This window comes from Apaloderma vittatum, unplaced genomic scaffold (genome assembly GCF_000703405.1).
Source record: "Apaloderma vittatum isolate BGI_N311 unplaced genomic scaffold, ASM70340v1 scaffold12363, whole genome shotgun sequence".
NCBI classification, from domain to species: domain Eukaryota; kingdom Metazoa; phylum Chordata; class Aves; order Trogoniformes; family Trogonidae; genus Apaloderma; species Apaloderma vittatum.
In genome coordinates, this window is record NW_009707594.1 from 4,236 (window position 1) to 68,264 (window position 64,029).

Here is a 64,029-nt window from a genome sequence, read left to right on the forward strand (position 1 = left end):
TCATACTGGCTATTCTCACAAGTGCAATATCCTCGTTGTAATGCATTTCTGGCAAGAGCCCATTTTTCTTTTTTTTTAAAAAGAGATTCCCTAGCTGTACAACTCTCTCTGTAAGTGGTTAACTTCAGTGTACTCAAATCAAGTCTTTATAACACATCCAGCCTTTTAAATGCTCCCCAGTTCTGTAATAGGCTATGTCCCAGAATAATAAAAGTATTAAAATTAGACTCCCATCAACTTCAGGAAAGATTTTACCCTGATATTTGGATTACATCTAAAATTTTACTGATGCCAGATGAAGTTGAGTAATGCCTCGTATGATTAACTGATGTGCTCACAGTGGGGGAGGATGATGCTTACTCTTAGTTAGCAAAGCTATTGTAGGTTTTGTATAAGATATTTTCTTTATTAATGTCCATTTTTGTTTTGTTTTCCTGCATATTGATAAGCAAAACTAATGTTTCCCATTGAAATCTGTGGAAAAGGAATTTACCAACATGAAGTATTTTTTCTGTGAGCCAAAATATTTGCAAGGTCAGTCATGTTCAGACCAATCATTAGGAAGCATGTAATTGTTGGATTAGTCACTAGAGACTTATTGTATCATAAGAATCAGATTAAGCTTTTCATGAATTTACAAATAGCTGCAGATAAATATTTTAACAGTTCTCTAGCAATCATAACATGCACTTTTAATCTCCTCTGGAGTCTTACTTAAGTGTTTTTAGACCACAGCATTTCTAGAAGAAATTGTTTGCTTCAAAGAACAGTCTGACAGCAATCAATACACTTTAGAACCGAAGTATCTTGGAATTTATTGTAACACTCCCTCTCCTATTCATATCTCCATAAGCTGTAGTGCAGAACTGAGCAACCCAGAGTGCAGGCACCAAAGACAGCATACAGCCAAATCCGCACATCCCCAGACATGGCCAGCACAAGGCCGGGAGCCAAGAGCTACAACACATTGAGAATGACATCTGTGAAAGTATCACCCCCTGCAGAGCAGTGAGCCTGGCCAGCGCACCACTTCACGAAAAGCAAGCTATGATGCTGACCAGCAGCTCCTTGCCTTTCTACTAAGCTCTGCTCCCTGCATCTTGCCAAGCATCTGCCACTAAAGTTAATCACTATTTAGAGAAAGAATATAAGCCAGCACTTTACATTTCAAAGGTGGATGACCTTTGCCTTTTAATATCAGGGTTTACATTCAAAATAGCATTGATGATAATAATAAATCAACTTTGAAGTAATCTCACTGCAAAGCCTACGCCAAGAGTTTGACTCATCAATCACTCAAAGCTTAGATGCAAATCTAGTCATTTTGGTTTCCTAATAAGGGGGTTTCAATTCCCATTAGCACATAAAGCAGTGACCTCAGATAGGTTAAACCCTTAGGCTGATCTCCCCACTGCGGCTTTGGGCTCCTGAGCATTGTATGACATTGAGGACAACGCTCAGTTGTGTGGTGTGACAGTACCTCCTTCCCCTCAGCTGGATTCAGTGGCCAGCTCACAGTCACTCTCTTCCCTTTCTGACACGACTTCATCACTTGTCTTTCCTTGATCAGCCACTAACCTTCAGGTGCATACAGAGCACAGATTCACCTGGGCTCACCAGCACTGTAGCTCACACATGCCAATTGCCAGCTGCTTCTCTGAAATTCCTTGTTCTAATCCACATCTTGTGGCTCTACAAAATCAGTCTTCAATATTGTACTGTCTGCAGGTTTATAAGCTACCATGTCACACACCTACTACATATGAAGCATTAAGAATAGTTGGTAAGGAAGAACTGAATCTTTCACACTCAAATCTTCCATCAATTCTAAAATTTCAGTTTCTGACTCTAGAGTACGATATCATGAAGTGGTGTATAAGTGGCACACTGTATGGACTCTCAGCTAAATCCCTCGCTGACCAGAGAAGGTATTTGTCCCTGCACAATTATAGCAACACTTAAGACTGAAATTTTTACAAAGGTTCTAGAGATATACAAGCATAGAAAGGTTCTAGACAGGATGGATAGTATTTAAGCTTGATGTTATACTTGGAGAGGATCATCCTGTGGCTAATGCTAGGCAAGCATTCAGAACTGATCTAGGGGGGTTTCCAGTCAATCACCCAGGCTGGTTTTCCATCTTTGCTCCTCCACGATGCCAAGACGATAAAAAAAGCTGGTGTGAACCAAATAAGATGTTCTGACAAAAACAAAGATACCTCTTTCTAAGCACACTGAATGAACACTCAGAAGCATTTTATTCTAAAGTCAGAGGCAGAAAAGACATCGGATAGTACACTTAGTTCCACTGTTTGGAAATCTAGAATCTCTGCTTAAGGTTCCCTCCCGTTGCCTTGTCTTCATCCCTGTATATCTTTCTCAATTCCAACAAGAAACTGAAGTACTGAAATATCCCTAGAAAGCCATTTCAATAGTATAGCCCTCCCAGAGATGTAAACTCTGAAAGTTACATTAGGAAGCCTTCTACGTTCATATTAACACCTACTAAAAGAGATACAGGAGTTTCTTATAGTTTGGCTAGGGATCTCAGGTTTTGGATAGTCATCCAAGCTGAAACAGCAAGCACTTAAGCTTCATCTGTTTCTAGTCTGTTTTCTCATTAACAGCTTTTTTAGCTGAGAGCAATGGAAAATAGAAAGGCCATAGTAAGAGTGTAGCAGCCAACAGCCTTTCTTTACTAAAGAAACCAAAATACCTCTGAAGAGACTGAGAAATGGTCTACATGGTTTTGGGGCAGAACTGCCCTTTCATCTTTCGGCAAAATACCACAAACCCATCTGTCAGTTCAGTGAATACGTGAATACGGTTTCAATGGTCTAAAGAGATTATTTCAAGACAGATACTTTCCTCCCTATACTTACACTGATACAAAACGGAATGCTACTACAACTTACGCATAAGATCAGTGGGAATATACAGCTTTAGTGAGTGTTTAGATACGCTGTGAGGGAAATGATGGTAAAAATCAGTCCACAAAATACTGAATTTCTTGCTGTGAATTAAAATGAAACAAATAGTTTACAGAATTTTGAGCAATTCTGAGGAGTAGCATCAAATAGCTTCATTTTTGTTATGTCTAATGGGAAGCACATCAGCAACTCCCAGTTCTAAAGCCTCTATCACAGGTTAACCAATAGATGAAATCGTTAAGAACTGTAGTACGAAGTTTGCACTGGAAACTCCATAGCATTTATATACATTGTAAATATTAGATAATAATAATCTCAGCACTAATGCAAAATAATAAGCCATAAGCAGATAAATTCTATACTTAGACATATAAAATATTGTAGTTCAGGAGGCAGGAGACAAATTTCAGTGGAGTGTCTTTGTAACATAGCTCCAGATCTTTCAAGACTACCTTGCTCTTAGTGCTTCCCATTCTTTCTGAAGATGTCCTTCACACACATTATACAAAACTGACTCTGAACTTGAAGTGTGACAACAAGAAATTATTATTATTGTTATTATAATAATCACAGCTGAAATAACTTTCATTCAGGATAATTCCACTGCCTCAATCCAGTTCCAGTGAAGATTATAAACCTTCAGTTTCCTTTTCTCAGAGTATTTGGAGACAAAGGATTCATGTTAGTAGCCTATTACCCATGTCTTGACAACCTGTAATTCCCATCTTCAACTCCTTTATCCTGCATCTTAATTGCCTAGATCTTACACACTGGTGCCAAGTCAGAATAGTTTCAAATCAAAGGCTTTACTGACACTCAAAACTTGACTTCCTAAAGATGGATATCTGAGTCCTTCTGGAAATCAGCACCAAAAGTGCCTAGATTCCCAGTAATGCTGAATAATCCCTCTTCTCATGGAAATTCAGGAGAGGAAACTTAGTATAATTCAGGATCTTAACTTCTACTTAATTTTAGCCTTACAGATTTTGAAGCCCTTAATCCATAGAGAAGGGGGAAAGACATTAGGGGAATGGAAGGGAAACAGTTAAGCTCCTTGCCTTGTGACCTATTATTTTTCATGAAGACCATAGGAAAGAACCTCTAAACTATTTATCAAAACTATCCTTTGTTTTATTTTCACTCTTCCTTCTCCTTTCCCCTATCCTCTGTTTAAACAAGTTTTGCAATCTCTCTCCTGAAGCATGGCAGAGGTGACAACACAGTACACCACTTTGAGAGCTAGGATCTACCATTCAGAAACAGGAACTGTCAGCAGTGAGGTCTGGCCACCCACTTCTTTACAGTCATATTTATCCAAAGCACACTACCAACTTTCCAGCACATAGAACTCCTCATAAATCAGACAGGATTGGGTAGGCAGTTGTCTTTTGCCAGTCCATAAATGTTTTTTATGACTAGCATTCTGATTGCTGGTATGCAGTAAGACAAGCTGCCCTTATTATACAATAAGCCTTTTTATAGATGATGATAATTTTTCCACTGCTCCTACTCTTTCAGGTTTTATGAGCACAACCACTCACTCCCAAAAGCACAAGAGACTGCAGAAGTTCTGCTCCTAATGCAGGTATTAACTGGTTGATATTGTTTGGCCATTACTATTGTTTAAAAATACACGCTAATTCAAATGTCAAAAATAGGATCCAACACTCCCAGACTGGGGGTGGTAGACTGCATAAATATAAAGTCTTTCTTGCACTACTGCGTTATAAACTGTTTCCCTAGATCAAACTCAGCCTCAGAAGAGCAGTACGCGTTTGCTGCCACCCCACTGAAGTACTTGGGGGTTGTGATTTCAACAGCAGAAGAATATCACTCCCTTAGAGTCTTTACTTCAGAGCTGGAGAAAAATATTGCATGATTTCCAAACACCGCAATTGGTGACCGAGCGAGTCAAAAGCCATGTCTTGCTACAGCACTCTTGTTAGTTTGAGGAACAGCTTTTGTGGCATTGATATACAGGAAGGACTGTGGCCGAGTAACTGCACAGCATTCATCTTTACTGCAGAACTGTGGGAAGGCACTGATGTTCTGGCCCACCGGCAGCATGGAAGAATACACCTGTCTGATTGCCTCACTGACCATGCAAACAAGCTGTTACCATGAGCATAGCGTACGCACTAAAAAAAAACAGCCGAGTATTGTGTATCTTATTTTTTTCTAGCTATTTTTAATTTATTCTGCACCTTCTGAACATGTACCACATGAACTACGTGCACTCCTCAGTGATTCAATTTTTGTTTCTCCCTCTCTCTTTTTCTCTTCTGTAATTAAACACCTCTTGCCATGTCTATCCTGAAACACTGCCAAAGGTGACAACACATAACTTGCCCTTAAGATTCATATTGCGAGGAAAAGTATGATACTGATTCCAGTAAAATTGTAACTTAATAAAAAAAGGGGGAGAAGCTGGACTTTTTTCTGACACACCACTCTACAGAGCAGAACGACGGAAAACTTTTTTTAGACCACAAGGTGGAGCAGTAGATCCTCATAGATCTTGGCAGATCCTGTCCCGTAATTAATCTAACGGCAACCTACAGCATTTATAGAACAAAAATTACTGGAGGACCTAACAGAGTGGATCATGACATTCACATACAGGTGTTGGTGAGTCTGGAGATCCTCTAGGATTTTGTTTTGAAGAGCTTGATCATTTGCTCCTTTTTTACGGTTTGTTTCTCATCTATGTATGCCTCTACAGCCTTGGTTAAAATCAATAGATTTGTAAACCACAAGGGAAAAATCCTGACCCAGCTGAAGTCAATAGGTGGCTTTTTTCCACTGACATCACCAGAGCCAGGATTTCAACCCAAATAACAGACGTCTCTCTCTTAAGGACTCCTAAAGTAGACAGAACTTCCAGACTAAGAATTATGTGAGGAAAAAAACAGAGTAAAGTAATAAAAAAATTATTCAGACTAAACTGGTATAGAAGATTTCCACTGACCAACTGATCTTCACTCAGTGCAATAGCTCAGTACTTTATCTAATAAGTGAAATGTCAAGACTTACAGAGATGATGGTCATTAATATACAAAATTAATTGACTTTGTGAAAGACTATGACCTCAGCATTCTCCTATGAAGGGCTCAAGCAGGAAAAAAATTACTATTTTAAGAAGTGCCTTTTACTCTCTCAGTTTCATAGAGACAAATGATTTGGCAAGAATCTCTAACTCTCAAGGCTGAAGAGAAAGTCAGGAAAATACAAAGCAAGTAGAAGACTAAAAATCCAGCAGGCAAATACAAACATTGGACTAGAGGATCCTATATTTTAAGACATTTTAAATTATTCTGAGGCCTGATCCATGTTTTTTTAACTTTTGAAATTGGTGGTTGTAGAAATATACCTGGCATCGGTTCCTCTCTCCCCCTTTACTCTTCCCTAGAAGCAAGTCACAGAAAACAGTTACCAGGCTACTCCTAAACTGCAGGTTAACCCATCATCGATGCATATAGAGGCTGATAACAAAAATTACTGTCTCTAAATTAAGAGCTTTTGAGATCTTCAAGCTCATCTGCGTTTTACCTTCTAAATACTGTTATACAGTCACAAGGTATTTGATGTGTGAAAGCTGTTTGGAAATACACAAAATAATATATAGCTCTGCGGTAAGCTGACAATACCACGCTCAGCCATGCTGATTTATCTGAGAGAGCAGAGAACAAAACTGCCCCACAATCTGCCCCAGCAAAAGCTGCACTGTGATGAAACAGGAAGGATTTTTCTTCCAACTGTTAATAGGCCTCTGCTTCATGTTGGCAGCAAGCTGTGATGGGCCCTGAGGTCATGTTCACATTCTTGTACAGTATTTCAAGCTAGGAGGCCCTGTGCAGAATGGCAGTGATAAAGTATGTACTGGACAGCTTGGACTGAGGGGAAAATTTACTTCACTGCTTGAAGCCTATTAGGAAAACAGTCAAGTAAATAAGAACAAACATACAAGCTCAGGTTTCAAACTTAAATAAAAAACTTTTGTCTAATTAATTCCCACAGAAGAGGGAGAGCAGCCAGACACAAAATGAAGGGAGGGTGTTGCCAGCCAGCACAGCTACGCTGGTGTGGCACTGTCGGGGTTTCATACTGGTCTAAGCAAGACTCAGTTTACCCTTTGCAGCAATGGAACACCAAGAGAAGTAATTCCTATAGCTCTCCTGTTGCAGGAACACTGCTGAAAAGTTGTGCTCTGTGCTCCCAGTGCCCAAATTTTCAGTGACTGCACCTGATGGCCCTGCATTGCATACAGAACATCGCCAGCACTAACTTAGACCAAATACAGATTTTTTTTCCAAATGGAAAGATTTTCTGTGAAGAACGCTGTGATAGCTTTTGTGACATTCTTGTGCTCAGTGCTAATAGAAAGGTACAAAGAAAAGAAGCCACAGCCATTTGGAAGCTGACCTCACCCAGACCTTCCAAAATTCTAGCACAATCCCACAGCAGTTATAAACTTTTATCAAAGTATTGAGTATTGAGTTTTGCATTGTTCTAGGCAATTATACAGTAGCAGCCATCACTGTAATGGTAAATTTGCCACAGTCGTTTCTAATAGCATCACACACGGCCAATAAATTCAATTGATGTAACATTCGTCTTAGACAAGAAAATACTATTTATGGCTAGATAGCATTCTATCCATTTCAAAATATGTAGAAATCAGTACTTTGTAGTTCATGCAGCATGGCTAATCTAGGTGTACCAGAAAACTGTACAAAAAGATACTTCCCAGTAGCATTGACAGAAAATGGGTGGGTTTTAATAAAACATGGAGAATAGCTTTATTATGCATGTAAGTGTTTGCCTTCTATTTTAAAGCCATGTATAAACATGCATTAAATAGTTTGCAGTATAGTTATTCTGCTTCCTCTAAAGGCATTGGAAAGAACATTTATCCTGAAGGCTTCATTTGTAATAACTGAGAGTGAAGGTTAGATTTACTAGAATTCATATAAATAGGATCATGTAACTATCATACTTCTGTGATAGAACATAACTCTATATTGATAGGAAGAATCTAGAGGATTCTGTTCTGCAAGAATTTGTAAAGATTACAATAGTACAGAAAGTATTACACTATTACAAATAAATCTCTAATAAAGCCTAAAAGGGACAGGAATGTTTTGCTTTGGTCAGTGACTGCAAAAACTGGAGTTACTACTTAGAATTGGGTTAATCACTAATGTTAAGGCAAGCTTTGAATGTATCTCAAAGTGTTTATACTTGATTCTGCTCTAGCAGAATTTCAGGGTATTTACCTCCTATTGTTTTGTAGATTAATGCTCTTGAAAGCTGCCTGGCACTTTGTCTAGAGCCGTTTTAAAATGTCTTAAGCACTTTGTTTTACCCTGGTAGAGTTACAAATCTCATGCTGCCTCAAATGGGTACTGTGTCCACTCCAAAGGGTGCTTAACTTTGGGGATGTTTTTTATTTTGACAACCTTCAAAAGAAGAGCAGTCTTTAAGAGCAAAATCCTCCATCTGAGGTTGTGTTGCAAACCAGACATTAAGCTGCTACATGCACAGAACAAGGCACATTTAACATGCCCTGTCTCACTGTGTACATTACCTAATACTATGACTCTATGTAACTCTGCCAGAGCAGCCGTATCACCTCGTATCAAACACTCAACACGGGTGACCTAAGTCGGAGGAAAAGTCTCCTTCTGCACGGTGTGCACAGGGCAGCGAGCAACTCCCACAAAGGCAAGTCTGAGAATGTTAGGAAGAGCAGAAGGACCAAAGCAAGGACTAACATGCTCTAACCGAGGGGCTGAAATCCAGAAGATTCACCCCAGGCTCTCTTCAAGTAAGGTGAAGGAACATCTTAGGGATATAAACTTGGCATTCCTGAAGCATCAAATGTGCAGCTCAGTTATGGGTGCCATAACTTAGTGTGGGTACAAAAAGTGCCCACAACTCTTTGACCTGCCAATATATGAACATGATGCACCAAAATATACCTGTAAGGTGAGAATTTTAGACAGAAAAGCCAAGATCACTGTTAAACCATAATTCCTTAGCTTAGTTCACCCAGTCTCTTCAGGTTATAAAAAGAAGGTTGAAGCACTTCAGCATCTTCACAGGAGGGAGACAGAAAGTATTTTAATTTGTCAGAAAAAGCACTGCCACAATCAAATGTCAGATATATTCAAATTAGAAATAATGATTTTAAAAACATTTTTATTTTTTATAACTCCAAAGTTATTAACCTATGAAAAAACTACCAAAATAACAAAAAAACCCAAACCCAAAGTATGTACCTGGTATGTTCAAATCAGTATAATTTTTCTGTCTGAAACTATGGCTTATGTTAGGCAGGAAGTCAGATCAAAAGATCTAAAAATCCATTCTGGTATCAGAATCAGATGGATCCATGAATTTAGAAAACATTAATCATAGTTTACAGCTGGCTGAGACAAAACAAACTCAAATGAACACACAAGTTCTCTGAGAAGTGAGAGAAAACCATGACTAACAGTCTGTATCAGAGCCGACGTAGAACCATGGTTGCCAAAATCTCCCTGGCACCAAGCAAGGACGTTCCCACATTTAAGAAACAGCTAAAGCTGATGAAGCAGTATTTCACTTTGTGTACATGACTGTATTCTGTGCATCACAGAAAACAGTTTTTTAGTACACAAATTGGAAGGAAAACTTATCACATGAGGTGGTGTTATTATGGACTTTCTAGTGCTGGAATTCAGGAAAACCTGCTTATCTTGATCAACAAGCTCACAGCAAATAGCTTCTGATGTCTTCATTTTAAAATATTTTTAGCCATGGATGTTCTGCCACCAATAAATCAGGGTACATTTTGATAGACACTTGAGTTTTTACATCTCAAGTACAGCCTTATGTGGGTGGTTTTGTTGATACGCAATTGCAGGTGAATATATCCTTGTGTCACCTCAAATAATTGCAAGGTTGTAGAAAAAACATGGATTGAACACTCCTATCAATAAAATGACAGAATAGTATTTTCTCATCTTAACTTAGCATTTCTTAAAGCTTCCAGTCATGTCTATTGTGAAGCAGCAGCGTTCTCCAACTAGGCATCTGCATGCTGACCCAGCAGTCCAATTCTACACACTTCCCCTGACCAGCACCTTCCAAAGAACTTATGACCTATCATAGACTGATAGAATGGCCTAAGTTGGAAGGGACGTTAGAGATCATCTAATCCAACCTCCCTGTCATGGGCAGGGACGCCTCTCAACTAGACCAGCCTACTCAAGGCTCCGTCCAACCTGGCCTTGAACACCTCCAGGGAGGGGGCAGGCACCACTTAGGGGGCAGCCACAACTTCTCTGGGCAGTTTATTCCAAAGTCTTGCCGCCCTCGTACTGAAGAATTTCTTTCTAAAATCTAAATCTATTCTCCTTCAACCTAAACCCACTTCCCCTTGTCCTATCAGTGGACACTCTTGTAAAAAGTCTCTCTCCAGCCTTCCTGTAGGTTCCCTTCAGGTATTGGAAGGCAGCTATTAGGTCCCCCTAAAGTCTTCTCTTTTCAAGACTGAACAAGCCCAGCTCCCTTAGCGAAGTTTGCTTGTTTGTTCCCAACAGCACTAGCTGTTCCAGCAAAGGATACTACTGCTCCTACAAACCCTGTCCCATTGAACATTAGTAATAGGGATTTCGTAAATCACATAACAAAACTGTCTACAAAGATCCAGAGCTCCTACTGCCCCACTTGCCATCTTGGGCCAACCTGATTTACATTCTCAGACTCACCATGCCTATTTATTCTTCAATTTCCTACCAAACAGCACAGGCTATGCTCTTGTGTGTTAATGTGATTATCTTTAAAGTACATACTGGTGTAAATGTGATCATTTCATTAATTTATGTAATCGGAACCTTAGCCAATGACTTGGGTGTAACTTATGAATGAATCATGCTGCTCTGAGTGGCTGGGTATATTTAACTCATTAATTTTTTCAAAATAGCTACTAATGGGTTTCTTTAGCTCATTACTCTTGTAACAAAAACCCAGAGATGACTGGGTTTGCATGGAAGAGCTTCGGTAACCCTTTCTATTACAACTCAGTGACCAACTTATAAATACACTGTACTTCAAGTCACTTCAAGTGATTTCAAGGCAGTAGCAGGTTAACAGCTCAAGACACAAAATGCAGGCTTCATGTGGCTTCTGCCCATGAACCATTTCTGGAAACTACTTGTTTTCACTTTCTTTTGAGTGAAAGGAACGCTATTAAAGTTGGAATTTTGGAAAAAACGAAGTCTCTGAGCCCAAATTGAGAGTAGAAATATAAATAGGTTCAAATCCAGCAACAGTTTGTTAAAGGGAGTAGCTAAACGTAAGGGCTTCAAAAGAAACATGTCACTTACCATAGCATAGCTTCACTGTTTTTATGATTCAGAAATACTTTCCACTAAAAAGGTTGCATACTTGGAAGATTTTATTGCATACTTGGAGGATTTTATATGTGTAAAGTGCTGCTGAAGTTTTTATAGTATGTCATGCAATCTGTTTTGCAAAAAAAAAAAAACCAAAACGTTATTTTTGACTACTATAACATACTGCTGCCTGGGTTCGACATGATCATACAGCTGCTGTTAAAATCAGCGTCTTGGCTTTGACACTGAAGTTACATCATGCTCCTTTGTACCTCTGACTTCGCTGTACCACACAAACCCTTGCTGCTTCTAATCTCAGGACAGCAAAGGTCCACCGCTTCTTCCCAGGAGGCAGCAGCAAGCTCAAACTCTTCTCCTTCAGAGGTGCCCTCTGTGGCTGAGCAAGTCAGCTGGTAGCTAGTCTGCTGAGCAGCCAGAACTAACGTTCCCGCACTAAGACAGGCCAGCCTTTCCGATTTCCTGGTTTTTCTAGCTATGGCGATACTGTACAACCCGGGTTTAGGAACAGTCTGCACAGATTACAGCTTCAATCCATTCTCCTCATTGTTTGAGCAAATGCACTGCATTCTATCGACTGTTTGCTGCTACTGTTTTAAGTACTATTTATTCTGTATGAAAAAAAAATAAGCAGTGTTGATCCAATACAGAGATTAGCTTGTAATTCAATTCACCCGCTGGGAGATTTTTGATTTTAGTCTCCTCCTGCACAAAATACTAGAAACACTCCTATCTGAAAATATACTACAATATTTGCTTAAAGTTTGTTGTTTTAGCAGACATCCCCTCCGCTTAACATTTTGACTAGAATAACCATGGTAACAAACACAGAAGGCTAAGAGCACAAATAGTTGAAAGTTGTTTCAACTACTCTGTCCTGGCCTACTTCTTGTATATGCGTCAACAAATCCTTTTAGGATTACAGCAGCTGTTTAAAAGTCTTCTTTCAGTCATTAGTAAATTAATGCTTCTTTCTTTCTGGTATTTAAAAGTAAGAGAAGACCTCCTTGTAGGATTGTGAGAAGTACTTAGGAGCCCGATTCCTCTTCGCTTCCCACTCCCTAGGATGCTGTGAACGCTGAAGAACAGAGGGAGGAGACACTCTGTGTGGATTTTGCTACACCAGAACTAAGAAATTGTCTTGGCAGTGAACAGAGGAATGCAAAGCCTGTCTTGTATTTTCTCCTTCATTAATGAAATATAGTAGTTTTTAAAATAACTTCCATGTAAGTTTCCACTCAAAGTTTCACACAGATGGTTCTTGTAGAAGCTGAGGGTTGGGCCTAATCTAGTTTTGCATAAGACACAAGGCTGTCTTAACTCTATGTATATATGGATACCTTAAGGGATATACATGGATCTCATGAAACCTCTTACCAGAGGGGTGCAGCAATTTGCAACAGTCCAAGGCCAACCTGAGGCTATTGAGCTGCATGCAACTCTGTAGCGAGTTTGTATTACAGATGTTAATTAATTCAGATTTTTAGCAGTAAAGGGAAATTAAGAACCATTAGGGATTGCTGAGACCAGCGCTACCTTGTGGGATGCAGCTGTGTGCTCAGCCCCATCCCATCACGCAGTGGGGGAGCGGAATCCCCTCGAGTGCTATCAGTATGTTACTGGCAGTGCAGCAATCCCACGGATTGCATTCCCTCAGCTCTCTGAGGTAGGTAGATCTTGGCAAGCTAGTCTGAAGCGTTAGCCAGACTGTGTGCTCCCACAGAGTTCAGCTGTCTGCTCTGTCCAGATGTGACCGGGCCCCTGCACTCACACAGTAAAGCACTGCAGTTCCTGTGGCCAGTGGCATAGGCAGGAGGACACAGCTGGCATCACGTCCCTCTCCTAAGGCGGTTTGTACTTCATAGATCATGCAGGCAGTAACAGCCAGGCTGCTCCTTCAGAGAAGCCTGGTGTGGTGCTCAAATTCTCAGCAGTGGGCCTGGAGCAAGAGGCCCACCAGGATGCCAGTTTGCCTCCTCCCTGGCCCACAGGATGTTCACGCATAGAGGCGGCATGAAGTCTCCTTCCAAACACCTCTTGTCTATAAGATACCGTACAAAGCCCAGTCCTACGATGGAAGGTCGATCACACATATGCTGTTGCTAAGCATTTGCATACCATTCGGGCTTGAGGCAATTTGAACGATACTTTGAGCATCATTTATTTTCCTTTGAAGTGCCCATGATTTCAGAAAGGGTTTACTGAACACCATGAAGTTTGATTTTGGACGTTGGCTAGGAAGATAAAAACAAGCATAAAAATATTTACAAAATAGCTGAATTTTGGCTTTTTTTACCTAATCAGAAGCTGCTAACCAAGAAGTTTCCAGAAGTCTCCAGAACATTAAGTCAACTTAATGTGACTAAGCACCCTTACTTTGATATTTATCTCAATTTCAAAATACTTCAATCATTTTGTTACCTGAAAAGTAACCCAGCTATGAAACCCTGCCATACTGTGTAACTGCTCTTTGCTGAAAATTACACCATATCTTATTAATCCCTTGCGGGGGAAGGAAAAAAAAAAGACAGAAACCTCCTTTAACTAAAGCCCGGAATGACTCGCAGCCAAATAGATGACGCTTAAGCAAGTATGCCTAAGTACAGTACACTTCACAGTTCATCACGGTATTAGTCATACTTTAAAATCCCTTATTTTAAACTAGTATTTAATATACATGTCCACTGCACATCTCCAGCATTAATCTTCTCAAACATAAATGTCTCTGTGGCATCGTGTTTTCCATAGTCTCGTAACATGAAAGTTAATCACACAGCACTCCACGCAAACTCCGTACCTCCCAAATACAAGCTTGGTTTGTGAGTCAGCCCCACGCGCTGTGATACTATTGAAGCAATACAAGTATGGCACTTCAAAGACTGTCGCCAAGAAATCTGACAGTAAAACCACCCAAAATAATTTTTCTACGTACTAGATATAGTGAAAGCAATATGTAGTGTCCCAGATTGTTTTAGCCGAGTTTGTTTCAATACTGGACAGAGCTCAGAACTGCAGGGTAGCAAGTATTTGTTGAATACAACTATTTTTTTCTCTACAATATTCAAACATATGGCAGCTCAACATGACAATCATACCAAGCAGCTTATGAACAACACTGAAATATTGTTAAAAAACGTCTCACTTGTACTGTAGTAGCTTATGTGAATGCCACTACATTCACCCTACGCTCCATATAAACATAACGAATAAGAAGGTTCTTGCCCCAAAGTGATACAACCAATGTATTTTCAGCCTTTAGGATATATTCTCAAAGATTTAAGCTATTCTTTATTTCTGTTGACACATCTTGTCCCTGTTTCATTGCAAGATTTCAACTTTCAAATGCCTAAATTTATGAGTGAATGCTGAATACATTGTCCTTACCATTATGTTACAGCACGTTACTTTCAGAAGTATGTTTGAAGTATGACTAAGGGAGCAGTTTGTTTTTCTTATTCTCCAGTATATACTCAAAATTCCCTCTCTGAACAGTCATGCTAGGCAGCTTACACTATTAATATCTGTGAAAAGCAAACATGAAAGATAAAGGAGCATCAACTATTCAGACTTTTAAAAAGCATGACACTAGTTTCAGAAGCCCTTTTTAAAACTGCAATTCATTCTACTTACTGACACCTTTCAGATAGCTGCTCATACTTTTAGCTTTTATACTTTTTATAGACTACTCATACCTTCTGTGATTCTATATATATAGAAGCGATGCAAACTTACTTCCTTTTGCAAGGGAAGTTTCCAAATTACTATATCAGTACAGCAGATTTTTAAAGCTTTGCAAAAGTTCCTACTACTTGCTCTTGGGAGAAATAGGCAGCTGCTGCCATTTTTCCTTTCGCTGAACAGTTTAACCATGATTTTCACAAGCTAGTTTCATTTTCATACCCTAACTCCTAAGGACAGAAGTCAGTTATTCAGGATATCTAGTTATTCTGTCAAGTCCTTATTTATTCAGAAGAATCTGACTATTTTTTAAGCAGACAAATTTTACATTAATCAAACTGTTTATTGTCAGGCAATAAAATAAAAGCTACACTTTACAGGTACCGCAAAGCAGAGGACTGATAAAGCATCCAGTTATTAAATCTAACACCAACTATTACTGGTTTATAGTGGCATATGTAGCCATGTGCTAGAGGAGCCTTCTTTCTGGAATCTCAATCGTATAAAATAGCTAAGAATTTTTCAGACGATCCTTTTGTATTTCAGGTGGCAATACTTTTCACGACAGTAGCACTGGCACATCAGGATTCTTCCACAGGTGACAGTTTCTGTGTTATGAACTGACAGAAGAATCCTCCATTAAGCAAAGTGATGTATTCCCAGAAGGTGCAAGCAGCCCCAGCACTGTCCTGCTGCAGTATGAAGATGCTGTACTTGGGCCTAAATGTGAAACCACCTTAATGAATCCACCTTAATGGCAATGAGTATCACTAGGTTGGAAATGGGGGTGTTGTCTAACATGTTTTATAAGAATAAGGGAATAACAAAACCTAAAATATGCCATGGAAATCCAAGTTCCATATGACTGACCAGTAGTGATTCACTTTCAAGTCAGATGTTCCTGCAGGCACCTTACACAGCATCATTTAAACAGCACTTACAGGAACTCACACAACATTTTTTTTCCTCTGTTGCTGGCCTAAAAAAAACAAAAAAAAAACCTTAACAGCATTTTTCATAGTGCCTTTCTCTTTCAGCTCTGCAAGTGTGTTTGGCATAATTTCTTCTTCAGTTAGGGATTAACTTTTCAGGCACACTTTTTTTTTTCCCCTTTGAATCCAAAAAGCAGAGGGGAAACATCAGGGGGAAAGAGAAACCATGGTCCACAGCTTTTTTCCAGATATTCTCTCTCTGAGACCTTACAAAAAATAAAGGGACATGGAAACATGGATTCTTCCTTCCTGATACTTCCTTACTACTTCCCAAAGGCTATGACATTGATTTAGCCAGTAAAAGTAAGCAATAAAGAATGCAACGTATCGCCAAAACATAGACTTGAATATTTAATTCTCTTTCTAGGTGCTTTTCTTATTCCCTATATCCTCTTCTTAATCATTGCTGGAATGCCCCTGTTCTATATGGAATTAGCACTGGGACAGTATAACCGAGAAGGGGCTGCCACTGTGTGGAAAATCTGCCCACTTTTCAAAGGTAAGTGTTCCTCTGCTTGCTTGAATGGCACCATGAGGGTGCCATACACTTGGGATCACAAAGTAAAGGTCTCTCATCTTTCCACAGAGGGCGTGGTATTTGCTGACCTTTCCCCAACCCTTGAAGTCAGAAGTCTTTTTGCTATCGTTGGTGGAGCAAAAAAGGGAAACGCCACAGAAATTACCTTCAGGGTGATTGCTGAGGAGTGCAACAGAGAGCAATGAGCAGGAGCAATTCAGCCCTGTCCTCCTTTTCCCCCACATATTGGAAAGTCAGAGGCACTGGGTATCTCTAGGTGAAGGGAGGAATTGGCAATGCAAACACTTGGAAATACCAAATCCCATCCAGGTCCGTTCGGCCCTGTCCCCCCCAGCGACAGAGATAACGAGTGACTCCATTCCACCCATTGTGTGGAGCTTGCTCTGCAGCCGCCAGTGTACCACCGTAGCTAGAGCACTAAACCAGAGTTGCGAAGACTGTAGTTCAGCCACCAGACCTGTAACATCACAGGAGTGGCTCTGTGGCTCAGTTCTCCTGTCTATGAAATGGGAGAAACTGTTCAAATAGGCTTTGTAAAGTGGTTTTCAAATCTCACAACGAAAAGCACTTATTAAAACCTGAACATTCTTATTACTATTGAGTGTTTTCCACTAGGGTTAACTCTCCAGAGTCATTGAATAAAAGGCTGTGGAGCGTTGTCTTGTGCACTGAGTTGCACTCATTCTGCAAGGAAGAAATAGCTGGGGTTCAGTGTCTGGATACTGACTGGAGATAAAGGAATCTCCCTGGGTGAAAGAAGCCATATGCTTTCTGTACATGGAACAAGTATTTGTTAAGAAGCATCAAGAATTTTCTTAAGCATTGCTTACCAGAAAAAAATGTTAAGTTCCCTTATATTACCAGTTTGCATCTAAAATCTTATGCAAAAGCCTTTTTAACACAGAACTGAAATGAAATCAGTCAAGCTCAGCTGATCTTAGCTTAAAATTCAGATCACGTTCACCCTACGGCTGACAAAAGCTGAGGAGCTTAAGAATAGCAATCCAAACTGGGCAGATCTGGTGCTTGGATATAGGTTACACTGAGTAAATGTTAGTCTTTTTTTCTCAAAATACAGTTTTCCTCTTCAAGGTGTCTAGTGCTGCAGAACAGAAAAACTGCAGGGTTTATTTTCTTAACAGTCAACCCCAAAACTCACAGCAAAATTAGAGATATAATAAAAATTTCATAAGCGAGCTAATAAAATATGTGTCCCAAGATTTTAAAATTCGTATAGACCTACATAGCCCCTCTACAATCCCTTCATGGGAGACAAAATTCATCCTGGAACCTGGAGACCCTTGCTCAATCAAACTTCCTGCTGGTATCAGTTAATCCCTTTGGACGGCAATGAGGATTTTGAAAACCTAACTGCAGAAATTAGACCTTAAGGATCTCAAAGTGCTTGAGGCAAATATCACTGTGCTCAGAGGTACTCTATCTGTTGACTTCGGGATTCAAAAGATGATGAGAAAGAAAAATAAAACTTCTTTCATGTATAGTCTTTGTTGACATTCCAGCTATGTTTTTAAGCTGACATTTTCAAGGTGGACTAAACATACATTAGTGTTCATTTTTAAGTGTTTTTATTACTAGGATATAGAATAGCATATGTTACCTGATTGTCAAAAAGTAATAAGCATTGAGTTGTATTTGCACCTCAGCACTAGTATAAATCATATCTTCTGTTAACATACAAACACATTTTACTGCTTGTGCTTTTGAGTTATTTCTGGGATAACTCAAATCTCTCCGTGAAATGAAAAGTACACAGTCTACACAAATTTGTATCAGCTTCGCTAAACAAACAGCACTATAGTACTAATTTTAGCTATGAATATTATTGCTATGAACTCTAAGGACTCTACTTCTAATGAGATGCTCTCATAATACATGTAATTAAAAATATACCCTGTAACCTTTGCAACAGAGTCTGTTTTCATCTCTGCATTTTCCAGGTTCTATTTTAGAATGTGGGTGGTACAGCTAGGCCTAGAAACAGAAGAGCAAATTCATTCCTGAACATTCCTACGATTTCAGAAGTATGACATTTAAGACATGTTTGATCCAGTATTTTTTCATCTTGATATTAAATATGTATCATGGTCCTTCTGAATTGGAGGAATTTCAGGAACACTTTTTGAACAGAAATCACTCCATTTCAGTGCTACCTATATTATTTGTACTTAGTATTTTAATATTCACATTAATAGTTAAGAATTACGCCCTTGGGTGATTCCCCAGTCCATTCTATTCTATTGCTCATAATGTATCACTCGAGTCTGAGTGTTAGTGTACTGGATTCATTTAAGAACCAAAGATTTGGAGATACCATTTCATCTTGACTTTCACAATCTTTTCCCCAGTGTTAGGGATGAACAAACTGGTCTATGTATGAAAAGCCCCCTGAAGAGCAAAGAGTACCTCTGGTATACGCAGTAGTCTTTGAACTGCCAACTCCATCAGGGTCAGCATCTGTTCCTTATGCAAATTTTAACCGAAGGATTAATACTCAGTGTGCTACTTCCTTGCTTTATCAAGCAATATGAAAGCCCAATAGTCTCCAACTGCTAGGCCTCCGATGCAGCATCTCTAAAAAACTAAACTGAAGAAAATTAGAAGTAAAGGTTTACACTTGGGTGCTGTGACAGTACAGTGATGACAGTTATGAAAACAGCTGTAGTCTCCACCTCTTCTACGTAACCCACACAGTGCTGGTGTAGGGTTCAGAGAACAAAGCTGCACACGGAATAAAGGAAGAATGATATAAGCCAAGGTAAAGCAAGCCTCCTGAACAGTTCTGGCAACAAACTTCTGTTCTGCTCTGATGTTAGCAGCAAAGCTAACTCCCAAACCATTGAAAAACATCCATTTTCATGAGCACATGCACTCTCTAGCTAAAGGGACCCTCCAAGCACATTTCACAGTGCACAAAAATACAAAATGAATGTTCAAAGCCAAAAACCAATGCTTACAGTGGGGACTTCATAATTCTGGGGAGATAATAAAATGATTTGAAGGTCTATATACAGTTTAGCCCCAAGCTTGATATTCGCCAAGATTTGCCACCATGCCCAAGAACCACTTGGATCACCTCAGTGGAACAGCACAGACTGTTTCATGCATGTTTTGGACCTAGTTACATGCTGACGGAAGCCAGTCTGGAGAGTAACAATGGAAAAGAAATAGGAGAGGGATCAGTCGGTGTCTATTCCAAGCTAGCTCAGGGTGGGAACGCGAGGCATAGGGAAACCGCTTAAGTCTCGAGCTTTACTTTTCCAAGAAAAGTTGCCAAGGACTCTGACATTATTAAGATGAAGGGAGTTTCACTCCTAACATGGGCTTGCAATCTTCTGCACTGGAAGCAAATCAGCAGAGTTGCACAAAAGCAAATATTGACATTGCACTGCTTGATTTCTTTTTCTGGCATACAATTGGATTTGTTAAAAGCCAGTCTTTTTCCAAAATCATTAATGTAATTTTTTGGTTTAAGGCCGTTGACACTGTGTCTGCATGTGTATATGTAAACATCACAAATCCCTTTTATTAGTCTGAAGATGTAAAACGAATTCGCAACCATGTACAGCTGAGTTTGACTAGAGTGTTGCATGTACTGTTGCATGTAAAACGCAAAGTATAATCTAGTTTTCCTTTGTCTTTAGGTGTAGGCTATGCAGTGATACTCATAGCTCTTTACGTGGGTTTCTACTACAACGTTATCATAGCTTGGTCTCTGTATTATCTATTTTCATCATTCACATTTGAGCTCCCCTGGACAAACTGCGACAACAGTTGGAACAGTCCAAACTGCACAGATCCCAAACTCTTCAATGCATCAGTGCTTGGCAATGGTACCAAATACTCGAAATACAAGCTCACTCCTGCAGCCGAATTTTATGAGTAAGTGTTGACTTGACTTTGCTAAGTATTCAAAAATTCTATCTAAGAGTATTTCCTCTGGAAGGTAAAATAGCTTAGTATGCAGCCTCTAGATCATCAGGAGCCTAAGGTTAAAACGCACTTGTAATGTTGAGCTGTATTCCTGTGCAATTAAGACTCTTGCCTCTGCAAACTTTGGTTTCTCCCATACACATGCAGTACATGCCACTGAGTCAAATGGAATCGGACAAAAGACATAATCTTCCCCAGTGCAGCCCTGTGACTTGCACTAACTTTACCTGGGCAAGGAAGCACAACAATACTGACACAGACAACTGCCTGCCAAACTGAGCTGACTTCAGTGCTTAAAAATAATTGTTTGTTCAACAGCCTCGGCCTGTTTCTTTATGTGCAAAGTATCTCAGAGCAGACCTCTCTTTGCTCAGCTGCTTCAGCAGTTCAGTGAAGTGAGCTGAAGCACAGAGCAGGAGGAGAGCACCACAGTTGTATAAAGACAAGCTTCTTCCACTTCCTAAGCAGAGGAGCATTCTGCAAGATGGGCCAAGACAGGCAAAGGCACACTCAGATCAAATACTTGGAATCAAAACAAAAAAAGTATACAAATTAACAACTGAATTATAAAACAAAGATATAAATTTGTGTATAAATAACTGCATTATGGACCCTCAGGGGAAAATGGTATTTGGTTAGGATAAAGAAAGGAGATGGGCATCAAGCTAATTGAATCAGCCATTGAATTAATCTGAATAATCAATTAATATTTCTCTCTTGGGAATAGAAGGGTATCAGGGCACACACCTGCTGAGCGCCAAGTCCAACAAAGAGAAACCATTGTTACCATAAATAACTTAGTGTGTCTTACACCATAACTGGCTACAGCAGGGATCTGAGGTCTGTGTTTATAACTCTGACACATTCGTGGCTACTATTTCTCCTCTGAAGACAGCACACCGAAACATCAGCAGTGATACACAAACTGTAACTGGGTAACTAAACTCAATGCTTTGCAAACAATAAGGGGGGTTGAGTTCAAAGGAATTCACTACAGTGGCAACTAATGACAGCTAGGAAAATCTACTGTCCTTGCAAAGACAATACATGATAAGATCGTAACTCAAATGTGAAGATAGATCATTTATAGCAAAAGGCAATATGCACATACAGTTAAAGAACCTGACTTTGAAATGAACTATAAGAAATTACACATTCAGCAGCTTCAAAGAACTGCAATATTACAGAAATTTTATTTTAATAACATTTTTTAAAATTTTTCTTTATAATTTTCTTGTGCTTAAGCCTTTGTAAAGCAAAATGCAATCCCTATACTCTTGCTTTGCTCCTTTATGATTTTAAATGGTTATACACAATTTCTCTTATCACATCAAGCTTGGAGTCTTATTTTGACTTTGTAGTGGGTGAGGCTGTGGTAGAATCCATTAATGGTGTTTGGATTTAGTTCCACTGATCTGGGCAAAAGCTCAATTTGTGATTCTGTCTGTACACTAAAACTTGAAATATAAGAGTTCTTTTCACACCATGAAATAGATTCAAGGTGCAGTTTTGAGAAGGTAAGTATAAAAAGGAAATTTGACATTTCATTAGGCTTTGATCCCTGAATTTTGGGGCCATAATTAAGTCTCTAGACCCAGCTCATATTAGCAACTAGATTATACTGCAAAAATGAGAATAATCACTCACATAAGACATTCTGTAACATCTGCTTCCCCAGCTGTAAAAATACAGAATCCCAAGGGATGTTATGCTCACATATTCAGGACTTAGATTAGCTCATCAAGTCCAGCTGAACAGCTCAGGTGTGGGCCCAAACTTGTGCAAAGTTTTACTGTATTCAGATCCAACCTAATAAAGACAGCCCAGTTCAGAAAACAGTGTTTTTTCTCCTATACCAAACAGCCTAACTCAAAAATTAAAATAGGGAGAGCTGAATCTTCCCATTACAGTTTCATATGATGTGCAACAAGGTCAGGGAATAGAAATGATGCTGTAATATTATGTTTGCATCAATATAGTGGGTTTACAAAATGACATACTATTTTTGGATGCAGTATGTTAAGCAGTAGTTCAAATAAGTGTCTTCATTGTCTACACTCCCCCTGAAAACTCCTTCAAGCAAAGGATGAATGTCCCTTTAAGAATATTGGGTGTCCTTATACCATATTGCACTGCTGCTTGAACAAATGCTGAACTTGACCCACGTGTCTGTGTAGGAATCAACCTGATTCTTCCTGGTAGATAACCAGTGGCCACTTCTTATCAACAAATCTGTGCCAGAGAACTACAGTTCCTGACAGTACATTTTGCCAGGTCTGTTTATTCCTTACAACTAGAAATCCTAAATTATCATCTGGGTGGCTAATTGACCCTTCCTCAGTAATACTGTGGATGAACAGGAGTTTAAGTAAAAACATCATGAAGACACTAAATTCTGTGATCATGTTTATTTTCTTACGTTTTGTACCACTATGCAGTGGTGCAAGATATTACCAATAACAGAAACAATTACTTTGGGGGCAATAGATTTAATATGGCAGATTTCAGATTTGGGGTTTTGATCCATTATATAGAGAAACAGAGTGGCTACTGTTATACCAGAGGGAAATCGATCTATGGCACTCAAATTTCAGTGGGATACCTATGAAAGGCCGGCCTCTACACTAACACAGCAAGGTATGATAATTAGCATTATTTTAAAAGGGATTGAAAACAGCAGTAGCATTGGTGGCCACTGTAAAAATATCATAGAAAGGGACTGATTTTGTTAGTGGAGATGAAAGTGAGTTCCTTTGTTCTCCTCAGTACTATTGAGGCATACAGGAGATCATCCAGTCTGGAGTATTTGGGGCCATGTTTTCAACCACAGTAACTAGCATAACAAGAACTTGCTTCTCTGTGTTACTGGGATGCATTGCAGCTTATGGAGAACTTAAAAGTGCTAAATGCACCCAGGGACTTAAGTCTTCAGCCCCAAGACTACCTAAGAAGTGGTACAGCTTGAACTTTGTTCTCTAGCTGGCATATTTACATAACCAGCAGGTTATGTAAATTCTGCCTTCTCATGGGCAGGGAGACCAGAAACACCAAACATCTACTTTGCAGTTGAAGAATAAATCAAGAGAGGCATTTCCAAAACAGATCACAAGCAGAAAGCTGGTCTGGTTACCCTTAAGAGAAATAGACACTTCTCTTTGTGACATGATTCCTTCACACAAAGCTGGCCTGACCATGAATTTAGAGAAGATTATTTCCTAAAACTATGCAGCTGCCAGAGCTGACTGTATCTCCACCAGCACAGGAATAAATAGTAGGAAGAGAGGGGCTACTGTAATGTGATAGTCCATCTAATACTTCAAGAAAGGCACCTTTAAGTTCCACAGAACTATGCTGATTCTCACCACTTACATTGAGTGAGAGAAGGGAAAATTTTTTAAGAATCCGTGCCAAATCTTTCAGCTCTGCAGTATTTGGCAGGGAAGGAAAGCAGGGAGAAACTTCTAAGCCGCAGACTTGGAAGAAATCAGTTCAAATCCCCATTTCCATGCTAAGACATTTACAGACAGACTTCAACAAACATATTTGGCTTCTTTTCAAGCCTTAAGAGTTGGGCAATAATTCAGGTTGAAGTGGTTCTACACTTAGTAAAATGAAACACTGTAGAAAGCCTAAGTCTGGATTCATATGTTCAGGCTTCATTCAGGCCAAGGTGCCACTGATGTGAACAGGACAGTTGCTGACAGCGGGAAGGAATGGGACCTCTACAATACTTCATTAGAGACAGTTAAAATCAGTTATGAAGTATTTGTACACTGCAAACTTAGCAAAGCAAGCACTCCAAAATCTGATAAGAACTGGTGCCCTTCTGCTGCTAATAGTCAGGCATAAGAGAAATACAGTTAGGAATAAATTGTGGATTTCCCATTTCTTTGGAGACACACATTACTTCAATTACATCCCTCTTCAGTGGGAATGCAAAAGACCTTCTATCTTTTCAACATATGTTACAATAATTTATTATAAACATTTTTTTGGAAGAACACAAGTACATCACAGCAAAAAAAGTTGCCCTAACCACTTCATATCACTCCAACTTAAATAATTTATCTGAATACAGGCATACTTTATATTTGTTCTCTCCATTCTTGTGTCTGCGAAAAGTTTTTTACCATCTTGCTTTCATTTATGCTGACAATTAAAAAATACCAGTCTGGAGAAACAAAAGCACTATTCTACTCATGAGGTACTGTGTCTGTAAAAAATCATGATCTGTTGCAGGAACAAATCCTGGCAATTTTTGAAACAAAACAGTGAAATTGTCAACAAATTTACTGAGCCATGGCTATTTTCCTCTGATAATGCTTTTTCTCAGGGCTGTTACCCGTTCTTTCCACGTAAGAAATAAAACACGTTTTTACAAGCTACTTTTCACGCCGGATTCAGTAAAGGACATCCACAGAATCCACAAGTCCACCCAGCTGTGATTAATTTCAAAAATCTACCTGAGAACAAGGAATAAAAACAATGTTCAGTCATGGCAGGCCACTTCTATCACATTTATGAACATAAGTTTATAAGGAGTGCTTGAATCAAGAATATTCTGAAAAAAACCACCTCACCCTATGCAACAAAGGTTGCTTTTACAGACCAATAGGTTTTGTGCTCCGAGGTACAAGTTTTCACTGGAAGCACCACCACAGATCAAAGGGTCCACATAGTTAAGTATCATAGAATCATTTCAGTTGGAAAAGACCTTTAAGATGATGGAGTCCAACTACTAACCTAGCACTGCCAAGGCCCCCACTGAACCACATCCCTAAGCACCTCATCAAATGGAGAGATGGGCACTATGTGCTCCAAAGGAAGATGCAGGAACCTACCCCCATAAAACAACTGTGAAGCAACCTTTCCCAAAAGAGAGAAAATACCACTTCAAAACTAAGCGTAGGCAATGCTGCCTATAAATGCTTGTAAGAACAGAATTAGACAACAAGAACTAACGAGAGTGAGTAGCCCTATATTCTCCTAATCACATCTAGTAAGAAAAGACTCTAAGCTCATGACAAATGTGATCAGCAGTCCTTAATACTACACCACTTCTCTGGGCAACAAACCTCCACTGAAGCTTCTTTAAGAGATTTCTTCACAGAATGTCCATATTCCATAAACTAATTAGAGAGCTTATAAGCAATGAGGAATTAAGAATATCTCTAGACATGTACACTTAATCATCTTTTGCATCTTAATTGAAAGGAGAGTTGTCAGATGTTTTTGCTGGGTCTGAAGTTGCGCAGCAGTCATCTGCTTATCTTCACAGAGATCACTCAACCAAAGACTAACAATAATTCTAGCCAGGTTCTGTATCTTCACCCCTGGAAAATCCCCTGAATGTAACAGAACAACTCTGATTTCAGGGGTCTTAGAATCAGGTACATTATTAAATACTTCACATGGGAAATTTTTGGGCACATTGCTGAAATAGTGATAAACTGCTTTAGATATCAATTCTACATTAACTGCACAGCCATATTTAGGAAGTGTTTGGGTGCACTGTTTACATATCTATAGTCTGAGACTAATATATTTGCATCCCCACACACTGTATACTTTTTGACTGTGTTGACTTTTTTTGGACTCAACTAAGTAACTCAATCTTTTGCTTTTTGACCCAGTGAACAGAAATTTCTGGTACAATTATTTACGTGCATAAAATAAAAAACAGCTATTCAGCAAATACTTATATGTGCAGCTTTGAACTTCTCACATATGTTTACATCTTAACATTAGTTGACCATTTATTTAAACAAAGAGAAAAAAAATTAAATGCACGTACAGTGAAAGTCAATCCATGTAAGTGTGTACACATGTTCTTAGGCTTTGGACAGCTTTATGGAAATGATTCCTACACCACAACACACGCTGGTGTGGCAAGTCCAGAAGCCTCGAAGAATGACCACGCTGCCACCTTAAATTTGCCGGAAGGGTTTATGAGGTACTGCAGATGTCAGGAGCTGCACATTATGCTGCATGCAGTTGACTTGCTTTGTGCTAACTTGTAGGAGGAATGCTAACTACTTAGCTTTACATACAGAATCCTACGTAGTTCGATAGTGGTACCAGGCTCTGAGCTGAGGTCAGTGCTGCAGCACCTCCCCCATACTGCCTTGCGTTTGAAATCCTGGCAAGCAGAAGCAGAACCTTTCCCTGTGGAACATCTCCACCTGCACACAATGCTTAGGGCAAAACAAATGAAGGTGCCACACGCAACTAAACATCCATTTATTTGTACTCACCTGTTCCTCATCAAATGTTTTCTATAACACAGTATCATCACTTGTGTTTTATGTGTTGCTTCCTATAGGGGAAGTGCTTGCCCATCCACAAATACCACATCTAAGCATTAAGCCATGAAAAGGCTACAAACTTAACCTCTCTGGGTACAGAACCCAACATTACAACAAACGTCAAAGCATGAAGTGAGCATTCATTTGTTTAAACGTGTCAGAAGTTCTCAGTTTGTGGTGCATGAGCCGGCCTGCTCCTGTGGTTGACTTTCTTCTGGCAACTTTGTGTCCTTCCATGAAGCAATTCTGAAATCAGTAAACCCTCCTGAAAGCACAACAGCTTCTTTGGAGAGGCTGAGGTTCTTTAATGACCCTCCCATTCAGCGCAGTGCATGGCCCACTGAAAATGCTGACTGAAGCACCGTTTAACTTGCTGACTCAAGGCTGGGGCAGTTGGGAGCACACGTGCTCTAACTCCTTTGCTGTATCTTCAAATAATGAACTTTTTTTCAGTTCGGTATTCTTTAGATCTGAAGGAGGGGTCAAATTCAAGCATTGCCATTCTGCCTGCAAATCTCAACAGAATGGCTTTAAAAGCAGATTTCGAAATTTTTTTTTTCCAGATTGCTGTGCAGACTTGAATGTGCTGAAGTGCGGCACAAATAGCAGGGGAGGTCAGAACCAAGTTAATGGGAGAACTGAGCCTTTAATTAGCGGAGATAAACATTTTCTGTGCATGAAGAGTTTAGTCCTAATGGCCACATACAATTTCATGATCATCACGATTCAGAATGAAATACCCCAAGCTTCACCCCACACCGCCGTGGAACACCAACTGGCATGAAAGCAGCATAGCTGAACTTAGGGAGTGCTGTACCTGAAGTAAAATACCTTGAGCTTGACCAAACGTGCAAAAACTCTATCCACATCTGCCTAACCTTTGTATTTTATACTCTGAAGGAAACTGGCAGCAATGATGACTGAACTACGGTTGCCCAAATATATAACACACGAGATGCATGTAGGAGAGCCTTCTAATTGAGCACAATTACCATGCTTCAAATTGCCTTCTAAATTGAGTATGTCATTTAATTTCTATAGATTGCACACTGTATACACTGACAGTCCTTTTAGCATCTTCAATCTACAATTTGCATTAAGTCTTAAATCATAAAAAAATGACGCTAACTACCAGAATAGGGAATAGAGCTCAGGAGACCAGGACTGTATCTATTTATATCTCAGAGAATTTGCTGATACTTATTCTATGCAAGCCATTTGGGTTGGATCCCATAAGATGACTACTAACTTTTAAAAGTACTTGGAGCTTCTTAGAAGTACTTTGGGTTTTATGAGTACTTAATGGGATAACTAACAAATGCATTTCTTAGTTAACGTACTAATTTGCTGACAATTTGATGACACCTTTGCAATCTGAAGAAATTTGATACATCTAAAAATTCTTTAGAAGAATGACACCCTTCTGTTGATCACATTGAATTTAGGTAAATAACTTTTGCTTTTAATATGAAGAGAAGGAATAAGCCTATAGAACTGTGTAATGATATTTGGATTGAAACCTAAAATTATACTTGCCTTGGAACTGCAAAAATGAGGCCTACTCTAAGACCTTTAACTTGTAGTGTTGGTACAAAACTTCAAAATTTCTAAAATGCAATCATGTAAATCTGCCTAGGGAAGAAAAATACAAAAGGATCCTTAGAAAGAACCAGTCTGACAAAAAAAGTCTAGAATTCTACACCTGAAACTATTATCTCTTGTTTTCTAGCTCTGGATGAAATGTTTTGGAGCAAACGAGATACAGAGTCATTTTCAGATCAGGACCCTTGGCATTTCTTTTTCCTTTGGTCTGATTCCCTGTTTATACTCAAATACTCACCACTTCCATACAGAGTATGGAGAGAGCAGACTCAAAGCAAAACTTTATAATAATCCATATTTTACAGATGGGAACACTAAGACACAGCGAAGAATTTATTAGTTCCAACATAATCTATTATTAGAATTATGACTGGATCCTTCATTTACCGAGTTCCACTGAGCAGCTGCCCCCCTGCCTCAGTAATTTGTATTTAGTAGGGTTTATGTGGGAATACCAAAAAAAAGGGCTTCCTGTTGGCTCTTTGCAATCTGACATCAAATGTAAGCGGACCCAAGTGCTGCACAAGGACCGAAGATGGGGATACCAGCAAAGGAGTCACTGCCGATTTCAGCAGAGGTGAACTATTTCACCTTAGCTGAGTGGAGCGTGAAGAATTGGAGCCTGAGTTATTGGGGAATCTTTCCAGCAGAGAGCACAGGGAAGGAGAGAATGAGAAGAAATTTCCCAGAGGGAGAAACCAGCATCTCTGAATGCAGCTTCAATCTGAAATCCCCTCACTTTCCTGCTCATCTTGCAGATAGGCAGAAAGACTCTTGGGACCCGTATTTCCAGTGATGTATACTCTCAAAGTCATTGCAAATATAATTTATACTCCCTTACATGGAAAGCAGTCTTAGCATAAATCAGGCTGCTTTGCACAAATCCCTGATTAAAAAAAAAAAAAAGTTTATTTTTAATCTCTAGTGCATGTTCTTTGATTCTTGGTGCTCTACTAACTAAATACTCCTAGAGCTCTGACTAGGTTATCAGAAAGCTTAAACAATTTATTAGTTTCTCTTGTATTTTGCTCAGCATAATATAGCAGGTCCCTGTTCTATTTTGTCAGCTCCACTTGTTAATGTTTATTCTCAAACCTTCCCTCCTAACATTTTCTTCTCCTTTTTGCACATTATTTCTCATCTACTTACATTCTTTTCTCAGTAACAACAATCTGCATGTAAAATACTAACTCTAGTTAGTTGTCTTACTGCCTCTGATTTTTCCTTTTTCTTTGACTTAGAGTTCTGAATTATGAGAGTTATTCTGCTGTACTATCAAAAGGCCAAAAGTTCAGGTGTTTTGACCTCAAAGCTTCCTGAATGGGGAATCTTACAGTATCTCTTACTTCATATTTTCCTTTTTGTGGCCAGTATAAGGGAAGTGATGAAGTATAATCTAAAGCAGCCAGTCAGGGATTTATCCCTCAAATTGCCTTAACACAGACAGACTGAGAACAGCTTCAGCTGCTCCCGAAATAAATACTCATTGATGTGATATAAGAAAAACTGTGGCATAACTGAGCTAACTGGATTTTCTATAGCATCACTGATGTATGCTAACTTGGATGGACAAGATGAATGCAAAGTTCTTTTCAAATTTGCCAGTCTGCAAAAAAAAAAACCAACCAACCAACAACACCAACAAAAAAAACCTTTGGCTGCTGCTTCTCTCCTCCTTCTCTTCGGACATCAGCACATCTTAACCTAAATCACAGTCTAGCACTAGATCTTTTATACTTTATGGTGCTGATGGAACGGCAATGTAGCTTATAGCAGGTGAAAATCATTAACTACTTCCTAGCAACTCTCAAAAAGGGCATCTTTTGGACAGCTTCTGTAACTTATCTTCAGAGGTCACAAAATAAAAGAAAAAGAAGGAAGCAAGACCTGCCAGAACTCCAGCTCAGAAACAGCAGCTGCCTATGAAGATTTCCTTGCTTAGTTGCCCAGTCACACAGATGTTTTGACTGGTTACAAAACTATTTTTCTCTTCCTATTTTATGATCCATTACCCTGATTAAGGGAGCAGAACTCTTGGAATTAAGCTTCTCCTGAAATCTCACAGTTCTGGCAAGCGTTCTGAACAGTAAGACACATCACTAGCTGCTTCTTGGAAAGCAAACACACAAGGAAGCAGGCTTCTTTACAAATCCAGAAAAAGAGTTGGGCAAGAATAATAAAAAGTTAAATAGGCACAAAGAATGCAAGTTCAGATTCAGGTTTTCTGAGTAGACATCTACATATCGTAATCCAAAGGACTTTCTTTACAACATCCAGCTCTGATAGCAATAGCAATGCAACTGTGATAGCACAGATTGCCAAAACTTTCCCAAGATCACGGACAAATCAGAAACCCATGAAGCTGTTCCCAGCTGTGCTTGTCACTACGCAAACGGGCAAGTTTAGAATGGACTCATGCATCTCTGCCCAGGATTCATTCACCCCCATGAATCCTCTGGCAAATTATACTTTATTAGCAGAAATACAATTAGCTTTCCTTGACTGTATAAGCAAAAGTTGAATGAGACCTACCCATTCATTTACATTTAATTAAAGACAATGGGGTTTTAGATGAGATAAAGTCATCTGCCTCTATATTTTACTGTTTCCACAGGTAACATCTATATTGTATAGTAAGTGCTAGACTCGCCTCATACCTTCTAAAGAGGAACATTCTTGAATATATGCCACAAACACACAGACGTTACTCTTTTAATGCCTCACTTGTTATTAGCCTTACAATGCCACAAAAACAGATCGGCTAAATTTAGGGGGATGCTTTCTACAAGTATCTTTCATCCATTCGGGGATTAATCATAGAAACAGTTCAAAAATACAGCATTTCTTACTGAACTTGAAAAACTACAGGAGCAGAATTATTACAGTTCTTAGCTGATTATATCTTGATGCTTTAGGGGTCAAAAGAGAATTGCATGCAACTCTTTCATGATACTAGACGGATTATCCTAGTGGGCCTTAATTTTCCCAGCATGTTTCTACCATTTAAGTAGCACAGAAACATTTTTAAGTTTTCCCCATTTAAGCTGACACAGATTTGCCCTGTCTTGGAACTTACCCAACTATCTCTGACTTGATAAGAAAAGTGTTTAAGTTAATCGTGAAGCACCATCTATCTAGTAAGAGATTGTACAGGGTTGGAATTACACTCCTCAGGCTTCAGTCTCTACATGTCTACAGTCATGCAGGGGAAATCATTTTCTCTAAAATGTAGTTATCACAAAACACATCAAGGGGAAAAGGGCTTCTTTGCTTTGATTCGGCTTTGTGCTGTCGTGGTGCTAAGAGAAGCCATCAGAGATCATCTTGCTATTCTACCCAAGCAGTGCATAACAAATAAAAGGTGATAGAGAAGGGGCAGGAGACACGGCAGGTCATGACCATGTTATCTGGATGAGCACCAAAACAGAAGGAAATTGAATCCCTGAACCAGCATCCTGTAGATTTGTATCAGAACCAGGAGCCAGCTCTGCAATTCACCTCTAGTGCAGGGCTCCAGCCATACCTCTTTGCAAGTAAACTCTCAGTAAAGCAAAATATTTCTGCATTTCTTAGATTTGTAAAAACAGGAACAGACACTTCAGTTACATAGAACTGAGTTAAAGGAAGGGAGCTCAACTATAACATCTCTCCCATATCCTCGTACCTGTTGCAGACAATGTGTTTTGACAACTCCAATTGTAGGTATCACCAGCTGTGAGGACTAACACTCTTTTCTCTGCTTCAATCCTGCTTCAAATGTGTAGATTTCAGAATAATTTGTCTGCCTAGACAAGCAGCAGAATTTCCTATGCGCTCACTCCATCACTCCAGTGAAAAATATAGATAACTATAAGAATTTAAATTTACCAGCTGTTGCTTTTCCTATCCAACCACTTTTTTGCAGCCTCATAATAGTCTATTAAAAAGAAACTTTGGAGCTGCTCAAGTTGCAGGAAGTCACCTGTTTGCTTATCTAGAATCGCAAAATAATTTACGTTGAAAGAGGTCTCTGAAGGTGACCTCCAAAAGCAAGGCTAACTTCAAAAGTAAATCCTGCTCAAGACCTTCAGTGGCCAAGTTTTAAAATCTCCAAGGACGGAGATCCTGTAGCCTCTCTGCACATCTGTTCAGTGTTCAGTCAACAAATGACACTTCCAAAATCCCTAAACATTTCCAGTGAAGGAGAGTTTTCTATCATTAGAGCGCTACAGTGCTAAACAGACCCTGATGGGAGGCCATAAAGGCATTGTGGGAAGAAGCACAACACATGGCTTCATAAAGCAAAGTTCAGTACCTGGGAGTGATGTCAGCAAGGCAAATACTACTGCAGAGCAGCATCCATTTCCCCCAGTGACTTCACTTTGTTTCTGTGTATCTGGTGTGTAGGCGAGGAGTTCTGCACCTGCATGAAAGCCGTGGAATCCATGACCTTGGCTTGCCTCGCTGGCAACTTTCCCTCTGCCTCTTGGTGGTGGTAATCATTCTTTTCTTTAGTCTGTGGAAAGGCGTGAAGACTTCAGGAAAGGTAGAGCTAATATTGTCCTTCTATCTCAACTATATTCTTTACCTCCTTTAAGAAGTCTCCTAATTTTAGAAAGCAAGAGCCTAAATCACTGCTTCTGAGGAATCATCAGGGACCAAGTCATGTGAGAGACCTTCATAAATGTACAGTGGAAATACATAAACAAAATGATGGCTGAATCAGGACTGTAAGTTTTGCTTATGTGAATTTCCAACTGGAAGAAAGAAAAGGTTTTGAAAGACCTTAAATGGTCTTTAATATGCCTCCTACTCTTAGCCAAATGTACTAATCTTTCAACGGTTTAAGGTACTTTGGTTTTATAAAATGAAATGCCATGACAATAGAAATACCTGATGAAAGCAGTTTGTAATTACTCTTTCACATCCTTCAGAGAACACCTCAACAGAAATTCTAGGGTTGGATTCATCTGTGAGCTTTTTGTGTATTTTCATGAACATATCCCCTAATGTCAGGCAATGACTGCACTTGTTTAGTAAACAAATATATAGCTGAACAGCTAATCAGCAGTCTAACACACACTGGCATTGTATGAGCACTCCAAGTCCGGTTTGTCAAAACTATCTCCTATTGGTATCTGGAAACATACATATGTAAAGACTCACAATACCTAACAGAATTTTCCCTCAAGACATCCTATAAAGAGCTTCTCCATTGAAGTGAATGAACAAAAACAAGGAAGAGCCAGCTCTGGTTTTCAGACATTCTTAAATCTTCCATAGCAGCTGACTAACCTTTGGGATCTCTGTTGTCTGCAGGTTGTTTGGATAACAGCCACTCTGCCTTACGTTGTATTATTTGTCTTGTTAATACACGGAATAACCCTGCCTGGTGCATACAATGGAATAAATGCATATCTGCACATAGATTTCAGAAGATTAAAAGAAGCCACAGTAAGTGCATTCTGCTCTCCTTCCTTTGTTATTATTAAACCAGTTGCCCCTGTTACTAAACTGAAAGTATTAGAGCTAATGTCTGAAACTATATAGCCACAGTTCTGCTTTGGCACGAGCACCAGCCCACTGTCCCTGATAGTCTAACTTTCCAACACTCTCCATAACAGAAGAATCTCATTCTGAATCCAAACTGTTCTGATCACAAAAAGACCTATACAAGGGCAGTTTCAGGTGCGGCAGTCCCTTAAAGAAGCCCATGTTTTGACTGTGCACACTGTAAACTGCAGCGCCCTTTATTCATGAGAACCGAGTCATACAAAAACCGAGTTCTAAAAAGGCTAAGAATTCCCTCAAGGAAAAAAAAAATTGCTTTTCGAATCACTAGGTTACATATTAAGCTGTTAAACAAATATCCTGGCCTATGAAAACCTTGCTGTCAGAACTAACTCATCTAATTAAATCAAGGTCCTTCATACAAATTAAATTTTCAATAGCGTGGTGGTGTTCTTATCTCACTATTGAAAGTAATGCACATTTCACTGTATCATTCAACAACACTGCAAAACATTCTCATTAAATATATTCAAAGCAACTCTATTTGTGGAGCAATGGCAAATAAGAATTATTTCATGCATTGTAAAGCAAGATCTACAAGAATAGTCACTAACTCATGAAATTACCAGCACTTCACACCTATGAAGAAAAACGATGTGGTGACTACAGAGAAATCTTAGCACTGTGCTGTTCCGAAAATATCATAAATCGTGTATAAGACAGTGGTCTTTCTGTGGATGTGTTAGAAGGCCATTCAAATGGTTACAAAACTGAAAAGCAAGGATATAGTTCCCGAAAATGAACTGTCTTGAAAATTTGCAGCTTTCGGAGATGTCTGCATCTGTACACAGATGCACTGTACGCTTCCTATGCGTCCTATCTTGATTTTTCTTGGATAATTGAAAATACCTTTTATTATAATATAGACCTATTTCATATATTCTTCACAAAGCAATCCTTCCTTGGTTTTGTAATACCAAGTTTGGAAACCGGCACTTCTTCTGTAACAGAAGTTATCACCAGATCCCAGACCCCATCTCACTTTATTTTGGAATAGTAAAAACCAAACATCAAATATAGGACTTTTATCCAGCTATGTCTCCAAAGTAATAGCCACTTCAGTAGTTCACATTTATGCACACACATAAATACACAGATGCAAGGATGAATCAAGGAGGTACTTAACATTTTTCTTGCATATTTTAAGTGCTGTTTGGACAAAAAAAAAAAAATTGCAGGTTCAACTAGATGTCTATGGAGCTGTGCAAGTTTGCATCAGCTCAGAATCTAGGCCTCTATAATCATAGCTGCCTTCTGCTTTTGGAAGGATCCCTTGTGCACTGCTCTTTCCTGGCCTAATATTTCCAGCAGCTGCTATTCAGATGATCCTAAAGTTATTTGCTTCCAAGACTAAGTTTTTCGGGCAACAAAAACATTGCTCTGGAATATTAAACGACTAAAGATCAGTTATGAAGAGAAATTTTACAATGTGTTTTGTCACATCAGCCTTTCTCCAGCTCGGAGACTGGGATACCTGCTGCTGCAATAGCCTTGTGTGTTTAATCTTTGTCCTTAGGCTCTAAAGACCAGATCTCTGTTTCAGTTCTATGTCAATGCACTCCTCAATCTTTCTCATTTTCTTTTTTTTCTCCCAAATGGAGAACCTAATAAAGAAACATCATCACAAATAGTAATGGCCTACAGAGGGCTCTATCAATGCTCTTCTAAAAGACCTTAGAGCCCCCTATCGATGTCAAGGTCTGCCTCATTTTATGGGCCACATTCTGCACAGCAAAGAGCAAACCCTGAGACACCTCAGTTTTCAGGGATACTGAATCCACAAAGAGTGTCTCTGCAAAAAGGAGAGAAAGATACTTCCCCCAGGACCTCAACTAGGCTAATGCCTAGCTATGTTCCTTGTTGCAAGTCCAGGAGCTACAAAGTCAAGATACCCATCTCCACTGCACAAATGGACATATCAAACATCTGCATACCAGAAGCCATACTTGTACTCTACTAAAGGAATCAACATTAAATATAGAGTTAAATCAGACACAAGTGCTGTTTCATACACCTTAAACAAATTTCCTGAAGATGATATAACATCTGGGGGTGCACAAATTTCCTACCACACAGCACAGCTGAACCTAAACTGAAACTGACTTACTATCACAGGAGTAACTCCTTCTCCATCTAAGTGGGAGAAGTGACAGATAACCTACCTGGTTCTGTTCACAGCACACCAGTTGTGCTTCAGTTTCTGAAAGAAAGTGTGTGAACAGTCCCATGGAGAAAGCCCTCTTATGGGAAAGAAAATGTCTTGTAACTCTTAACCTAATAACTATCTTTAGTTTTCTGGTTGCACATTCTGAACTAACTTGGAACAAGAATTATTGGAAGTGTGTTTCCATCGCCCGGGGAAAAAAATAACATAATCGTTTCAATGTTCAGCAAAAGCTCAAAAGCACAAATCCAATTGGTACACCCCACCATGGTAGCAGTGTTCAGGCACTGAGAACTTGCCCACTGCTTCAGCCATTACCATTTTGGGTTAAGCCATTCCAGACCACGACTGTGCTCCATGTGACATCTCACGGGGGCTGAAAAGCACTTATGCTCCCATAAGCATGAAAACAGATCATTTTTCAAAAGCTGGCTGTCTTGTACACTTGCATGTATCTTTTGGAGTGAACTGATGCTGATGATGTTGGTGTCATTACACAGGTATGGATTGATGCAGCTACTCAGATATTTTACTCCTTAGGAGCTGGGTTCGGCGTTTTAATTGCATTTGCCAGTTACAATAAGTTTGACAACAACTGTTACAGGTAAGACAGCCAATTCTTTCATTACTGCTTCACAATGAGATATTTAAGTGCAGCTGGAATAAGTACTGAGCTATCTTTTTCTCTTCAGTCATTTATTAATGATGGTTAGTCTTGTGTAGACATAGCAACCAACCCAAATCTTGAAAAACTGTCTTCCTTTCTGAAATTTTAGTAACAGGAACCTGCCAAGATATTTGCTGTAGAGCAAACCAGAATGGGATTAGGTTTTGACTTTAGACAGCTGTGTAAACTGTGCTTGTGTTTGCCTTTCCAAACTACCATTAAGTGCAACAGTGAACACAGGATGAAATCTTATTGGTCCGGGAACTAAAAACAGAAGGATTCCAGTATCCATAAGTGTTTCAGTGCTTTGGGATTACATTTCTGCTATTTATGTTGAACTCCAATTTAGGAATGCACTTTAAATCGAGCCAGTTATGTTTTGCTGAATCACCGCCATGGAAATTCAACCAGAACTGTGCAAGTTTTGTTAACGTTCCATTTTGGAATGAAAACAAACATCACTTTAAATTTTCCCATGAAATATAAATTCAGAAAGTTCATGTATTATAAATACATTGTGAACTGAAGGATGGCAAAAAATGTTAAAGTGAAAAGGTACAAGTAAATGCATAGATTTGAACTGCTCTAAACAGATTGAAAGCCAAAATTACGGAATATTTGCACTGACTTCAGTGAGCTTTGTACTTAACCCAGAGCAACTTTAGGTTGCCAGCCGATTGTTTGCAGTAGGTAATAATATTAGGTTTGAGAACCCTTCAGTTAAAATGGTAGCCATAGCAGTCTTCCAAAACAACATTCATCATCTTCTGAAAATAATTTTGCATTAATCTCATAGCAGCTCCCTATATAATTTTCTTCTGTACTTTTAATTTTGCTCTCAAATGGAAAAATCTACCTGAAACTAAACCACCACAGACTATATGTGAAATCATACTATTTAGTTCTTAGCTTACTGTATTTGTTCAATGTTGCTTCATAAGCCTTGCTTTCTCAATAAGAGTAATCTGTAGTTTCATTAAATACTGCGGTTTAGTTCTAACCATAAAAGCAAGTTTCAATACAGAACCATTTACAACACTTACAAATATCCTTCTTCTGGCCAAATAACTCCATAATGTGTTGACATATTTAGTTCAAAAGGCTTTCTTGAAACAGAAGAAATTGAAAATAGTACCATTTCCAAATAAAGGCCATGACTCAGCACTATACTCTCCCATCTATGCTTCAACACACCCTCCTCCAGAGGAGCAGTCTCAGTAATGTAAGGTGGGGTAACAACACTGGAAAATCAAGCCCAAAAAATACAAAAACTTGTACTTAAATTATCATCTAGTTTTACATGCAAAATACTGCAAACAATCATAGCTGTTTACAGGGAGATAAGCATCATGTAATCCAGTTACTGACCAAGAAAAAAGAAGCATTATTCACTTCCACAACAGCATTTTTGATTTGTGGGAAACAAGAAATACTATTGCCATCTCATCCGTGACAAATACATAGCAACCTCCTTTAATAACTGAGAAGAATTTGAATTTATGGGTCCAGTCTGGTCTGTCTTGATCCTACTCCTTCCCCCAGAAAAATACTTTAAGAATCGCAGGACATAAATTCTTCAAGGTTATCAAAATAAAGTAATATAAGGAAGGGGATAAAGTTTGGTGTATGCCACCTATGCTTTTGAACAGCACTGCTGGGCATTACTGAATTCACTATTGCAACAATCTGATAACTAAGCATTGCATTTTTTTTGGAAAAGCCTATCCAGCTTCACAGACGCAGGGACCTCATTATGGATGGTTATCCAGTGCCGTCTGAATGGCAGCACAGTTTGCTAGAAAGGCACTCCTACACTTGTCTGAAAATACTCCCGAGTAGTAAAGCTCTTGCACTTCAGGCCAATCTCTTGCTATGTAACAGCTACCAGATAGGATGATGCTACTCTTTAGTATCTTAATATTTAACATAACTTTGTTGATTTTTTGAACAGAACTCACTTTTAAATCAAACAAGTAAGCAGAAGTAAGTGATTTCCTAGCATAGCAAGCTGACACAAAATTTCAGTTGTCAGCATAATTGCACAATTAGCATTTTCACAAGAATCTTCCTATCACTGTAAGACAATTCTCATCTAGTTCTTAAAGTGCTTCTTTTTTTTTTTTTCACTGGGCTGTTCTCTCCGTTATTAGGGATGCTTTGCTGACTAGTACCATTAACTGTGTCACAAGCTTCATCTCAGGATTCGCAATTTTCTCCATACTGGGCTACATGGCTCATGAGCATAAAGTTAAAATTGAGGATGTAGCCACTGAAGGTAGGAAGTTAATTTTACACTACTTTTACTTCTTTTTTGTCCACCATTTCTCTGTAAAAGCGTTTATATTTGTTTCAAACAAGCATGTGAAAATCTCACAGAAGTGATCCGAATGAACATACTTGGAACCAAAACTGTGTGTAAATGCCTTGCTGAAATGTGAACTCCAAATGGTACTGACTTGTCTCACCTTTACTGAATGGAAGTTCCCCAGCATCTTGTCCCTCACAGGTTTAGCCTGTGCAACAAACAGGCATTTACCCCTGCACAGTATTTTGTAGAAGTCCTGCCCTTCAGTGCCATAGGTCCCTGTTCTGGATGGTTCTGGGAAGTTTTGCTGCAGAGCCTTTTCACTGCTGACAAGTCACCCAGGATTTTAGCTCCTGTCTCTCTCATCACATCAGAGAGTTCTCCTACCACACAGTGGAGTCCACATCCACACAGTTCCATCTGTACCACACAGCTGAAAACAGCTAGTAAGGTTGCAAATCCCGTAAAAGAATATTAGAAGTGGAAAAGAATGGCACAGATTTACAAAATTTTTATGAAAGTGTCATGAGTATGCTATTAGCGTTTTGGATATACTGCAAATTTTAAGACCCATTCAAGAGCGTGATGTCAAATGATGTAAAAGTGAAATTAGTCATAATTCATCTTATTAAAACAAACATTTTTGTGAAGCTAAGAAACATCATTCAGTAATGCTGTTTTTTTTCTCTTTCTTTTCTATTTCAGGAGCTGGTTTAGTTTTCATCCTGTATCCAGAGGCAATTTCAACTCTTTCAGGATCTACATTTTGGGCTGTGGTATTCTTCATCATGCTCCTTACTCTTGGCATCGACAGTTCTGTGAGTGTTTCCTCCCTCTAACCTTGACATGTTTCCGTTACTGTTACATTCTTTAACCAGAATGGTATCAACCTTAAACAAGGGGTTTATTACACTTCAAATAAATATTCTGTACCTTCCCTGAATCTGTTTTCACAATTGCAGCAAACATACCAATAGCATTACTCCTAGCAGTATATTTAGAAACTCACAATATTTAAGACGTTTAGGAAAAGATCAAATTTTTCAGAAGCCAGCAAACACTTGCTCACTATTCCTTTTTTTACGATCACACAGAGGAGCTATTCATCAATAATTATTACTATTTAAAGGTATGATCCAACGTCACTCCTACGAACTATTACTGCTACAAACCTGTAACAAGGTATTGGAATCCTACTTGCAAAACAGAAGCCACAGTAAGACATTCAATAAAGTGATTTCTAGAAGAGATTTTTACATGTACTGAAATTCATTGATCTGTTCAAGACAGACAAGGTCTAAAGATTTTTTCTACAAGCAATGATACAGAATTTCCTATAAATTTAGCCACAATTTAAAAAACACATCAGAATATTTCCATAGTGGTTTTATTTTAGTACTATCTTACCATAAAATGTCTAGTCTAATGAAGGTATTTGCTCTTTCCATAATATGACGACTTCTACTGTACCACAATATTCAGGATCACAGAAACTTCAGCACAGAAAATATCCCAAGTCCCTTAACAACTTTTGTACTGCTTTGTTCTTGCGAAACAGGCATCAAGAAATCCTGTCATATTTTGCTCAAAGGCTGAAAAACTTCTGGAAAAAACAAATAGTCTTTAAGGAATAGTAAACCATGAACAAACAGTCATCATTTCTAGTAGCATAGGGGTTCTTACTATTCTAAAGCATATTAGTCTCTTTTGTACTCCTGATGGTACAGAGCTGATCTATGAATTTCTTGCTGGAAATGGCAAAAATTCCATTCATTTTCAAGGACAAGAAAGGGAAAGAATGAATTGACATGGAGGACAGCAAATTAAGAAAAATTAGGTGGCAGCAAGAAGCTTTGATAAGCAAAGGCAAATATCTGAACAAGATCTTGTGAAGTGAGATCTGAGCTGTTAAAGGTCAGATTCAGGTCTAAATGTCTCTGAAGTGTTCGGATTTTTTGATTCCAGCTCAGGTTCAATGTAGTTTGTCTTTTTGCACTAAGATCTGGATCTGTATTCAGAAATTTGAGGCAAAATTCTATCTGGGTTTGTAGCTTGGCCATTTTTCAACTTAAGCAAACATGAAGGATGGAAAGCATGGTGGAAGTGTATGATTGACCAGTAAAAACAGTGCAGAATTAAGAAGAAAATACATGCTCAGAAGTGTTTAGAGTTAACTTTGCAACAGCAGTACATTTAAGGTAATGTAAAGCAATGTTTGAGTGACAAAGACACATGGCTTTAGATTGCAGAACACATTTTTCCTACAAGGAGAGAGAGTTCTTTCTTGTGGAGCTAATGAAAATACTATGAGCTAACAAACTGTGGACAAGTTTACCCCTTTCTTTCTAAAAAGGAAGTGATTTGCTTATGTTTTGTTCAGGATTTTTCATCATTTACCTATAAAAACTCAGGTCATGCAGTACTTTTTATGGTGGTCTTCTCAAATCTCCCTCATATTTGACTGATTAAGACCCCGGAAGGAAAATCACATTCTGTGATTTTGTGTGATTCTGTGAAATTTTTAAAGCTCAAAGTCAAATAACCCCACAAATAAAGAGGAATAATTATAGATGAATACTTTTACTCATGCATATAAGCCTGCACTGGCACAGAAATACAGACATTGTACAAAAATGGAACTGCCAAAATGTTTAAGCAAAGAGAAATTTGATTGCACAAGTTTAAGCAAGCAAAAATGAAAAGGATGGAAAATGGAACAAATGCTTGCAAACATTTTGTGGAGTTGGTATTTAGCCTGGCATAGGGAATTGACACAGTGAATAAATCATGACACATTAAGAAGTGCTCCTTAGTGAAAATAATCTAAGCTCTCTCTTTACATTTTCAACTTTTCCAAGACTGTTTAAGTGCCAATATGGTGACAACTTCTGAAAACATCAAATGTTAACCTATCTTAACAGCAGGGCACTCACTGACTCCTGCCCCGCCACTGACATTAGGAAATACATAAGCCTACACTAGCTTTTGGGACATTTTACATGTGAACATTAGTTACCTTAAAAAAAAAAAAACCACCACACAAACTCCAATAAAATAGGTGCACTGCCCCCAGCAATTTGGCTCTAGACAGGAATCATCCAAATTTTAGAGAAATAATTCTCTCCTACTAATTTCCAGAGACGTTGGTTTAATCAAATCCTTATAGGAAAGAGACAGGCCACGTTGGGACCTGCTAACCAAATATTGTACTGCACCAAGCACTCCATGATCTTTCAGCATCAGAAAAAGCACGGAATCCAGCCTCCCCAAATATCAGATTTATTTATTGTGACAGGAGACCGAAACTCGCAGCTTCTTGGAGGGGGGGAGGGCAGAATGCTTTCACCTCTAGGTGCTTATTGTGTCTGTCTTTATACTGGCAATCTCTTAAGCAGTTTGGTTACTTAAGCTACCAGCTCTTTTCCCAAAATAAATTAAAAGTTGTATTACTTTTCCCAATGTACTGCCTACCTAATATCCTGGGGAGTCAGCCAAGGGCCCATAGAGTATGCGTCTATCAAGCTAGCAACCATGGCATTTGATGCTCAGTTCTCTACCACAAAAACTTAAATTACACCTCCAAATGCCTACAGCTGAAATGTTAGAAATCATATAATTGTTAGGAAGTAATTTACAACCTGCTTTACATTCTTCAATCTGTATTTACAATAGTCAGTAGCGTTTAACCAGAGCTCTTGCCTTCCCTTCCTCAGATGGGCGGAATGGAGGCTGTCATCACTGGCTTAGCAGATGATTTCCAAATTCTGAAGCAGCATAGAAAGCTCTTCACCTTTGGTGTTTCTTTTGGCACTTTCCTACTTGCTCTTTTTTGCATCACCAATGTAAGTACAACAAAAGTTTCCATCAACAAGCTACCTTAAAAATGCAGTTGACCTCATCAGATAGAAATGGGTAGACTCAGGTGACTATTTTTGTTACAAATTTTAATTCTTAAACAACTTTGTGGTCAGAACATTGCTTTTAGTCTTTTCTACATGAAGCTTCTCTGCTTCTTTGCACAAAGTCAGTAGTTATCAACCAAACCTACAAAGCTTTGCTCTAAAGAACTGTCTGTGAGGCTACTGTTTTTGCGGAGGTTAGGGGTTTTTGGTTTGTTTTTTTAATAAATCACATTAAATGTAAAGGTACTGAGTGCTCACTCCTGTGTGAGGAACTGAGAATTTCAAATGACCCTTAGTCATTTGGTCATTCTCTTCCTGAGGCAAGTAAGAAGTATTTACTTCTTGTGAAAGGAGTTTAGAATAATGTTCTCCTCTCTCCCATGTGTTTCTTCATGTTCCTTCATGTACCTTGATCTTATCTCTTACGCTCAACATCATAAAAAGGACAGGGATAACTTATCGTGAACATCTACTAAGCTGTATTTATCACCTCACCAGGCTTTTGAAAAGCATAATAACCACAGTGTTCTAGGTTGGAGAGAACTTTACTTTTTTTTTTTGACAAAAAAGCAAAAAGGCCTGTAAGCAAAGATGACAAAAAGTGTCAGAAAATAACTTTTCAGGTTTTGTTTTCTTGAGGTACCCACCATGTAAGTCAATATGCTGAACCTCTCTCCTTCCCTAGAAGCAGTTTCCAGATCTACTCTTAAGACTGCTGAAACACAATAAGTTTATAAATAACAAAGCTCTCATTTCCTCAAACTGGAAAACATTTGAGACACTAAAAAGTAGATACATTTAAAATACCTATCCTTTCAATGCCTCGCAGTCACTATCGTTACCCAAAGAATTGAACATGCTCCTTCCTTATTCAAAATTTCAGCTGGAATACAATTTCCTGCAGTACAAGATCAGAAGAAATTCAGTGGATAAGAACCTGAACAGGTGCCAGTGGGTGCAAGTCCATGGCCTTCAAATGAGCTGAAGCAGTTCAAAGCTCACAGCCCAGCTCTAGCTTTTAAAAAACGTCACCTATTTCAACTTAAGTTCACCCCACCAGGTGGAATGCACAAAACCGCGCAGACTTGTCTAAATGTATTGGCTCACAGTACTAAAGAAAAACATTTCTAGCGTGTACAAAGAAAATCCCTTATGATACCATCACATTACATTTTGGTTGATTTTTTTCCTCTGAAATTTTAAGGCTGTATTTTCAAAACATGTTTTTGAAGAAAACCATACTGCTCATTCACTTCACTCGGTTTGTTACCGAAGTCATTCACTTGGAGAAGGTGTAGAGAAAAAAAAAAAAAAGGTCAAGCTCAAATGTCATTCAATAAGCAACATTTTCTTTCCAACACAACAACCAAAGTTCATTCAGTTTCCGGACAAGTCCCCACAGAATTAAAAACTTAGAAAATGCCTAAGTACTATTCTCTCTATTTTTGTAAATATGCACAGCTGTTAGAGAAAACCCATCTTTTTGTAAAAAAAAAAGAACACCGATTTATTGCAGAGATAAAATCACCTAGAAATCTGACTAGTACAAGCACTATTTATACCATTGGTGAAAACACGGAAAATAATTCCATTGTTCCTCCCCTTCCGAACAGGCATAGTCAGTTTAAATTCGGTTGTAAAAAAAGATTTTAGTGAAAAACCCACTGCAACCGCAAACATGTCACGTTGTTCACATTACAAACATAAAAGGTTGTTTACATGTGACAAAGAATATCCTGAAACGCTTTATTCAGGTTCATTTTGAAACAACTAAACATACCATAGTCTTCCATTTCTCGTTAGCCCAAACAAAATAAAACGAGCATTAACTTACACTTTCTTACCACATTGTAATGCAGTAATTGTAGTACACAATTCATACCACGTTGTAAAATGAGCAGTCAAATTGCAGCTCAGAAAAATATCAGTGAAACAAGACTTGAGCAAATGCATTTACAGTTCTCAGTCACGAACTACCGAAGAACAGAAACGTGCTGTTGTACTTTGCTCTCACCACTGAGCAAAGGCTTGCTAGTACCACAGCCAGGAAACTAAGCAGGGGGAAGCTGCTTCCACACCAGGCTGGTAACAGAAACTTAACATGCAACTGCTCCCTTCGCAGGAACACTGGGAGAGGGATATGCAGGCAGTCTGAGAAAAGAAGACGTCAGTCTAAAAGTGCAGGTTTGCTGGACTACAAGTTAGCCTTAGGAACAAAATGCATGATAATGCGTTGTGGAAACTCTTGCAGCGCTCCATTCCTGCCAACAGTTCAGGAAGATTGGACACTGCTGCAGACAAGCCTTGTCCTACAAGCTGCTGAGCATTTCCACCAAAACCTGATGCCAGGAGCACTCACACCCAAAGCTGAGGCTTCTGTTTCACAGTTAAGTGAGGGCACAGGTGAGCAAATATGAATGTGTATCTGCAGCCTCAGCTCCATATTCAAAAGCCTGGGTTAAGGTAACATTTCAAGTGAAGTAGATTCCTGTTAACTAGATACTAAACTATTGAGATGAATCTATTTGTAATTTGGTTTTGTTGCATCTTCTAATTCCCCAATGATAGGGCGGAATTTATGTGCTCACACTTCTGGACACATTTGCAGCTGGGACTTCGATATTGTTTGCTGTTCTAATGGAGGCAATTGGAGTTTCCTGGTTTTATGGTAAGCCCTTCATTTTGCACCTCAAAAGTCTTTTCTAAAATTCGAAGTGCCCGTGACAGGCTATCACATTGTTTTAAGGGAAAACAGCATAGGCTTACATACATGAAACCATGACAAGCCAGGTTTCATACAGTGATTCTCACCTGGTTTATGACTATTGACAGGAATACAGACATTCAGTGGGTCAGGCATTGAAACCCTGCACAAAGCCAAAGAAAACCGTCTTGTGAAGGAGACTGCAGCGCAATGGGAACGTTACTACTTTTGCCAGTATTTTGCAGCCCTTACCATAGCTGATGAGTCACAGTAGCAGCTTCATACCTGGTACCTGCGAAGCGAGAAGTTAAGCCCAAACAGACTTGTATGTTTCTCCTTTCCTTGATTTCACCAGGGCCAATCTCAAGCTCCCTCCATGCAATACAAATAAAGGTAGTTAGTCTTTAGAGAGTTATAATAATTCCTATATTAGTCCATTTTAATTGAGACAATATTCTACTTAACTGTAAAAATACCAGTAGTTTAAAATTTATCTTATTTCATAGCATAGTTTGGAATATTCAACATCCTAGATACCACAGATAATACATTTTCTAGTATTTCATATTAATTTATACCACTAAAAGTGTGCACAGATTTGCTTTATCCCCAATATGGCAGGCATTAGGAGCATTCAGTTGACCTCTGGCATTAGGCTGGAATCACTTACTGCCAACCAGAGTGCCATGATACATGCCCTGAAAAAAATACGTCTCACAATTTAAGTCAGCTCTCAGAATATGTGCTCAGCTTATTTAATAACTTTTCTGGCCTTATTTGGTCTTTAATATTTTTCTCCTCCCCAAAGTAACATAAATTAAAAGACATTTGATACACAAGTTTCATTAGAAAGAAGAAAAACATTGTTTTCTTTGCTCCTGCATAAATCATCACAATGATGGCAAACAGCCATACTCACTGCTCTAAAACCACATGAATGCACTTGGACAACCTGAACTGGGAATAACCCAATAAACTGAAGTCACGCTTTCTGCTGCAACACTGACTTTGGCAAACTAGCAGGACACCGAGTCTGCCTGAGCTCAGTTCTCAGCCTACAGGAACTTCAGTCTTGTGAGGTGACCTGTGTTGTCTCTTTTCACCAAGGAAAAAACCCCAGTCCTCTGCTACAAGTGACAAAGTTGACTCCTACTACACTCATAGCAGTGAAACAAAAAGGTTTAACAGAACATTGCTTACAGTAGAAATATTCGAATACTGGTTTGAATATATATAGCCTGTATCCAGCCCTGTGGGTGTTTCTCTCCATCCCTAATTCAGCATTTAATAGATGAGGTGTTTTTAAATGTCTGAAGTCATTTCCCTTTTCTGCCAACCTAAAAAAGTTCTTTTTATGTTCTAGCACTGACCTAGAGTTCAAAATTTCCCCTATCATATAGGAAGACAGGGCAATTCATAGCCTCAGGCTTATTCACTGGAGAAGATGCCACCTGTGGAAGAGCAGAAATTACCAGGTGCTCTTAAGAAACCAAAGCCAGCAGAAAAAAAGAAATCATTTAATCTGAAATAGGCATATCTTGCTAAAGAAATAGTGAAACTCAGTTTTACCTTTCTTTTGGGAAGAATGCTATCAGTTCTTTATATTATTAGAGACAGGACCCTTAAAAATAATAACTCATTTTCTCCAAATGAGCAATAGGATTCTGCAATTTAGGTCTTAATACAAGTCATCTCACTGCAATAGTCCCAACTATCTGTTATATCTGGAATTGGTTGCTGCTAGATTGAGTTTCTCGAGCTCTGGTTTTTCTTCCCGATCGCCTCTTAATTCTCATGTCGTACTTTGGTGACAATTGTTTTTATTTTTACCAGATTTCAAACCCATAGCATCCTGCAAATTATCTTTTCATTGAAGTCTGTATTGAACTAGCTCTCCTGATTCCCTTGAATCCCTTGAAAGTCTTCATTTCTGTTCAGAGATAATGTTTATAGTTAACAGAAGATTCTTAGACATTATCATTCTTACTGCCATTTACCTCCCTCAGTCATTTATTTATCCATCTGTTCTGCACCACTATATTATTCTTGTCACGCTCTCTCCTGCAGTTAAAAACTGTTCATGAGTGAGGTGAAATCACGGGATTCATGAATAAAGCTGTTCAATCTTACTAAGAAATAGCTTTTAGCTTTAATGTACTAATTCTGTCACCCAACATCAGCATGCAACTAGAAGTGCATATGCTATTCTCTCTTAAAATAGTGGAGGCACTGGCTCCCACAGACAACTGTCTTCAATCCCTGTAAAAGAGCTGAGTACAGAAGAGTGATCATAGCGTAGCTTGGAAGCAGAGACATAAAAATATTCTTCAGTCAGTTAGGGTAAGTTATTCTCTGCCACTATTAAAATAGGATTTACTGCACACTACAATAGCTAGGCTTTGCATGTGATTCACAGACTAAGCCAAGGTTAGTCAAATTCTGTTTATCTGCTGCACCTTCTGTCCTTCATCAACCTTTCTTTTCTCTCTCCTGCCTCCCCACAACCAGGAAATTATCTATCCATTTGTCTTAAGCAGCTGACAGATATTTTTACAGTATGACCTGTTGTTTTATAAAGAACTTATTACAGCCCCGGGTGCTATTTAAACGGATTAAATCTGGCATGGTCTTGTCTACCTCTTTTTTTTTCTGACAGACCCCTCTTGCCTTGATGACCCAGCTGAATATTAAGCCAGCCTAAAGGCAAGCATTGATATTTTGGCACAGACCAAACACATGGAAATGTACTTCAAATCATACCTACGACCACTTACTGAGAAGTTTCTTCTTGCAAAGGCCAACTGCATGTGTAAGAGAAGGGAGAGCTAGCTTGTCTTACTATAGAGACACATGCTATACAGATGTATGCTAGCTTGTTACCATTCTTCCTGTTGTGCAACCCTGATATCATTCCTCTGATGACTATTTGAAGAAAAGCCAGAACACCTCTCTCACTGACCCAAAACTGCTCTTCCTTTTCACTTGCAGGAAAATCTCTCCTCAGTCAGATTTTACTCTGAACATCTCCCTGAATGACTAGAATGAGCTCAGTATGCACTAGCAATGATCTTCATCCTCACCTGTATTCTCATTGCTTTCATTTACTTAAATCATTTCCAACAACACCCTTTAGACTGAAATTTCAGAAAAAAAGCTGCATTTGTTTGGGAAAAAATAAATCCAAGGTCTGCTGTTTGATTTTGCAGAAGGGAAAGAAATTAACTAAGTACTGACTGCTGCTACTCATCTTTGCTCACAGATGCTTCTGTATGGATCAGTCTCTCATAAGAGACAAAGTATGAATGCACACGTATGGATGTGTCTCTCATAAGAGACAAAGTATGAATGCACACATTTCCACAGAAGGGAAATACAAATGGGGCAAACCAACTTGTAAAGCTTACTGCACTTCCATGGCAGGAAAACGTTTCCTACTGTTCTACTTGCTTTTACACTAGCACAGCTGCCCTTCTTTGGGAATGACATTGGTATGTCTTACTCCCTTCCTGCCACCAGGTGAGGATCACCACCAGCGAGTATCAATATTGCTCCAGAGTTAGAAAGAAGACTTGGGAACAAAAAGGGATGGTGGTTGTTACTTCCCTACAACAGATACCTTGTTCTATGCTCCGTAGGATTTGCAAATGAACGCTGCACAATGGCTTTTACATTCTTTTTATCCCTTCTTTCTCGTGTTCCCAACGCCAATGATCACTGAACCGTGAGGAAAAGCAATTTCTTTCCTCATCTTCACCTGAGTGAGGGCTTATATGACTGCGGTTCTGCATTTGATAGATACAGGGTCATTAGGACAGAAGCAGGGGGCAGGTGTCATCTCCATATGCAGCACAGCAACTGAAATGTAGAGAATGGATAACAGCATGGCTGAGCGCTTGTGGGTCAGAAGCCAACGAGGGTGACATTGGGGGAATATTCTTACAGAGCACCTGGTCAGGTCAGGAAGTGGAAGAAGCCATCTTTAGGCAACTTAAAGTGTCCAGATCAGACTCTGGTTCTTACAGATGAAGGTATCAGGAGCAAGTTCTTAGCATAGATGCTGTGTTGAGAGTTCTGATTTACTGTAATTCCCAACAGCCAAAATATAGGCTGGATCAATAAAGCACTTTCACTGCAACTCTTGCATATAAACTGTGTGTTCTCACACACTGCTAAGCATGTAAAAAGTAAAACAACTCAGTATTAGGGAAAAAACTGTAAAGTAACATTCACAGAGAAGTGGAATTGAGTGAAAAGTGACTTCAGCCAAAATGTAGGCTGGATCAATAAAGCACTTCCACTGCAACTCTTGCATATAAACTGTATGTTCTCACACACTGCTAAGCATGTAAAAAGAAAAACTCAGTATTAGGGAAAAAACTGTAAAGTAACATTCACAGAGAAGTGGAATTGAGTGAAAAGTGACTTCAAAATTGATTCAACATACCATTTTTCTTACTATTATATTATTTCAATGTAATCATTTGCTTTCTTTGATTCATTTAAATCATATGTACAGTATTAAAGAAATTATTACTAATTTCTGTCTTCCATATTAAAAAAATCCAAGTATATAAAAGAATAATATATATCACAGTTAAGCAAAACAGGAGGGAAAGGCAACATATACAGAAATTGTTTGTAGGGATCTGAATGATTTTCAGAGCTATGCCACTATATTTTAGAAAAAGCCCACAAATTATTTCAGCTGTGACCCCTAAGCAGTTTCCCCCCAGGGCGAGGACCTGCTCAAGGGCTCCTGTGCAAGTCAGGGGCTCTGAAGCAACCAGCTGAGCCTACATAGCAAAATGACTTACAAAGTCCTAGCAGGCAGTGGGTGCTGGAGGTCCTGGTCACATGTAGGCTTTCATGATATCTGAACTCCGATCTCTGCATCACTGAGATGAAAGAAGGTTGTCTCAATGTAAGGAGGGTAATTTGCATTTATAGCCAAATCTACTTTTCACTTTCTTCCTAATTTGTTCTTTTCTGCATATTGATTTAATTCCCTTGACATCACAATATTATGTAAACAGAGAATGGGCGAAATTTTCTGCGCCATCCAATAGACCATTACAATGGTGACATTCTCTGGCAGCTGCAGTGTATATTAGTTCAGAAATTACACCCAAATTCTCTTCAGGTTCAGTGTGTTTAAACAACACTCTATCATAAATTGTAAGTACCTCATACTTGTTTTTCACTGGAAAAACAAGGAGATTATTTCCATATTCAACACCAGCTCTTCAGCAAGTAATCTGAAGTTTTCTTTGCTGTACACCAGCTCTTTCACAAAACTAAACAAGTCACCTACAGTGTCGATTTATTCTATGGAATCACAAAAAAAAAAAAAAAGGGGGTAAATGCTTTCAAGAACTGGAAAAAAAAGAAGCCCTACAGGTACTGTCATCTGTAGCTATAGCAATGTTCTACTTTACAGGTTGATTCTTAGAATGGTTATTTGAAGACATATAGTACTGAAAAAGTATGCCATTGAAAAGCAGTCAGAGAGCATGGCCTACTTCTTCCCCATTGTCTGCAGAAACTGAACACCGAACACCGAGCTCTGGGTTGTCTGTCTGGAAACCTATGAATTAAATTTTTGGAGAGATGCAGTCCTTGTCTTTGACCTTCTGCACAATGATAAATTTCACTCAGTATTCACAGCAGCTGAAATTCAGTCACTTTAAAGTTCACAGAAGGCACTGCAAATAGAATTAGATTAAATTTAAAGAGCATTTGCAGATCCTTTTGGCTACTTTTCTTCATCTGTACATAATATCAGGGGAATGGAAATCAAAGAGAAATTTACAGTCAAATGTCCAGACTTTGTAAATATATTACATCCTGCCTGCACGCAAAGGACTAATTCAAGCTATCCTAATTTTTTACATTAAATAAATTCTACTGAACTGAACAATTCTTATGGTAAACTATACATCTGCTCTAACAAACAAATATTAATGGCAAAAACCTGCATTTCTGCTGTTTACCTAGTAGAGCTCAGGATTAAAAGTAAACTTCCTAAACACATCAAGTGTAACAAATTACAAACTAGTAGTCTGACATGATAGATTGCATTAGACAGAACTACTCTGTGAGCCAGTGCCGCTAAAGTATGAAGTCAAAGATTGTTTTCTTTTTAACGAACATTCCCCCCCCTCCCCATTTTTATATTGGTAATAATCAAATAATCATCCCATCCTTAAATACAGTGTGGAAACTAGCCTGGGCTTGTATTAAACTTTTGCAAGATACCTCATACTGGTAAATCCAACTAGAATAGAATCAATAAAAACTGTCAAGAAGCTACCATTCAAATGGACGTTTTACAGTCACTATAAAATGCATGTTACAGTAAATTACTTAATGCAGAAAAGCGTTCCAATAAATACTGAGGATGGAAAATGTTCCACTGAAGACTTGACTATTTCCAGAAAGCCCAAAGCCTACAAACTGACATAAAATATTACCAGAGTAACAAAAAAACAAATCTCACATACAGACAGCTTGATACCTTTGCAGACGATTTCAAAATGTTTAGCTACATCAGGCTAGTGCCACTCACAGAAAGTACATTATACTTGTGCAGTGCTTCAGGGATTCAGACACAGAATTCCTAACACTTACTTAATTGTGTAAAACGCAGAAGAAATTAAAAGGCACCAACTGAAATGCCATTTCTTCCTTATTCACTGTTAAAGAATTTGGTATGACCTGAGGAACCCAGAACAGCAGATTTTTTTCTGTTTTCACCTTGGACTGCACAGAATGACTGATTCTGAAGCCTTTGATCTATGTCTTAATCTAATGATTTTCACGTTATTCATTGCTGTCTTAATTCCTGCAGCAGGTAAAATTTCTGACTACTCTTGGTTTTTACTCACATGAACAGATCATGTAGCTTCTAAGGCATCCACAACTAGATGTTTAGATGCATACAGAGCTAACAATTTTTAAAAATTCTAGCTAATTATCTTACAGTTTTCAAACCCACACAGGATACCCTAAAAAAGGACACCAGTTTCTAGCTGATGCTCGTTTGTACATATTTACACTGAACAGAAAAAGTATTTCCCTGGTTACTTGGAAAGGTGTTAAAAAGGTGAAATGTCATTTGTCATACATATAGTGAACATCCTGCAGTATTCAGAAAAACACTAAAATCTAAGCAAAGTATGATATTAAGTGGAACAAATAAGTCTCACTTGATAAATTAAGAATTATATGAATCTACCTCATTACTAGTAAGCAGTTTGTGTGAGTAAGGGTCTGGGTTTTCCTTCACTGTTCTTGTAATAATAATGAGTAATTTGGACACAAAAGTTCACAGTTATTGAAAAGAGTGTGCCTCACAACTTAAATTCTAGATATTTGTGAGATGCCAGTTTGCAATGGTAATTCTATTTGCAGCAGGCCTTAAGCGCTCACAGGCATTTACGTGTTAGATACAGTGCTGTCAAAGACACACATGGTCACTGAAAGGAGATCCATGTTGTTATCTTATGTGGTTTCTGATTTGCAAGTCATTCATGTCTGCTTCCGGCAAAAGCAGATGATTTGGGGTATACCAGCATCTCATCAATTTAGTTTTACACCAGTTTGACGTTCAAATCCCTTCTAGGTGTGGACAGATTCAGCGAAGATATCCAACAAATGATGGGCTTCAAGCCAGGCCTCTACTGGAGATTGTGCTGGAAATTTGTTAGCCCTGCTTTTTTATTGGTAAGTGTTGACAATTATTTCAGTATGGAAAGAACGCTAGAATGTTGCTTCAGAAAATATACAATGGGTACCAAGAGCAAGATAATCATTTACTATGTCTGACATTGTCAGGATGAATAGAAGACACTCCAGTTTAATTCTTTTCTCTCCTCAGTTGCTTCGGTTGTTTTTTTCTCTAATACATTTCAGTTGTGAAAGAGAAGCTAATTGTGGCTATGGTCATCCTCTATTCCTTCACTTCAGCAGAATTCAAAGAATGCAGTTTTTCTTAAGAGAACACTGAACACTTACGCAGTGTCCTTCCTGTCCCCCAGCATCTATGAGTATGAAACACAAATCATGGTGTTGTGAAAATAAACAGACAAGTTAGCAAGAATTTCTTTTTTTTATTGGAGGAAACCAAGATCCCCATTATCAAATCAAATGATGGGATGACAACCTAGAAAAACTAATATGCAACTACCCCCAGTAATCAGCTATGCAAAACGCTGAAGAGATGCATTAAATACACCTTGTAAGCTGCCTGATGTGAAAAATGAGTGCTTCATTACATTTTGGGGAAAAAAATCCCAAAGTGTGAATTTGGTTCCTTTGTGTAAAGGTTAGATTCAGAACTAAACTACAGTTTTATATTGTGGTCTTTTCATATGAATATTTGTAAATCAAAAGATCAGGGTGAATAATACGGAAATCTGACCTTGCTATGATTTTAAGAGACTATTAATTGCATTAAAGTTGTGCATGCTTAAAGCAGTACTGGTATTTCAAAGATACACTTCATATGTTTTTATGACATTTGTCAGGTCGACTTTTTTTTGTTTTATTGTTCACATATAAGCTTCTGGCCCCAACTCATCAGTAAGCACCTACCAAACATGTATTAATTATCTTTCTGAACACTGTTCTGTAAAAGAAGCTTGTAGGGAACTATATCCTGCAGCACTCCAAACAAGCTGACTCAAGCAGAATGGAAAAATGCTGCACCAAGCATTGCTGTTTTGCACACTAGGAGAACTGTGGAAACATTAAATTTTATGAAGAGAGCATTCTAGTAAGCTAGCTAGACAAAGCTGGAATGGCCGTCAGTCTAACCTTTAGGTAGCTTAAGACTTCTCAATGAAATGGCTCCAATAACTTGATCTACAATTATAACAAAACATTTTCTATAAGACAGCATGGACGTTACAATCTTGATTTATAGGGCAAAAGTAAATATAATTAACTTCGTACAGCCTATCTTTTGGGTTTGTTATCCCACACATTAAGAAAAAAGGGCAAATTATGTTAAACTGACCAAAGTGATTTAATTTATAAACTTAGTAAGTGAAAGCTGCAAATAGAGTCACTACCACAAAGAAAAAAAAAAAAGTAGTCCACCATTTGCCTACTTAATTAAGAACTACAAATTTGGTCACTTGAAGCAGTAAGAGGGACAAAGTAAACAGGTAAAGCTGGGTTGAAATATACCTTAAGGGGGCTGCCTAATTAAACACTTAAATGGATTTTCCACTAAGTGTCTTCATCTCAAAACTGTGGTTCATCTTACTCTTTCTTCCCTAGTTTGTCGTGATAGTCAGCATAATAAATTTCAAACCTCTGACCTACGATGACTACACCTTTCCTCTTTGGGCAAATCGCATTGGCTGGGGAATTGCACTATCTTCAATGATACTTGTGCCTGCCTACATTATCTATAAATTTATGAATGTGCGTGGGACCTTTAAACAAGTAAGTGGAACACTAATAAAACGTCATGAAATGTTGCTATGAAACGAAATAGCTGGATCTAACTTGGCAGTTTGTTTCTCTCACTCCTGAAACTTATTACTTCTGAGGGACCTTTTGGATCTAACTGTCAGATGAATTGGGAGTTTTGAGGCAGAATTACTGCATGCTGTTTGAGCTTCTGGTCAGAAATTAGTTTTCCAGACAGCACTGTAACAATTCTGAAAAATTATTTTTGACCCATGTAATTAATCCAATTGATGAGGTTTTTTTTCTTATTAACAAAAATAATATCTGAATTATGGTATCTTCATATTTAGCTCTGAGGTATGGTCCTAAGATAGTTCTACCCAAGCAGAGTTCAGTCCAAGATATGCTTTATCACTCTGTATTGGAGTGTTGCAAATTTATATGTACAAAGTTAATTCAGACCTCTCCTGTCTTAACATTATAAGAGTCTCTAGATGTATATTCAGAAGCTGGGAAGGTGGGATGTGCCCCCAAATTAGCCCTATGTTCAGGATGATCTTTGTTCATTTAATGAGTATACAGCAAGGACAGAAGAAATGCCTTACTAGGTCACAGCAACAGACACGACTAAGCCCAGTATTCTGTCTTTACCAGTAGACACTTCATATTTGTTCAGGGTTTTTTTCTGTCAAATATGTATCCTTATCCTCTGCTTACTGGAATTATTTCAACATTCTGCCAAGACTAGAATTAATGCAGATCTTTCTATTGTGTTCATTACTAATACCAAAATGCTTGAAAAAACTTATTATTCAACTAGAACAGTGCTGAAAGAGACGTAAAAATCAAGAAAATTCTGATATAGGCACTGCTTATAGTCTCATCTAGTCTGTTGCCTTTTAACTACTCCATTAAAAGAACCAAGTTACTCGACAGCAGCCTCTTCCACTAACTATGCAAACCCACTTCAGGCATAATATGCCCGATCTGCACACTGACTATAGCAGAAACTGAGGAAGAAACCTCTAACGGTGCTCAGAAGTAAGACTTCTCACCATTACACAGCAGCAATTTTATAACCTAATGTAGACTTTCTGACTTACACTAGTGCTATTGCTCTCCCTTCCTACAGCCTAGAGTTACATGACAGCGTAGCAAGGTCCTGACGCTCTTAGGCAAATCACTGAACCACCAACAATTAGCGAAATCAGCAGAAAACAGGACCTCACCCTTTACCTAGATAGGGTGCACCCCTCTCACATGGACCTGGCACACCCAGAGGGATTAATCCCTTGTCTCTGAAACATTACAGTCACCTCACACAATGTTCACCTCACACAATGTTCACCTCAGAAAGGCACCCCAAAGTGGGAATGCCTCTTCACTTGCCCTGTTTCTATCTGCTCCAACATCTCAACATTGTGCGTAATGTTTAGTTCTCATTTCCAACAATCATATAAGCCTTTTATTTTGTTCCATTCCTGGGGGTTTACAAACCCATTTTCTAGCAGCACTTAAGTGTCAAAGAATAATGTGCACTGGCCCAATAGGCTTTTGTCAGCTTGCACAAGTTTACTGATATTGGGATACAGAAGCCTTTGGCCAAAACCACATTTTCTCATTCATTTTGTAGCATTAACAAGTTCTAGTTTGTCATTTACAGCTCCTGTAGACAGCAACTCTCCCCTTTCCCCATGAGAAATATATCAAAAGGTTAGTATATTACATCCAAATAATTATCATAGGATACAATGCTAAAAATTGTAGTTTTTAAAACATGGGGAAAAGTATGCTCTTAATGTAATAAGAACTCCTATCAGAGTTGCTTGAAAGTTCCTCATAAACCAAAACCTACACATGATCCCAAATGGCATAGCACAGGGAAGGCAAGGGACATGAGCTGGGAAATACTGGCTATCTCCTTATTCTCCCACTGCGACTGGTCAACCCTCCTACTGCACTAACAGAAAAGTGTGAATTCAGGGGATATGAGGCCTATGATACCAACTTGTTCCTGATGTTCTTTTCCATATGCACTTGCTAAATATTTGGATTTAGTATTTGCATAAACTTTCTACTGTTGCTTCTTATATTAAAGACTAATACCAACAGGCTTATAATAAGCTTGTTCTCTCAGTGACTAAGTTAAAAGCACATGATACAGTGATATTAAAGATTTAAGTTGCCGTTTTAAATAAAGTTCATGCTACTTTTCCATTATAGATTGAGGATTTAAACATAATGCCACTTCATATGAGTGACTTTTTCCTCTTCTTCCCACCCGGTTTAGAGACTAGCTTACTGCATCACACCTGAAAATGAGCACCAACTTGTGGCCCAAGGAGATGTCAGGCAGTTTAAGGTTTGTACTCCTTTCACCATGCTGCTTCTCCTGATGCCAACTCTTTCCTGCCTTTAGCAAAAACTACAGGTTTGAACCGATCTCCTCATAGTGGATACCTCTGCAGGTCTATGGTTCTCTGTTTCTGCTAGCATGACAAGATGCAGAAGGCTCGGTGCCATTTGCATCAACTCTGTTGGAAGGCTTTTGGAACCTTCCTTCTCTGATTAAGTAGAACCCACAATTTAACAACAGATCACATGAATCCAGCATTTTAGGTTGTATCTGAATACAGTGAGATCTCACCAAGAGACAAAGGTATTTCCAAATTATTATGTGCATTTGAACCAGCCATAGCCTCTCCTTCAGTTACTGCACAATAATCTGAAATTTCCTAAAGTCCAATTATGTATGAAAACACATGATGAACAGTAAAACAAACACCCAGTATCAGATCTTAAACATAACGGCCATGACGAAATAACGTGCTAGGTTACATGGAACGGACTTTCCCCACAGGCCTACAGCTCACTGAAAGCACTGCAGGAGACTTCTTAAGCAGCCATGAAAAATATGCTACATGTTTCCAAAAACTGCTTTCCTTTCACCAGCTAAAATGAGCTTATTGAAATAAAGTCCTTTTTGTAGAAGATAAAAAGGATGCAAATATGAAGCTTGTTAGACATCAACGTTCATACTGGACCGCTTTCTGTCTTCAAAGTTGAAAGCAGATGGAATTATGCACATCACCTCAAAACATGACCCAGATTTTATAGTGGTGGTTTGTCTGTTCATAGTAAAGGAAATTTGTCTTTTCCTTACCATAAATAAATACCATTTGAAGTAAAATTTTTGATTATAAAGGAAATAATCCAAGTGATGCAGAATAATCCAAGGGATGCAGAATGGAAGCAGGAAGAAAAGACTTCCTGTTTCTTGACTGTAATTTATCTGACGTGGCCAAGAATATTCAGTAGCACAGCACTTCTTCCTGCCTTCTCTTTCCCCAATTTCTGCTCTCAGTTGTCTGAAGTTTTAATGTTCCACCTCTAAGTAATAACTTGTTTTTTTCAGAGGCAGATGTTCCAGTGTGAATGGGCTATAAACAGCCATTCCTACACAGTACTGGTCTTCTGAATGGAAATCTATAATGGCAAAAAAGAAAGCAAATGATTTTCATGCAAATCAGAAAAAAATGTAGTCAGTAAATTCATAATGAAACAGTACCAAACACTAGAGCATATTAATTCATTGCTGTCTTCAACAAACAGCCAGGAATAGTTTTGTTATTGCTAAAGCAGATATAGTGCTTTTTTCACAATGTTTATGTGTGTAAACAAAACATTGACTGCCGTAACCAAACCAGTACAAAATATTTTTTTTTTACACATTCAGAACTGCTGAACGTAGATAACTGAATTGAGAGCTGAATAAATAGCTTTTTTCCCAGCACTCACTGCAAACTGGAAAAATTGCAGTTATCATCTAGCCATTGTTTTGAAATGTCTTTATAACTCTAGATTTGTCCATCAGTGTATTTTAAAGTATCTCTCACTTTCATCATTTGAATTGATGATGTTATTAAAGGACTACTTCTGTTCCCTTACAGCTTCAACACTGGCTAACAATATGACAACAAGAGGTTGAGGAAAAAGCCAATATGTTAAGCTAAACTGAGAATACAGAAAAGTCAAGTTCAAAGCTCCCTCGATTATGCTCGGACCAGGCTGGCTCAGAGTTTATCAACTGACTCTTTGAGGGAAGATTCTGCTCTCTGTTCTTAATGCCTCCCTTCTATTACTTGGCTTCAAACAATCTTTAAAGACTTCATTTAATTTTTCTTACATCCTTCGGTGCCATGAGATCCCTACATGACCAAAACTTGTGAGTTTTGCTATTGGCAGAAGTGGAGGAGGGGGGAGCAGAGAAAAAAAGCAATCAACATAGGTTAAATGCTCTTTTCTGCGTGAAGTGAACTAAACTTTTCTGACAGTAATAACTACTTCAGATATTTATGCCACAACATATTTTAAACCAACAACACCTGAACATTCTTAAGTCTAAGGAAAGAATACATCTCCAGTGTGAGGAAAGAGCAATTTTAACTATGTACTAATGTCATTAGCTTTCTTGCCATACTATCCTTTGGGATATGAGTTTGCATCTATCTGAAGTGAAGGCTTAGTGCTTCATTTTCAGTGGTTTGTTATTAGTTTCTTCTCTTGGTGAAGAAAGTTGTCCTTGTTATATATGTCCATTCTGTTCAGTTTAATTACATAAGATGAAGATCAGCAGGAGCAGAATTGCTGTTATAGATACTAAGTACAGAACACAGTTTAATACCATACTGTACTTATTGAAAAATACATTTTCCCTTATGTCAACAACTGAAATAGCTTTATCATAAGATCCATGCTTTGCAGACATTTTCAGCTAAGAATGCAAGTTACATGCAGACAGACAGACTTTCAGATTATCTATTTTGTTCCAGATAAAGAAGGTAAAATACATAGGAAGAGAGAATAATTATTAGAATTACATAATTTACCCAGAGGCACCAAAATATCAAACTTTACTCTCCTCCTGTGAACATGCTATTATCATACTTTAACCTGGATTCCTCTACCAAAACGTAATAAGATTGTGTTAAATAATTCAGAAGGATATTTCATGCTTAGTCAGCTCTCTAAACCTATTCCAGCTCTTCTCTCTGGTAGTATTATGCAAGGTGAACATACAGAACAAATTCTGCATTTGGGTGCTGTTCTTATTCTGTGATCACTTATCACTGTAGTATCATCCCAGTGATCACTAGATTCAGTAGCTTTGAGTTATTCTTTGAACTTATTTTTCATTAGATCTTCAGTAATTTTCAGAGCCAGTAGCTCCACAGTTGAATCCAGCCCAGAGTTTAACTCTGGATCTTACCTCTGATTATTTCACCTATATACATTCAATTCAGTTTGTCTTTTAAATGTATGTAGTGCTTCCTCCTTTTAAAAAGATAATTTAAAAGGACAGAGTTTTTATTTATAATACAATTTTTGCTGAAGACTTTTTTCCTTTTTTAATGTAGCCCAGTTTAAAAGTCACAAGTGATTTTAGCCTCTTTTCCATTTACCATCGATTCTCATTCAAAATAATGGAAGGGAAATTTCTCTTCTTATTTGTCCTTTTACTCAACATAATCAATACTTTGAAATGTATCAAATATTGTCCTTTTCTTAAAGAGACTCTGTGACAAAGAGAAGTTTTATTTAAGCAGTTTTAAAGCCAAAGGATACTTTCTTCTGACTATAAAGGAAGTAATATTTTCTGGCCCAAAATGCTAACAACTTGCATCAATATCACTTGATACACATACACCGTCACCGCCATCTGTAATGGCAAAACCTATGCTGAAAAAGTTATATTTCATTATCACTCTGCTCTGAAATAGGAGCAAAGCTATCTTAACTTGGGAGTGAAAACAGTTTTACCCAGCATGTTAGGGTTCGTTTGTAGTCTAAATACCAACTCCCAAAGCAATTAACTACTATGTTATTTTTATTTCAATTCACCTTCTTAGGTTTAGTGTAGTATTTATAGCTCAGGACTCCATTGCACTATTGCCGCCTTGTTCTGAGGTTTTATAGACAAAAGAACTTGCAATCTACACAGAAGATAATAGGCAGATTGGAGAAAACAGGAATAGCCCAACTGAAAAAGTAACACACATTGCATGACTGCACAGCTAGGCTTTAAGTTCAAGATGTTGCCCATAGGAAGTCTCCCCCAATATAATAAGACTTCAGTCCTGCAGATGAACAACAACATGTTCAGTTCTCCACAGAGTAAGCTGCTGAACTACCTCATGCCTCTTGGACAATAAATGATGCCATTAGACACAAACTAGCATCCATTCAAACAACCACTCTTTGTAATGACCAGGTTATATTCTTTTCCTGCACTCAGTGATATGGTACAGAAAGTCCAGTAAGAAGTCTCAGCTCTGGTACCCAGCTCCTCTTAGGCACCCGTTTTGAACTCCCAAATACATTTTCAACATGGAAAATATCAAATGCCACTAAGACACTCAGCTCCCTTCAGTTCAACCAATTGTATTTTAAAAAAAACCCTCATAGAATAATTTAGGGTGGGAAAGACCTTTACGATCATCGAGTCCAGCCATAAACCTAATGCTGTCAAGCCCACCAGTAAACCATGTCTCTAAGCACCACATCTACATCTCTCTTACCTGCCTCCAGGGATAGCACTCCACCGCTTCCCTCAGAGCCTGTTCAATCCTTCCTGTGAAGAAATTTTTCCCAATATCCAACCTAAACCTCCCTTAGCACAACTTGAGGTGATTTCCTCTTGCCTTATTGCTTGTTACTTGGGAGAAAAGACCAAACCACATCTCCTTTCAGGTAGTTGCAGAGTGTGATAATCACCTAGACAGGTTCTTATCATCCATGTGGTTTAACCACAAGTCTTCCTCTAACTCAGTCTTGAATTTTCAGCCAAGCAGCTCACTCATTCCATCTGCTATACGTGCTGTGGGATCAGACCCACTATGGGCAATGGTGCTCTCCCAGATATCCCTGTGGGATGGCAAGCATATGCTGATGGAGTAGGCAGCCCACTACAAAAGCAGAACATTTTTGATATAAGTTTATTTGAAAAGCAGTATCATATGCTTGCTAATTAGATCAGGTGTTTTGGTAACAAGCCAGTGGGAAGAACTCAGTGAAGCAATTAAACAGCTCATTTGACAGTTCTAGAAAATATTTTCTTGAAGGTCTTTTTTTAATCTGATAAAGGGAGCAACCATCATACATTAGCATCTCTCTTCTGACCCTCCTTCCTGCCAGTGAAAAAGACCTGCCCACAATCCATATTGTTCATCAAGCCACAGAAAGTTAGTGCCAAGGAAAGAGATCCTCCATTTTTCTCTGTATCTCTCCTGCTGTCAGCAGGATAATTCTTCATTTACTTGGTACTTATCTACAGCTACATTACTAAAACTCTAGAGATTTAGATTATTGGTAGAAACAGTGGGTCTTTCCATGGGCAATTGTCCAAAAAGCATTAGTGCTATTTAGTGTCTGCCCCCTATTTGAACCGTATCTGTTTTGATCAGTCCTTCTTGTCTTCTGTCATGTCCTGAAGCATACACTCTGGCAACACTTGAAAGACATCTTACCACAGTGAGGGATTTTTCAGGAAATCCAGGATCAAACATGGTATTTTAGATATATAATGTAAAAGAAATACTACTATACATGTTCCCTGACTGCACGTGCAATGTATGTTGTATGTAATTTTCCCAGAGGAAATTTCCTATAAGGAGTTATTTCTTCTCAGCAAAATACCATTTAAATGCTATTATTTAGAAGGTCAACCCCGAACATTTTGTATATATATCCACTTCTTATCTATTGTTTTCACATGAATTACGTTTATTTTGTACTTCTAGGCTGTAGGAGGCCATACAGAGAGTTCTTCTGCTTTTAATGTCTCTTGCAGTTCTTCCGATTCAAACAACATTAATTAGTGGATACTGGCTTTTATGGGATTAGATAGCTTTAATTCATACCCTGGTCAGACTCACTAACCTTCGTGAGGCATTGACAAATATTTAAGAATCTCTTTCTTAAGAACGAAATTTAAACCACAGATCAGCAATTTCAAAGATGAGAATTAGAAATGTTTTATCTGCAGCGCCCTGTTAGAACATTTCAAAATGGGCATGAAGGACTGAGACATAAGACAGTTATCGCAGCTCAACAAATGACAGTTAAAATTACAAAAACAAATGCAGGTAAATTATATACTTAATTTACCTGCAGTAATTGTGTGCGCTCTTGAGCCTCTCGGATCAGAAAATAGGATATGTTTGTTCTAATATACTTTATTTTCTCAGGGCTAAGAATATTTATGGTCCACAGATCAGCTCATGTGCAAGAACTCCATCTTCTTAATTTAAAGGGCAACATGTTCAAATTAGATCCTTGAACACATTTGGAATCTGTTAGCTATAGACACAGATCTTCTAGAAGCTCCTCTAGAAAGTCTTCTCCAAAGGAAAATACTTTTTCAGTCTACCTTCCTGTGATTCACTCCCATGTTCCTGTTGGTGACTGTGGGCTGACCTAGCTAATCAGTGGAAATTTAATCTATTAGAACATGCAGCTAAACTGTTTATAATGCATCGCTTAAGTCAGAAACAGGACTCTGAAGTGACCTTACTAGATTTATACCTAAGCAAAGCTGGCCAGAAATCACCACACAGGACTCAATCTGTGAGCTGCCTGGACAACTGTTACATACCTTCATTTACTAAACTAGTATTAGCTGGTACATGAAAAAGCCAGCTCCATTCTGGCTTCCTTTAGGAAAAACATACACTAAAATACAGGATACTGCAAAACTGAAGAAAATTTTTAGAACTTAAATTACAGAAATTAAGCAGTGTTTCATCTGTGACCTTGCATCACTGAGTTTCAGAGAGAAACATACATGAGGAATAGCTGAATCGCAAACATCCACGTTTCTGTATTGTGGAAAATGGGGGGGGGGGGGGTGGGCCATTGCCTTCTTTC

At 38.5% G+C, this 64,029-nt stretch overlaps 1 protein-coding gene across 1 annotated transcript; it reads left to right on the top strand.

Moving 5' to 3' along the window:
• Window positions 1-16,371: 16,371 nt before the first annotated feature.
• On the top strand, window positions 16,372-59,851 carry SLC6A2 (solute carrier family 6 (neurotransmitter transporter), member 2). Its single transcript, XM_009866275.1, has 13 exons — window positions 16,372-16,498; window positions 20,200-20,437; window positions 32,782-32,920; window positions 33,694-33,828; window positions 36,610-36,713; window positions 38,927-39,051; window positions 39,787-39,899; window positions 42,795-42,923; window positions 45,552-45,651; window positions 53,309-53,409; window positions 54,970-55,137; window positions 57,395-57,466; window positions 59,055-59,851. The coding sequence occupies exons 1-13, from the start codon at window positions 16,411-16,413 to the stop codon at window positions 59,076-59,078; spliced, it is 1,536 nt and encodes a 511-aa protein (XP_009864577.1). The 5' UTR covers window positions 16,372-16,410; the 3' UTR covers window positions 59,079-59,851.
• The last annotated feature ends 4,178 nt before the right edge of the window (window positions 59,852-64,029 follow it).

What these genes read in the sequence shown, in the direction of transcription:
- SLC6A2 (XM_009866275.1), top strand. Translation starts at nt 16,411, where the DNA reads ATGCCCCTGTTCTATATGGAATTAGCACTGGGACAGTATAACCGAGAA. An exon ending in GCGTGAAGACTTCAGGAAAG is followed by an intron (nt 32,921 to 33,693) that starts GTAGAGCTAATA and finishes TGTTGTCTGCAG; the next exon opens with GTTGTTTGGATAACAGCCAC. An exon ending in TTAGCCCTGCTTTTTTATTG is followed by an intron (nt 53,410 to 54,969) that starts GTAAGTGTTGAC and finishes TTTCTTCCCTAG; the next exon opens with TTTGTCGTGATAGTCAGCAT.